At 37.0% G+C, this 72,089-nt stretch overlaps 1 protein-coding gene across 1 annotated transcript; it reads left to right on the top strand.

Moving 5' to 3' along the window:
- The first annotated feature begins 29,550 nt into the window (after nucleotides 1-29,550).
- SMLR1 (small leucine rich protein 1) lies at nucleotides 29,551-48,011 on the top strand. Its single transcript, XM_053709126.1, has 2 exons — nucleotides 29,551-29,763; nucleotides 47,128-48,011. Exons 1-2 carry the CDS (start codon nucleotides 29,637-29,639, stop codon nucleotides 47,235-47,237), a joined length of 237 nt encoding a protein of 78 aa, XP_053565101.1. The 5' UTR covers nucleotides 29,551-29,636; the 3' UTR covers nucleotides 47,238-48,011.
- Nucleotides 48,012-72,089: the final 24,078 nt, after the last annotated feature.

Genomic DNA, 72,089 nt, shown 5'->3' with positions numbered 1-72,089 from the left:
CTATCCATTTAAAAAAAAAAAAAAAAAACTTTATGGGCTATATAAATAGGTCATCTACAAAACATTTAAGGAAAGAAAATATGAGTGTATAATGTCCCTTTAAAGCTAAATGCGATAACTTTCAGCATAAGTTAAATATGCATCTACAAATTCAGATATTAGTAGTAAGGGTATGTTTAATTTCAATTTTGTTTTAATGAGTTAAATGGCCAGTTTTTTTTATGTACAAAATGTAACATTCCATAGACAATCTATGCTATCTACTAAAACTGCTGCTGTTTGCAAACATTTAAAGGGACAGTACATGTATTTTTCCCATTATATTTATTTAATGTTATTGAATTCAATAAGAATGACTGTTAACAATAATGATGTGCCTGTGCTGAAGAAAAAAAAAAAAGGTTTTATGTTTGGGGGATGAGTCATTTTAAAAAAAATAATATTTTTGAATTTACTTAGTGCATATTTCAATAAAAATAATTAACTTTTTAATTCTGAAACTACTTAAAATGATATAAAATTTAAATTGCAAACTTAACAAATTGATAATTATGCTTATATGAAAACAATCTGAAATTAAACACATTAGACCAGTGATGGCAAACCTTGATATTTCAGAACTACTTTTCCCATGATGCTTTACTGGACTTCAGAGTGCCTAAGCATCATGAGAAATGTAGTTCTGAAGCATCTGGAGTGCCAAGGTTCGCCAACACTGCATTAGGCAGTTGTCTTCAATAATTGAATGAATTAGCTGCTATATTTTACTGCTTGCTTCTGTGATAATCCTTTAAAAACAACTCTACTGAGAATCCATATCTGTGTCTATTTCTTACAGTTTTGTAATTTTCCTGTAGTATTATTTTTTTGTTTGTGTGATTTTACAATTTCATACAACAAGATATGCTAGGATACCCAAAGCTGGACCAAGCTAATATCTAAAAAAAACAAACGTTAAGGTCAGAGAACAAATAATTATATGAACTTGGACATAAAATAAGGGACTGATAGTGAACCACAGTCCTTGGATAAAATATAGGACTCAAGTCGATGACAGGGAAGTCTCACACCTCCAGGCAGCTCCTCTAAGGTGTCACGCCAAAACACAGGAGATAGATTCTAGAATACAAAAGATAGAGGGCACCACATAGTGCAAATCAGCTGGTCACACCAAACAGTAGTGTAGAAAAACGAGTCAATCCTACTCACGTGATGAGAGGCACATATGTGCTAAACAGGCAGGCCGGATCCCACCGTGATAGGGAGTCCAGAGGTTTTCACTTCAAGCCACAGAAGGCACCCAGCATCCAGTCCGCAATTCAAGGGGAAATAAGATTCAGCACCGAAAATATATATGTATAAAAAGTTTAATAAAATGCTTATAAACAACAGCAATGCGTTTCTCAGTAGCACAGTACCGTTTCCTCAGGCTATACAAACAAACAATCTCACAGCTGCTACACTTATACCTAACAGCAACCAATCAACAATCAGAATGATTACACACCCACTGGGTGACATATATTGTGCATAGTAACAATATTAATAACAATGTCAGAAACTCATATATGTTCCTCCAATGACAGTAAGGGAATCTCCCAAAGTAGACCAAAAACAATCTCCAGATACAAGCAGAATAATAAAACTAATATTGGAACTTATTAACGTATTGGCATCCACTTTACAGCAGTTGGAAGAAAAAAGGGGCGGAGCCAATAACATCATAATCAAATCGAGAACTAGAGTAGTGCATATAATATCTATACACACTAAAAATTGTTCAGCAAAGTGTGTGACGATAGGGGACATGGGTAAACTACTGATGTTATCCAAAAATAATACTAAGAGGCTCGATCGGTGGTGAAATATTATCAAGGGGAGGGGAGGCACTACGGCTAGAAAGTGACGTCACTTGTCCCTTTAATAAACAAAACTATCCGTATAAAGACCCAACTGCACTGCCCACAATAGGGGAAACAATACAGACCTAAGTCGCCATAGTAACAATGTAAATTAAAGCAGTGAAAGCAAATGGCCCCACAAGCTACATAATGTAAAGCATCATAATAATGTCATGTAATAGAGAAGAGGTGAGTGTGTACATATAATAAATATATAATATAATATGTCCTTTCATAGTGATGTACTCAAATTATGTTATATTAAAGAGTGATTATGATTACAAATACAGGTGGCCCTCAGTTTACAACAGTTCAATTTACACCGTTTCAGAATAACAACCTTTTTTTCCAGTCATGTAACATGCTATTGAAAAGCATTGAGAAGCAGTGCATTTATTAAAATAGCCAGTAGGTGGAGCTGTCCGCTTGTGTTGCAGCAAAGCCAAGCAAGCTGAAATTAATCAGTTTAACCAGACCTGAGCTATCGAGCAGATTTCAAAGGAACAAGATCTTCATGTCTATAAATCAGTCCAGATTGGAATGCATAGAAAGAACTGTTTGCAGAAAAATGCAAGTGAAGTCTGTGTTGTGTGATTATGTTATTAGGTTTATAATGCTGTTTAGCAAATGTTTTTGTTCATTTAACTTAGTTTAATTATATATTCTGTGTTGTGTGATTATTTTATTAGGTTTATAATGCAGTTTAGCATTTAAAGTCTTCATTTCAAAGCTTTAAAAATAATGTATTAAGGTGTTACTTATGACAATTTTGAGAGGGGCCTGGAACCTAACTCCCTCACTTCCCATTGACTTACATTATAAACTGGGTTTCAATTTACAACGGTTTCGATTTACAACCATTCCTTCTGGAACCTAACCCCGGCGTAAACTGAGGGCTACCTGTATATAGAATTTAAAGGTGTATGTATGCCGTAAATGACTAGTGACATAGTCAGGGGCAAAAAATAATAATCGATTCAGCTGCAAAGGCTGTAACAATGTGTACATTGATTATATAATGTGGAGTGCATATTGGAAATTAAAGAAGTGATATACCATAATATGATCACAGGGTGCTATACCTACATTTATACTGATAATATCATCAGTGATTTTAGATAATTAAATAAGTAAATCATATGATATAGCTTAAAAAGCAGCCAAATCCATATTCATATTGAGTCCAAAGGGAAACAAGGTGTTCAGCTTGTAAAGCTAATATGTTTCCCTTTGTCTTAATCGATTGTATCTATTATATAGATGAATTGTAACAACATCCAATGCACTCGGCATACGGCAAATGGAAAAAAATGCAAAGGCTCACATTAGGTTGAAGCAATAAGTCTGTATTATCAATTTAGGCAAAAAAGCATTACAGACAGGCAAATAAGGCAGGTCATACGCATTTCATATGTAAGATATACTTCCTCAGTGACCACCATAATCTATTACCCATAATACAGGCTAAAAAATTGTGTTAAGTCGTAAGGCACCCCTGAAGACATATTATTATATATCATTGAGAGCTCACTAGGTTGTTTGTTTACTTTATACATTGGCATAGCGTTACTTTAGACATGGCTACTGGAGGATATGTGTTTCAGCAGTTTGCTGAGGATATAAGTGATACTGAAGATTTATTCAGTACGGACATAATTGAGCAGGAAGCAAATAGTAATTTGGATAATTTGTTTTTTAAAATGGACTCTTTGCTCAAAAAGGATTCCAGTATTGAAATGGATATAAAAAGTTTTCAAATGTATAAAAAAGCCCAACGTATACCTAGAGGGCTCCGTATAAGGAAATTTCCTTCATTTCAGGTGACTGACCAATCATTTATTGATAGATGGAACAAGATATTAACAGAATGCTCACTAGCACTAATTGACTTACTTATAGAATATAAGAAACAAATACATCAAGAATTATGCAGTGATAAGATCAAGTTGCAATCATATATGCGACCTTTAAGTCAAGATCCTGCGTTTAGCAAGTATGACAGTAAACTGCAGAAAGTAATTACAGAGTTTAGAGACAATTTGTGGCATTTTAAAAAACAGAAAATTTTACGTGACAAACAGGATTATGAGAATAATAAGGTATACAAATGGACAGTCTCTGACACTAGAAGGCGATACAGGAAATATAAATCTGATAAAAAAGTGAGATTTGCAGAGACTGACACAGAGTATGATTATGACTCCTCTGACTTGGAGATTTCAAATGAGAGTTCACCATCCTCTATGACAAGCACCTCTTTTGCCCTCACAACTTATGATGATCAGGCACCTTCCACTTCTTCGGCACAGTCAAAAAATGAGAAGGGCCAACAGAAGTCCACTGTGCGAAGAAAAAAACACGCAGAGGGGGACGTGGAAAGTCAGGGAGGGCAAGAGAGTTATCAAGAGACTGTAGCTCCCAAGCCTCGGCGGTACCCACAGAGGGGGAGGGCACTACCATTCCAGAAATATGCATAGATGCTCACAATGTCATCAATTTATCATCTTTTAAATTATCTAATACACAATTACAAGTATTGTCTCTTAGTTTGGGTTTCTCTCCAACCTCACACTTTAACCTTTTTGACACTGTAGTGGATCTCAATAGGTTTGTGAGATCATTGGTACTAAAGAAACATGTTTTAGGCACTACTAGTGAGGGGTGTCAAGTAAAAAGTGGAGAGAAATATGAACCTATTAGATGTGATTTTGTTTTTTCAGATGATTGTGCACTTCTAGACTTGATGGCCTTAGATACTGACACTAAAGATTCACACTATAGAGTGATTAAGGATATACATAATTTCTAGATTAATCTCTAGATTAAGAAAGAAATCTAAATTTCATCTTATAAGTTCTAGGTCTAGTTCTATTGAGGTGTTCCAAAAGAAAGTTTAAATTGCATTAAAGTAATTACATTCTAATATATCCACTGGTGATCATAGGAAGGATAATTTGTCTCAAGAGCAATATATGTCCATCAAAGAGTTGGAAAAGAACAAAGAGTTGGTTATTCAAAATTCAGATAAGGGGGGTAAGGTAGTGGTCATCAATCGAGAGGATTACATTAGAGAGGCACATAGACAGTTATTGGATGTATCAGTCGATGAGAAACTTAAGTTTAATCCTGTATTTTTTTTATCAGACTGAACTTAAAACAATTCTTAATGAGGCTGTACTTGAGGGTCTGTTCACAGAAGCAAATTTTGAGTTTTTGTATACTGAACATACTGTTACAGCCATTTTTCACTTCCTTCCCAAAGTCCACAAGGACAGATATAATCCCCCAGGAAGGCCAATTGTGGCTGGAATTGGCTCATTGAATGAGCCTCTTTCAGAACTAATTGATGGTTATTTGCAGCCACTTGTTCTGAATCTGATGAGTTACATTAAAGATACCACTGATGTTGTGAAAAGGTTAGAGAAAATTGTATGGCATGAAAAATATGTGTTTGTGACTATTGACGTGGTTTCATTGTACACGTGCATCCCTCATGAGCAGGGCATTAAGGCCATAGAGTTTTTTCTTAATCAATATTCTGACTATGATGATGCTTTGAAAAAGTTTATCATTAAGTCTATTGACTATCTATTGAAACATAACTTTTTTTATGTTTAAGGGGAGTTTCTATCTCCAGAGGCGTGGGACAGCTATGGGGGCAAAATTTGCCCCCTCCTATGCCAACCTGTATATGGGTTGGTGGGAGCTGTCCCACGTCTATGGAGATTGAAACCCCTTCAGAGAGTATATTCATCATTACGGTTGTTTTATCGACGATATTTTGCTAATTTGGAAGGGCCCTGTGGGCCTCATTGATAATTTTTCAACATACATACAGGATAATTCAATGAATTTAAAGTTCACTTTAGAATACAGTAAACATTCTATGCCCTTTTTGGATATTAGATTATTGTCTAATATTGCAAATTTTTCTATAGATGTTGAATTATTTTGCAAGGAAATTGCGGGTAATACCATTTTAAATGCACGGTCTTGCCATCCTAAACATAAAATTCGTTCTATTCCTAAAAGTCAGTATATCAGGATCAAGTGGCACTGCACAAATGAACAGAGTTATCAGCAATACTCTAAGGATTTGACAGATAGACTCATCCACAGAGGATATTCTAGAGAGACACTAGAATTTACTAAGAGAGAGGTTGATAGTATGGAGAGGTCTAACTTATTACAAAAGAGGAAGTTTGAAGAGAGTAAAAGGTTTAGTAAACTTAAGTTTATCACTACATATAGCGAAGAATATGGTCAAATTTGCAACATAGTACATACAGCTTTGCCTATCTTGAGACAGATGATAAGCTTTGTGACATTGTTAAAGAAGGAGTTTTATTTGTATAACGTAAAGCCAGAACATTGAGGGATATTTTGTCTCCCTCAATGTTGCCAAGAATTACTAGTTCAAATTGGTTATCAATTAAACCAGGTTTCTTCAAATGTGGCAGTAGAAGATGCAAGTCCTGTTCTTATGCTGCTTTTGGTACTAGCTTTGTATCCACTGTGAATAATAAAGCATTTAAGATACAGGAACACATAACATGTAATTCATGTTATGTAATATATCTTCTGACCTGCAGTGGGTGCTACAGGCAGTATGTCGGTCAGACTACACGGGCCTTAAAGGATCGGTTTTTGGAACACTTACGTTCAATTGAAGACCCTGAGTCTACTACTCCTGTCTCCCTGCACTTCAGAAGAGAGCATGACTCTGATAGCTCCCTGCTGTCATTTCAGGGTATCCAACAAATTGCTAGACATCCAAGAGGTGGTAATAGAGGCAACACTCTAAGCAAGAGAGAGGTTTTTTGGATCTTTCAGTTGGATACCCGGTTGCCAGCAGGTTTAAATTCTGAATGGGATGTCAAATTGTTTGTTGATACTTAACAGGTTTTTTTCATTACATTTTTTTATTTTTTATTTTTTTTTTATTATTTTTTTATTAATTTATCTTTATCTGTGATGAGGTATCATACAGAGATGTATATAGACATCCTATTTCATGTACTTATTCATGTTTATATTTATAGTAAGCAATTGGTTATTACTATTGTATATGTTTCTTTAAATTGCAGTCACCTTACACATATCTCACTATTAACATATAACAGTGCTTATAAACAATATGATTGGATTAATATAAGTGGGTGTGTTTTTTCTGCACCTTTAAAAAGCGCTGTATTATGGGTAATAGATTATGGTGGTCACTGAGGAAGTATATCTTACACATGAAATGCGTATGACCTGCCTTATTTGCCTGTCTGTAATGCTTTTTTGCCTAAATTGATAATACAGACTTATTGCTTCAACCTAATGTGAGCCTTTGCATTTTTTCCATTTGCCGCATGCCGAGTGCATTGGATGTTGTTACAATTTATTGTTTGGAAGCAGTGGTGGATTGTTTCCTGCTGTTTGCACCGGCTCAGCTAACAGTTTTGGGATACGTCATTGTGACGCTACTAGGAGTCCCAGGAGGGGTGTGTCATTACGTGAAGCTCATGCCAACTGCCACACACAGAGTGGATGTCTGAGCGCTCCCACGTTGTTAATATTATATAGATGAGAAGGGGGAATAGTTTCCAAAGGGCAAATAGTGAAGGTGTCAAGAGACCCATTATGATTTGCATTGCAATGTTTTGGAACACTGATTTTTGAGGTTATTCCTCATATTTCTGTAGTGTTCGTTCCATCTGTTTCTCACAATCCCACATATTGGATCCCACAAAAATTGCAAGTTAATAGATAGACCACATAAGTACTAATAAATGAGAGATGTTTTAGAGATGTTGATGAATGTTTTATGTTTATTTGGTGGTGTGGGAAGAACATAAATTACAATGAGGGTTGATGTGTTTGCACATATTACAATTTGTTAAAAAACATTTGGCAACCCCTTTTGCTGCCACATATTTTTTATGTGCTAATGTAGGGTTATTAGGTTTCATTACTGAGTTCTTACAAATATCTGTACTTATATTTTTGTGAACAACAACCTTACTCGGAGCCAGGTCATTTTTTAGCGTAGGGGCTCGTTTAAATACACACCTTGGCTCAGTGTCTAAAAGTTTCCCTAATATGGGGTCCCTACATAGAAGGCCCCAATGTTTTTTAATTATACGTTTAATCCTCATATGGTTCTCACTATATTGTGTAATAAATGTAGAATTTTCTTGATAATTAGCCTTAGTATTATTCTTGGTTTTTGATCCAAAATAGGACCTTCGATCATCGGCCTTTGCGCACTCATATCCGGCATCAATAATATGTTGAGGGTATCCCTTTTCTTGAAAGCGTTTTTTCAAGACAATACTTGGTTTTTCATAGTTATCTAATAAGCTGCAGTTCCTACGTATCCTCTTAAAATGTCTGAACGGTATATTATGTTTCCACATACTATAATGATTGCTATTATAATTGAGATAACTATTACAATCTACGGTCTTAAAATGGGCACTAGTTATTATTCCGTTATCTGGAGAAAAGGACAAGCACAAGTCCAAAAATACTATGGATTTTTTCTCAATGTTACTGGAGAAAGTTAACCCCATGTCATTAGAATCCAGGTGTACAATAAAGAAATAGGCAGAGTTAATAACACCCTTCCATAGAAACAACAGGTCATCAATATATCTGCCATAGAAGACCAGGTTCGCCCCGGAATTCTGATCCATAGATATAAAGATCTTCAAAGGCGCCCATAAATAGATTGGCGAAACTCAGGGCGAACCTGGTCCCCATGGCAGTTCCCTTCAATTGCAGATACAAGTCATCTTGAAAAACAAAATAGTTATGTTGTAATATAAAGGCAATCAGCTGTAGAATAAATTCTTTCTGCAAATCAGGAATATATAAATCACCAGACAAATATTTGGATATAGCTTGAAGACCCAGCTTGTGTTGTATGTTTGAATACAAGGCATGTACATCACCTGAGGTCCATACATAGTCCACTTGAATCACATAGCTATCCAATTTTTAATGAAATCAGGGGAATCCTTAATGCACAAAACCAGTGCGAGCACATATCTCTGCAAGAAGCAATCAACATAATTTGACATATTATCAGTGAGACTACCAATCCCCGCGATAATAGGTCTCCCAGGGGGACATTGGGCATTCTTATGTACCTTTGGGAGATGATAGTAAAATGCGTAATTCGGTTTTACAGGGATTAGATAGTTCCTTTTAGCTTTCAAAATGATCCTCTCATGGTACCCAAAATTCACAATACCCAATAAGATGCAAATATATCTGTAGGGTCTCATGGTAATTTCCGATAGTAGTTCTTATCACTAAGAATCATATAGGTCTCTGTCAGATAGTCAGGTAAGTCCTGCCGTATAATACCTACCCCTTTATCCGCCTGACGTATCACTAGATTAGAATTATTTTTTAGACATTTCAATGCTATCTTTTCCTTAGCATTAAGATTAGATTTGTTATAATGTTGGTTTTTAGGGAATCTTTCCAAATCCTCAAGAATATATTCTTTAAATAATTCTAAATGAGTATTATTACTAAGAATAGGTGAAAAATTGGATTTTGCTTTCAAGTTAGTGTGTACATAGTCATCCAATAAATGGTCAGTTAAACTTTGTGGTTCAAGGTAAACGATATTTTTGGATATTCTAGAATCCATATTATCTGTTAGGATGGGGCACATATCAGATTTCAATTTCATTTCAGCAAAATACTTTTTCAAAGAGAGTTTACGTATGAATCTATTTACGTCTACATATAATTCAAACATGTTGTGGGAATTAGAAGGGCTAAAGGAAAGACCTTTTCCCAAAACTCTAATTTCATCCTCTAATAGTGGGAAGATACATTAAAAATCCCACTTGCTAATCTCTGTAGTCTATTCTCTTTGAGGAATGATTTTCGTCCTCTATTTCTACGTCTTCGTGGGCCCTTTTCCCCCTTTGGTTGGGAATATTTGTTATAAGTGGTTCTAGAAATTCGGCGATTTTCGGCTGATGGTATCTTGGTTTTAGGCGCCTGTCTAAAAAAGGCTGGTTATTGTGATTTACACTATCATTTCTATACTGTTCAGTGTTTGCAGATGTAGACGGATGTATGTCTGTTCATTTGACCTAGATCTTTGTCGAATGTCGGAGGGTGGGCCCTGGTTGGGGGAATTATGGTTGTAGTTTTGGCGTTTATTATTAAGTAAATGGTAATTTTGCGCCTGGTTGTTAGAGTGAGATCTAGGTGTATAGTTCTGATTAGGATGATTGTTAGAATTGGGTCTATACACAGAATTATAGTTGGACCTAGTGGTATAGTGTTGCTCATGCCTGGAGCATCATATTGCTCATGTCTATCAGGGCTCTCTTCTCTTAAAACCTCATATTGATTAGGGGTCTCATATCTGTTGGAAGCTTTATTGGAATTCCCATTAGAGTTTGAAAAGTGTGTTTGACCTTTATATGTATAACCATTATTGTTGTTATAGAACTCTCTCTGGGTATAGTAGGTTGACCTATTATCACTAGGATGATATTCCATTCTGTCTTTGTGGTATCCATTATAGTTATTTTTTTGAATATAATTATTTCTGGGGGGGGGGGTATTTTTTTTTTATCATGATGGTGATTATAATGGTAATTTTGATGACTATGATTATTGTAACTTTTTTTATGTTGTTTAGTAACCAGAACCCATTCTTGCATATCATTGGAAGATTGTCCCTCTGATGAATGGGTCCCCATAGTATTTTCCCTTTGATTAGTCTTGTTATCTGATGCCTGTTATATCTTTTTTTCTTTCATATATGTGTATACCACCCCTTGTGAATAATCATCATTATCTCTCTCTAATTTCTTATTTTTTAGATTAATGATGTCTTGTTCGTATTTATCGATTCTTTCTAATACCAATTTGTTCAGGTTTTCATATTTCTCACTAGTTTTTACAGTATATAGTTGTTTTTTAATCTTTTCTATGTCAATACTAGCATCACCAACCAATTTTTCTCTATGAAAAATTAATATATCAATTAATTTAAAAAAACATTCATTTAACTCCACCTCCCATTGTGATAATAGGGATGGGTTATCTTTAAAAGAACAACTTTTGAACATGCGCAGTCCTCTTGGTATTTGTTTAATATTCTGATATTTTTTAAGGGTATCTAGATCCCACCAATGTGTGCACTCATTTATCAGCTGCTCTTCTAATCTAAAAAACATGATCTGAATCAGTATTTCAGAAGTATGTTCACTCGTAGGATCCATATCTATGTTACTAATCCTATTGGAACCTAAAAGTGGTCTCTTATAGTTATGTTCACTAATAGACAGCATATTGGCAGCTCTCTTGGGGAGGTGATAAAGATAATGATATAACAAGATATGCTAGGATACCCAAAACTAATATCTAAAAGAGGCGCCAAGCTGTCCAATAAGCTGCAATCTACCTATAAATCAAATGCAAAGATGAACCACAAGAGAATAAAACAAAAATATCAATTAACAATTAAAAATAGAAATAAAAATGGAACTAAAAATAAATATAAAAAATGAAAATAAAAGACAAGATAAAAACAAATGTTAAGGTCAAGCCTCTTAGTATTATTTTGGGATAACTCTCAGTAGTTTACCCATATTCCCTATCGTCACACACTTTGCTGAACGATTTTTAGTGTGTATAGATATTATATGCACTACTCTAGTTCTTGATTTGATTATGACGTTATTGACTACGCCCCTTTTTTCCTTCCATCCGCTGTAAAGTGGATGCCAAGTTTTATTATTCTGCTTGTATCTGGAGATTGTTTTTGGTCTACTTTGGGAGATTCCATTACTGGCATTGGAGGAACATATATGAGTTTCTGACATTGTTATTAATATTGTTACTATGCACAATATATGTACCCAGTGGGTGTGTAATCATTCTGATTGTTGATTGGTTGCTGTTAGGTATAAGTGTAGCAGATGTGAGATTGTTTGTATAGCCTGAGGAAATGGTGCTGTGCCACTGAGAAATGTGTTGCTGTTGTTTATAAGCATTTTATTAAACGTTTTATACATATATATTCTCGCTGCTGCATCTTATTTCCCCTTGGATTGCTGAATGGCTGCTGGGTGCCTTGTGTGGCTTCAAATGAAAATCTCTGGACTCCCTATCATGGTGGGATGAGGATTACCCCTGATCCAGTTGTGCCTGAGAGTCTGCCGGACGACTTTTTTGATCCGGCCTGCCTGTTTAGCACATATGTGCCTCTCATCACGTGAGTAGGATTGACTCGTTTTTCTACACTACTGTTTGGTGTGCCCAGCTGATTTGCACTATGTGGCGCTCTCTATCTTTTTTATTCTAGAATCTATGTTCTGTGTTTTGGCGTGACACCTTAGAGGAGCTGCCTGGAGGTGTGAGACTTCCCTGCCATCAACTTGAGTCCTATATTTTATCCAAGGACTATTACACATATTTTGGACTGTGGTTCACTATCAGTCCCTTATTTTAAGTCCAAGTTCATATAATTATTTGTTCTGTTAAGTTAACATTTGTTTTTACCTAGTCTTTTATTTTCATTTTCATATTTATTTTTAGCTCCATTTTTATTTCTATTTTTAATTTTTAATTGATATTTTTTGTTTTATACTCTCGTGGTTCATATTTGCCTTCGATTTATAGGTAGATTGTATCTTATTGGACAGTTCGGCGCCTTTTTTAGATATTAGCTTGGTCCAGCTTTGGGTATCCTAGCATATCTTGACATTGGTGGGATCTAGATACCCTTCAAAAATATCAGAATATTAAAAGATGACAAGCTTTCGGAAGAGTTCCTTCCTTTATCAAGTCTGAAGCAATACTAACCAATTCAATGGAATTTACAGATTGTATCTTAAAACACAGAATAGCTAAGAAGACAGTGCAGGGAGAGGAGGAGGTGTCGTAAAAATCATGAGGGGGGCTTAGGTAACAGGCAGACAGTGTCCAGTGTAGGAGAACAGACAGGGGAAATATATAGCTTTACATAGAGCATATACTGACATAAAGTTATATATCAACATTGAATCAATATCTATAGAGATGTGAAATTGTATATACAGGGGGAATACAAAAGTTAAGAAAAGACAAAAGTGTGGACATAGGCTTACCTGTGTACCTATGTATAAAAAATGTGGAATATACAATGTAATTGACTAAATGAAAGTACATTGCAAAAAATTTTTGATAATGTGTTAAGAATCCAGAGTCCACATTTAGTCCAGAATTAAACAGGTTGAAGTGCATTATCATTTTCATTTCAAAGGTTTTTCTTTCCATGGTGTTATTGAAGTTGCCTCTGAGAATTTTGATTTTGAGGTTTTGGATGGAGTGGTCAGGTTGGGTGAAATGGTGACCAACAGGGGTGCAGTATTTTGTTTCACAGTGGTTTTTGATTGAGTGTCTGTGTAAGTTCATTCGAAGGTGCAGTTTTTGGCTTGTTTCTCCAATATAGCATCCCATTTCACATGCAGTGCAATGTATCATGTATACCACATTTGCAGATATACATGAATATGCCCCTTTAATGTTGTAAGATTTATTATTGTGATTTGCTGTGCTGCTTTCACAAACGTGTTGACACAGTTTGCAGCGAGCTTTATAGCAGCACTTGGTTCCATTGCGGCTAAAAGAATTCTTCCATTGCGGCTAAAAGAATTCTATGACAAAGAAAATACCAGCACTATGGAGGACTACAATGGAAGGAAAAAGAACACAATCTTTACACCTGCACCAGGACGCAACACAAAATTGGACAGCTATATTGAAAGCTTCCGGTTGAGAACTGCATCTCTGCTCAACACACAGCAGAAAAAAATAATGTATAACCTCTCACACTTAGAAAAAAACGCTATAAAAAACTTAAGAAATAATGAAAACATTACCATTAAGCCTGCGGACAAGGGAGGAGCAGTGGTGATCATGAATACACAGGACTACATCACAGAGGGAAATAGACAATTATCAGATCAAACTTATTACAAAAAACTGGAAAAGGACCCCACCCAGGAATACACTTTGCAACTTAGAAAACTAATTAAAACATTCCCTAAACACACGCAACATAAACTGGACAAACTGGTGCCCTCTAACCCAAGCATAGGGACATTCTACATGCTCCCAAAAATCCACAAACCAGGGAACCCAGGAAGACCAATAATAACAGGCATGGACACTCTGACTGAGCAACTATCGGGCCTAGTGGAGAATATTCTTAAGCCCTTAGTTATTAACACCACTAGCTTTATAAAAGACACCACTGATTTTCTTAACAAAATCAGCCAGATAACAGAATTGCCAGAGGATACTATACTTGTGACAATGGATGTGGAATCCCTTTACAGCAATATTCCACATAAAGATGGTATTGATGCCTGCTTAAACTTTCTTTCCTGCAACAGCCTTAACCAGACATATTTATTTATTTATTTATAAAATATTTTACCAGGAAGGATACATTGAGATTTCTCTCGTTTTCAAGTATGTCCTGGGATCACAAAACATTGCATTGATACAATAGGGTACAATAAAATACAAAAACAATAATAAAAATACACATTATATGCAAACATTTAACATAGAGCAGGTATGAAATATTTATCCATGACAGGAGCATTCTGTTTTGAGATATGTATAGAGGGATCTCTTAAAGGATTTTAGGCTTGGGGAAGTTTTTAAAGTGTGAGGGAGGTCATTCCATAATTGTGGCGCTCTGTAGGAAAAGGAGGATCGAGCTGCTTTTTTTTTGTATTGAGGCAAGCTAAATAATGTGCTGTTATTGGATCGGAGGTTATAGGAGGTGGGAATAGCAGGGGAGAGCATTCTGCTCAGGTAGGGTGGGAGCTTCCCAGAAAGGCTCTTAAAGACAAGGCAGGAAAGATGGAGGGTGCGTCTGGATTCTAGCGACAGCCAGTTTAGTTCTTTTAGCATGTCACAATGGTGGGTCCTGTAGTTACATTGTAGCACAAAGCGGCAGAGCGAGTTATATAACATATTTAGTTTATTAAGGTGAGTTTGCGGAGCAGGTGCATATACTATGTCCCCATAATCCAAGATAGGCATCAGCATTTGCTGTACAATCTTTTCCTTTACTGTAGGGCTGAGGCAAGATTTGTTTCTGTACAGGGCACCTAGTTTTGGATAAAGTTTAGAGGCAATTTTTTCTATGTGGAGTCCAAAAGATAGATTGGGGTCTAACAACATACCTAAGTATTTAAAAGAGTGGACTGCGGTCAGCGTGCAATTGGATTTTGTTTTGATGCGAAGATGGGAATTTTGTAATTTATGTATTTTAGGTCCCATTCCAAAGATCATTGTGACCGTTTTGTCAGTGTTTAGGAAGAGTTTGTTTTTCGAGATCCACTTTTCTACCTCTGTGAACTGGTCTTGGAGCACTGTTTCAAGCTGCAGCAGATCAGATTTGTTTGCATAGATTACCGTGTCGTCTGCGTACATGTGTACAGTTGAGGATTTGCAGACATTAGGCAAATCATTTATAAATAATGTGAATAGTAGGGGGCCGAGAATGGAACCTTGGGGAACACCACACGTGACTGGGAGAGGGAGGGAGTCAATGTTAGAGACAGAGACATATTGTGATCGATCCGATACATATGATTTAAACCAGGTTAACGGGTGATCAGCAATACCAGAGTTTTTTAGTTTGAGAAGTAGTAGGTCATGGTCCACTGTGTCAAAAGCCTTTGCAAAATCAAGGAAAATAGCTCCAGTTAGGTCTCCTTGTTCCATGGCAGTTTGGATGTCGTTGCAAACTTTTAGGAGGGCAGTTGTAGTGGAGTGATTCGGTCTGAAACCTGATTGATCAGGGGTCAGATAGTTAGAAAGTTGGTAATACTCGCATAATTGCGTATGGACGCATTTTTCTAGGATTTTTGACAATACAGGGAGCAGTGATATAGGACGATAGTTAGAAACCAAGGTTAACTCCCCACTTTTATGAATAGGCACTACTCTTGCAGTTTTCCAGAGTTTGGGTATGTATCCAGACACCAAGGATTCGTTAATTAGGGTTGCAACAGGCTTAGCAATTGCCGGCGCACTGAGCTTCAACAGCATTGCTGGGATTTGATCAGGTCCTGACTGGTTTTTCATTTTTAGATTATCGAGGTGTTTCTTAATGACATTGAAGGGTACAGGTCTAAAATTGAACTTTTCTATATTGGGTCTTTGCTGTTTTAGTGGGGCCTGATCCACATTTGTAGCTTCAGGATGCGTGCCATTTATTAGTTTGTCAATCAGGGTGGTGGAGCATCCTACAAAATAATTGTTAAAGGCATTTGCTACTTCTAAGGGGAGTTGCAGGTTTTGGTTATCCACATTGACAGTAGAGGGTTGGGAGTGGATTGGTGGATTTTGTAAGTTATTTATGAGTTTCCAAAACTTTCTAGGGTTACATATATTATTGTTCAGATTTTCACAGAAATATTGCGCCTTAGCCAATTTTGTTTGTTTAGTACATATATTTCGCCATTTTCTATATACACAGTGATCATTCATAGAGCCAGTATGCTTGAACTTTGACCACAATGAATCCCGAAATTGGTACATTTGAATGAGGTCAGCTGTGATCCAATTCAAGTGTGCTCCTTTTACTCTCACCTTATGCAGCGGTGCATGTAAATTCCAAACTTGTAGGAGTTCAGACTGAAAGAATTCAACTGCAGAGTCTAGATCTGGGATTAGGTTTAATCTGTGCCAGGGGAGGTTCTTGATGTCATTTAGAAATGATTGAAGATTAAATTTTTTGAAGGACCTGGTGATTGTAACCTTGGGAGAGGATTTAGTTGCCTTTATTTTGCGCACGCAGTACACTAAGCAGTGGTCACTGAAATTGTTAGGGAGAACACCTGCCTCCTGGATTCGGTCGGGAGAAGTGGAGAGAATCCAGTCGAGCAGGGTATGATTATGGCTTTTGATGTTTATGCGAGTTGGGGAGGAGATTAATTGCGTTAGATGCAAAGATTTAAACAGCGAGCGACAACTGTTATTTTTTGGATTCAGCCAATCGATGTTAAAATCTCCAAAAACCAAAATTTCACTTTTTGGGTTTTGAGTTATGGATTCACTAAGGAGCTGTGCTATGTCCGAAATGGAATGCACAGGGGAGCTTGGTGGGCGGTAGATTCCTGCAACAATGATTGATTTACTGCACGGGATCTCAATTTTGCCAGAAAGGAAATCAAAGGTGGCAGGAGAGCTAGATTTTTGTAAGGGGGTGAACTTTGTGGAATTGTCAACATAAATTACAATGCCACCTCCTCTCTTTGCTCTATCATTTCTATGGCATGAATATCCATGTATTGCAATGGCAGAGTCAGGTATTTTGCGGGTTAGCCACGATTCAGAGATCACAATGATTTTGGGTTTGTATTGTAAACACCAAGCTTGCAGTGCATCAATTTTCGGTAGTAAGCTGCGGATATTACAGTGCACAAAGGAGAGGCCTTTCTTAGCTGGAAGGCTAGGAATGGAATTTGTTAGGGGACCAGGGTTAGACTCTATGTCATTTGCAAGGGCAAGTAACATAAGGAATAGGAATTTGGAAATCATTTTTGATTGGCCATATAGTGAATGTGATACTTTATAATATTGTGAGGTGGGGGTAGGAGGGTTATTTTTTATAACCCTCCACCAGCACTCAGCAGATAAGTTACAGCAACAGAGCAGGCCATGATGTATGATAATTTGTTTTCCAGTTTGAGGTGTGTGCTTATGGCGGTTATTATGTGAACCAAATTGGAGTGAGAAAAGGGTTATCATGAATAACAGTAAGGATATATTTGGATTCATGTTAGTGGTATGAGGTGTGTAGATAAAAAATAAAAATGAAAAGTATATACACTATTGATGTGTGATATATAGCTATATGTAGGAAGAGAGGGTATTTATTCTATAGGGTTAAGTAGAAGGAAGGATGTGCTGATCAGTGGTTGCAGCTGTCATTTAAGGAGAATGAAATAAGTGTGGGAGACTATCTATAAAGGAAGAAATGAGCCTGGGGTGGGTGGGGTGAGGGGCAGGGTGGGAGGGAAACTATCTTGCAGGATCTACCTTTTTGCAAAGCAGGGGCACAGCTGAGATAAGTTCTGTATTTTCTTGCAAGGCTTGGGTAGATATGTTTAAAAATCAGACTAAAGGAGAGAGATAAATTAGCGTCAGATTGGGCTGCAAACATTTAGAGGAATGGGGAGGGAATATCTATGAACATTTGAGCTAAGGGTCATAAAAGCAAAAACACAGGGAAAGTTAAAATTACAGAGATAACACAGAGGTATTCATGTAGGGGAATAAAACCATTAAAGTCCAAAAAAGATACATGGCCTTAGCTGATTAAACTAACTTTTAACATAATGGTCAGACATAATGGTAATAAAATATGCATTTTAAATCATAAAAACAAAACAATAAATAGCCAATACATATAACAATACACACATCAGAAAATAACAGGGTAGGTTAAATATAATGATATAACTATCTTGCAGGATCTACCTTTTTGCAAAGCAGGGGCACAGCTGAGATAAGTTCTGTATTTTCTTGCAAGGCTTGGGTAGATATGTTTAAAAATCAGACTTTTTGCAAAGCAGGGGCACAGCTGAGATAAGTTCTGTATTTTCTTGCAAGGCTTGGGTAGATATGTTTAAAAATCAGACTTTTTGCAAAGCAGGGGCACAGCTGAGATAAGTTCTGTATTTTCTTGCAAGGCTTGGGTAGATATGTTTAAAAATCAGACTTTTTGCAAAGCAGGGGCACAGCTGAGATAAGTTCTGTATTTTCTTGCAAGGCTTGGGTAGATATGTTTAAAAATCAGACTTTTTGCAAAGCAGGGGCACAGCTGAGATAAGTTCTGTATTTTCTTGCAAGGCTTGGGTAGATATGTTTAAAAATCAGACTTTTTGCAAAGCAGGGGCACAGCTGAGATAAGTTCTGTATTTTCTTGCAAGGCTTGGGTAGATATGTTTAAAAATCAGACTTTTTGCAAAGCAGGGGCACAGCTGAGATAAGTTCTGTATTTTCTTGCAAGGCTTGGGTAGATATGTTTAAAAATCAGACTTTTTGCAAAGCAGGGGCACAGCTGAGATAAGTTCTGTATTTTCTTGCAAGGCTTGGGTAGATATGTTTAAAAATCAGACTTTTTGCAAAGCAGGGGCACAGCTGAGATAAGTTCTGTATTTTCTTGCAAGGCTTGGGTAGATATGTTTAAAAATCAGACTTTTTGCAAAGCAGGGGCACAGCTGAGATAAGTTCTGTATTTTCTTGCAAGGCTTGGGTAGATATGTTTCTACATATCGTGCTTCTACAGTCAGTAAACTTACAGAATTTATACTTACTCAGAATTATTTCATCTTCAACCACTCCATCTACTTACAAATCATGGGAACAGCCATGGGCACCAAAATGGCACCACAGTACGCAAACCTCTTCATGGCTGACTTAGAACAGAGATTCCTAGCCACTCACCCTCACAAACCATTCAAATACTTTCTCTACATCGATGATATTTTCATCACATGGACAGAAGGAGAAAAAAACCTTGAACATTTTCATAAATCATTTAATCTATTTTATGCATCAATCAAGCTTAAAATGAACTTTTCTAGAGACTGTGTCAACTTCCTGGATACAACAATATCCATCACAAATGGCAAACTGCACTCATCTGTATACAGGAAACCAACAGATAGATGCAGCTACCTCCACAGCTCCAGCTCCCACCCCAATCACATTAAAAAATCCATAATCTACAGTCAGGCTACAAGATACCACAGAATTTGTTCAGATACCAAGGACCGTGACAAACACCTCATCACATTGTCCCAATCATTCAGAGAAAAAGGTTACAAAACAAGGATTATAAATAAAAAAATTAACTCTGCCCTCAATACCCCACGTGAACACTTACTACAATACAGGGAGAAGAAAAACATATCACGTATACCACTAGTAGTCAAATACAACCCTGCTGTGGAAGGGATACGAAAAATCATAAAAGACTTACAGCCACTACTCTTAGAGGATCCCACACTCAAAAAAATCTTTCCAAAACCCCCAATCCTGGCATACAGACAAGCACCTAACCTAAAGCAGAAACTGGTACATAGGAAGCTACCCCTTGAGAAAAAGAACACTCAGAATGGAACCAAGTGCTGCTATAAAGCTCGCTGCAAACTGTGTCAACACGTTTGTGAAAGCAGCACAGCAAATCACAATAATAAATCTTACAACATTAAAGGGGCATATTCATGTATATCTGCAAATGTGGTATACATGATACATTGCACTGCATGTGAAATGGGATGCTATATTGGAGAAACAAGCCAAAAACTGCACCTTCGAATGAACTTACACAGACACTCAATCAAAAACCACTGTGAAACAAAATACTGCACCCCTGTTGGTCACCATTTCACCCAACCTGACCACTCCATCCAAAACCTCAAAATCAAAATTCTCAGAGGCAACTTCAATAACACCATGGAAAGAAAAACCTTTGAAATGAAAATGATAATGCACTTCAACCTGTTTAATTCTGGACTAAATGTGGACTCTGGATTCTTAACACATTATCAAAAATTTTTTGCAATGTACTTTCATTTAGTCAATTACATTGTATATTCCACATTTTTTATACATAGGTACACAGGTAAGCCTATGTCCACACTTTTGTCTTTTCTTAACTTTTGTATTCCCCCTGTATATACAATTTCACATCTCTATAGATATTGATTCAATGTTGATATATAACTTTATGTCAGTATATGCTCTATGTAAAGCTATATATTTCCCCTGTCTGTTCTCCTACACTGGACACTGTCTGCCTGTTACCTAAGCCCCCCTCATGATTTTTACGACACCTCCTCCTCTCCCTGCACTGTCTTCTTAGCTATTCTGTGTTTTAAGATACAATCTGTAAATTCCATTGAATTGGTTAGTATTGCTTCAGACTTGATAAAGGAAGGAACTCTTCCGAAAGCTTGTCATCTTATAAATGTATAGTTAGTCCAATAAAAAAAGTATCATTGCTCAATGCAATACTCTTGTTATTTTGATATCTAAATCTCTGGACTAACATGGCTACTCCAATCAACCAGAATATTAAACAAATACCAAGAGGACTGCGCATGTTCAAAAATTGCTCTTTTAAAGATAACCCATCCCTATTATCACAATGAGAGGTGGTGTTAAATGAATGTTCTTTTAAATGAATTGATATATTAATTTTTCAAAGAGAAAAATTGGTTGGTGATGCTAGTATTGAAATACAAAAGATTCAAAAACAACTATATACTGTAAAAACCAGTGAGAAATATGAAAATCTGAACAAACTGGTATTACAAAGAATTAATAAATACGAACAAGACATCATTAATCTAAAAAATAAGAAATTAGAGAGAGATAATGATGATTATTCACAAGGAGACAAGGGGTGGTATACACATATATGAAAGAAAAAAAGACACAACAGGCATCAGATAACAAGACTAATCAAAGGGAAAATACTATGAGGACCCAATTCATCAGAGGGACAATCTTCCAATGATATGCAAGAATGGGTTCTGGTTACTAAACAACATAAAAAAGTTACAATAATCATAGTCATCAAAATTACCATTATAATCACCATCATGATAAAAAAAGAATACCCCCACAGAAATAATTATATTAAAAAAAATAACTATAATGGATACCACAAAGACAGAATGCAATATCATCCTAGAGATAATAGGTCAACCTACTATCCCCAGAGAGAGTTCTATAACAACAATAATGGTTATACATATAAAGGTCAAACACACTTTTCAAACTCTAATGGGAATTCCAATAAAGCTTCCAACAGATATGAGACCCCTAATCGATATGAGGTTTTAAGAGAAGAGAGCCCTGATAGACATGAGCAATATGATGCTCCAGGCATGAGCAACACTATGCCCCTAGGTCCAACTATAATTCTGTGTATAGAACTAATTCTAACAATCATCCTAATCAGAACTATACACCTAGATCCCACTCTAACAATCAGGCGCAAAATTACCATTTACTTAATGATAAACTCCAAAACTACAACCATAATTCCCCCAACCAGAGCCCACCCCCCGACAATCGACAAAGATCTAGGTCAGATGAACAGACATATAATCCTCCGTCTACATCTGCAAACACTGAACAGTATAGAAATGATAGTGTAAATCATGATAAACAGCCATTTTTAGACAGGCGCCCAAAACCAAGATACCATCAGCGGAAAATCACAGAATTTCTAGAACCATTTATAACAAATATTCCCAATCAAAGGGGGAAAAGGGCCCATGAAGACGTGGAAATAGAGGACAAAAATAATCCCTCAAAGAGAATAGACTACAGAGATTAGCAAGTGGAATTTTTAATGTATCTTCCCACAACCAGAGGATAAAATTAGAGTTTTGGGAAAAGGTCTTTCCTTCAGCCCTTCTAATTCCCACAACATGTTTGAATTATATGTAGACGTATATAGATTCGTATGTAAACTCTCTTTGCAAAAGTATTTTGCTGAAGAGAAATTGAAAACTGATATGTGCCCCATCCTAACAGATAATATGGATTCTAGAATATCCAAAAATATCATATACCTTGAACCACAAAGTTTAACTGACCATTTATTGGATGACTATGTACATACTAATTTGAAACCAAAACCCAATTTTTCATCTATTCTTAGTTATAATACTCATTTAGAATTATTTAAAGAATATATTCTTGAGGATTTGGAAAGAATCCCTAAAAACCAACATTATAACAAATCTAATCTTAATGCTAAGGAAAAGTTAGCATTGAAATGTCTCAAAAATAATTCTAATCTAGTGATACGTCAGGCGGATAAAGGGGGAGGGATTATATTGCAGGACTTACCTGACCATCTGACAGAGGCCTATAAGATTCTTAGTGATAAGAACTACTATCTGAATTTACCATCAGACCATACAGATAGACTCCTTGGCATCTTATTGGGTATTGTGAATTTTTGGTACCATGAGGGGATTATTTCAAAATCTGAAAGAGACTATCTAATCCCTGTAAAACTGAATTGCGCAATTTACTATCCTCTCCCAAAGGTACATAAGAATGCCCAATGTCCTCCTGGGAGACCTATTATCGCGGGGATTGGTAGTCTCACTGATAATATGTCAGTTTATGTTGATTGCTTCTTGCAGCGATATGTGCTCACACTGGATTCATACTTTAAAGGGACAGTCTACTCCAAAATAAACTTTCATAATTCAGATAGGGCATGTAATTTTAAACAACTTTCCAATTTACTTTTATCACCAATTTTTCTTTGTTCTCTTGGCATTCTTAGTTGAAATCTAAATTTAGGAGGTTCATATGGAAATTTCTTAGACCTTGAAGGCCGCCCCTTAATGAATGCATTTTGATGTTTTTTTACCACTAGAGGGTGTTAGTTCATGTGTGTCATATAGATAACACTGTGCTCACGCACGTGGAGTTACCTAGGAGTAAGCACTGATTGGCTAATGTGCAAGTCTGTCAAAAGAACTGAAATAAGGAGCAGTTTGCAGAGGCTTAGATACAAGATAATCACAGAGGTAAAACGTTTATTAGAATAACTGTGTTGGTAATGCAAAAATAGGGAATGGGTAATAAAGGGATTATCTTTCTTTTAAAACAATAAAAATTCTGGTGTATTCAAGAGGACTATGTGTGGATCTCATGTGATGTACATGCCTTGTATTCTAACATACAACACAAGCTGGGTCTTCAAGCTATATTCAAATATTTGTCTGGTGATTTATATATTCCTGATTTGCAGAAAGAATTTATTCTACAGCTGATTGCCTTTATATTACAACATAACTATTTTGTTTTTCAAGATGACTTTTACCTGCAATTGAAGGGAACTGCTATGGGGACCAGGTTTGCCCCGAGTTTCGCCAATCTATTTATGGACGCCTTTGAAGATCTTTATATCTATGGATCGGAATTCCGGGCGAACCTGGTCTTCTATGGTAGATATATTGATGACCTGTTGTTTCTATAGAAGGGTGATATTAACTCTGCCCATTCCTTTATTGTACACCTGAATTCTAATGACATGGGGTTAACTTTATCCAGTAACATTGAGAAAAAAATCCATAGTATTTTTGGATTTGTGCTTGTCCTTTTCTCCAGATAACGGAATAATAACTACCACCCATTTTAAGACCGTAGATTATAATAGTTATCTCAATTATAATAGCAATCATTATAGTATGTGGAAAAATAATATACCGTTCAGACATTTTAAGATGATACGTAGGAACTGCAGCTTATTAGATAACTATGAAAAACAAAGTATTGTCTTGAAAAAACGCTTTCAAGAAAAGGGATACCCTCAACATATTATTGATGCCGGATATGAGCGTGCAAAGGCCGATGATCGAAGGTCCAATTTTGGATCAAAAACCAAGAATAATACTAAGGCTAATTATCAAGCAAATTCTACATTTATTACACATTATAGTGTGAACCATATGAGGATTAAACGTATAATTAAAAAACATTGGGGCCTTCTATGTAGGGACCCCATATTAGGGAAACTTTTAGACACTGAGCCAAGGTGTGTATTTAAACGAGCCCCTACGCTAAAAAAAAACTACCTGGCTCAGAGTAAGGTTGTTGTTCACAAAAATAAAAGTACAGATATTAGTAAGAACTCAGTGATGAAACCTAATAACCCTACATTAGCACATAAAAAATATGTGGCAGCAAAAGAGGTTGCCAAATGTTTTTTAAAAAATTGTAATATGTGCAAACACATCAACCCTGGTTGTAATTTATTTTCTTCCCATACCACCAAAAAAACATACAGCATTCATCAACATCTCTCATGTATTAGTACTTATGTGGTCTATCTGTTAACTTGCAATTTTTGTGGGATCCAATATGTGGGTCGCACTTGTAGGATTGTGAGAAACAGATGGAACGAACACTACAGAAATATGAGGAATAACCTCAAAAATCACAGTGTACCAAAACATTGCAATGTAAATCATAATGGGTCCCTTGACACCTTTACTATTTGCCCTTTGGAAACTATTCCCCCTTCTCATCTATATAATAGATACAATAGATTGAAACAAAGGGAAACATATTGGCTTTACAAGCTGAACACCTTGTTTCCCTTTGGACTCAAAATGAATATCGATTTGGCCGCTTTTTAAGCTATATCATATGATTTACTTATTTAATTATCTAAAATCACTGATGATATTATTATCACTATAAATGTAGGTATAGCACCTTGTGATCATATTATGGTACCAATATGCACTCCACATTATATAATCAATGTACACACTGTTACAGCCTTTGCAGCTGAATCAATTATTATTTTTTGCCCCTGACTATGTCACTAGTCATTTAGGGCATACATACACCTTTATATTCTATATATTTGTGATCATAATCACTCTTTAATATAACATAATTTGAGTACATCACTATGAAAGGGCATATTATATTATATATTTATTATATGTACACACTCACCTCTTCTCTATTACATGACATTATTGTGATACTTTACACGTAATTTTATTACTGTATTTCACATTATTAAAATCTGTCTTTTAATATGTTTTAATATCTACATATAACAGTCATTTATGAGTCTTTATACCTATGCTATATTATTATCACCATTAACAGCTTATAGCTGTATACGAGATTCTGATCCACTGTGGGGTTATTTTGATCATCGGCTTTTTTTGCTGCTCACGTTTCACGCTTGATGCCTATTAAATGCGTTTTTTCTTTATACAATATTTGTAGGATCCATTATGTAGCTTGTGGGGCCATTTGCTTTCACTGCTTTAATTGACATTGTTACTATGGCGACTGAGGTCTGTATTGTTTCCCCTATTGTGGGCAGTGCAGTTGGCTCTTTATACGGATAGTTTCATTTGTTAAAGGGACAAGTGACGTCACTTTCTAACCGTAGCGCCTCCCCTCCCCTTGATAATATTTCACCACTGATCGAGCCTCTTAGTATTATTTTGGGATAACTCTCAGTAGTTTACCCATGTCCCCTATCGTCACACACTTTGCTGAACGATTTTTAGGTGTATAAATATTATATGCACTTCTCTAGTTCTCGATTTGATTATGACGTTATTGTCTCCGCCCCCTTTTTTCTTCCAACCGATGTAAAGTGGATGCCAATACGTTAATAAGTTCCAATATCAGTTTTATTATTCCGCTTAAATCTGGAGATTGTTTTTGGCCTACTTTGGGAGATTCCCTTACTGTCATTGGAGGAACATATATGCGTTTCTGACATCGTTATTAATATTGTTACTATGTACTATATATATGTCACCCAGTGGGTGTGTAATCATTCTGATTGTTGATTGGTTGCTGTTAGGTATTAGTGTACAGCTGTGACATTGTTTGTATAGCCTGAGGAAACGGTGCTGTGCCACTGAGAAATGTGTTGCTGTTGTTTATAAGCATTTATAAACTTTTTATACATATATATTCTCCCTGATGCATCTTATTTCCCATTGTATTGCTGACTGGCTGCTGGGTGTCTTCTGTGGCTTCAAATGAAAATCTCTGGACTCCCTATCACGGTGGGACGAGGATTACCCATGATCCAGTTGTGTCTGAGAGTCTGCCGGACGACTTTTTGGATCCGGTCTGCCTATTTAGCACATATGTGCCTCTCATCACGTGAGTAGGATTGGCTCGTTTTTCTGTTTGGTGTGGCCAGCTGATTTGCACTATGTGGCACCCTCTATCTTTTGTATTCTAGAATCTTACAATTTCAAGCTGCATACCTTCTTATGGATTAAAATGACTTTGAAAAAAACCTTGTTGTCATACAGTATTGTGGATAGGATACATAGCTATATATATATATATATATATATATACATATATAAATTATTTTTTTAAATAACATTTTCTTCTAAGTGAAGAACAAAGGTATTTAAGTATTTCTGAATGGTTTTAGCGCAGTTGCCTTAGAGCCCTGTGAAAAACATGCTTGTCCCTTCCTAAACCCATAAAGCAAATTGTGTAACATTGGTTTACTTCAAAGTGCTGCACATTGTCTAACCAGCAAATAATTTACAGCATTTTGAAAAAAAACAGGTTGCACAATTTGCTTTTTGGCTTCTCTAAAGAGCATGGGAAAAACACAATTTCTACACAATATTAAGAGTTGTTTAACCCCTTAACGACCGAGGACGTGCAGGGTACGTCCTCAGAAAAAAGGCAGTTAACGCCTGAGGACGTACCCTGCACGTCCTCGGTGTGGAAAGCAGCTGGAAGCGATCCTGCTCGCTTCCAGCTGCTTTCCGGTTATTGCAGTGATGCCTCGATATGGAGGCATCCTGCAATAACCTTTTATGGCCATCCGATGCAGAGAGAGCCACTCTGTGGCCCTCTCTGCACCGGACATCGATGGCCGGTATCGTTGGTGGGTGGGAGCCGGTGTGGGAGGTGGGTGGCGGCCATCGATGGCCCTGGTCATGTGGAGCGGGGCGGGATCGTGGGCGGGTAAGTCCGGCGGAGCGCGCACCTGCACGAGGGGGCGGGGGCGGGCGCGTGCACGGGGAGGGAGCGGGTGGGAACCGCTACACTACAGAAAAAATGTGGGACATTTAATGTTAAAAAAAAACCCCTTAGGTGTGATTTAGGTGGTGGGGGTTGGTCCGTGGGCGGGGGGGGGGGGGGGATTGAGCTACACAACAGAAAAAAAATAAAAAAAATAAACATTTGATTGTTCAAACTGGGTACTGGCAGACAGCTGCCAGTACCCAAGATGGCCCCCAATAAGGCTGAGAGGGAGGCTTAGAGAGCTGTTTTGGGGGGATCAGGGAGGTTGGGGGTTAAGGGGGGATCCTAAACACAGCATATGTAAATATGCTTTTTTTTTTTCTTAAAAAAAAAAAAAAACTTTTATTTTAGTACTGGCAGACTTTCTGCCAGTACTTAAGATGGCGGGGACAATTGTGGGGTGGGGGAGAGAAGGGAGCTGTTTGGGAGGGATCAGGGGGTGGGATGTGTCAGGTGGGAGGCTGATCTCTACACTAAAGCTAAAATTAACCCTGCAAGCTCCCTACAAACTACCTAATTAACCCCTTCACTGCTAGCCATAATACACGTGTGATGCGCAGCAGCATTTAGCGACTTTCTAATTACCAAAAAGCAACGCCAAAGTCATATATGTCTGCTAATTCTGAACAAAGGGCATCCCAGAGAAGCATTTACAACCATTTGTGCCATAATTGCACAAGCTGTTTGTAAATAATTTCAGTGAGAAACCTAAAATTGTGAAAAAATTAACGTTTTTTTTTTACTTTGATCGCATTTGGCAGTGAAATGGTGGCATGAAATATACCAAAATGGGCCTAGATCAATACTTGGGGTTGTCTACTACACTACACTAAAGCTAAAATTAACCCTAGAAGCTCCCTACATGCTCCCTAATTAACCCCTTCACTGCTGGGCATAATACACGTATTGTGCGCAGTGGCATTTAGCAGCCTTCTAATTACCAAAAAGCAAAGCCAAAGCCATATATGTCTGCTATTTCTGAACAAAGGGGATCCCAGAGAAGCATTTACAACCATTTATGCTATAATTGCATAAGTTGTTTGTAAATAATTTCAGTGAGAAACCTAAAGTTTGTGAAAAAATTTGTGAAAAAGTGAACAATTTTATTTATTTGATCGCATTTGGCGGTGAAATAGTGTCATGAAATATACCAAAATGGGCCTAGATCAATACTTTGGGATGTCTTTGAAAAAAAAATATATACATGTCAATGGATATTCAGGGATTCCTGAAAGATATTAGTGTCCCAATGTAACTAGCGCTAATTTTGATAAAAAGTGGTTTGGAAATAGCAAAGTGCTACTTGTATTTATGGCCCTATAACTTGCAAAAAAAGCAAAGAACATGTAAACATTGGGTATTTCTTAACTCAGGACAAAATTTAGAAACTATTTAGCATGGGTGTTTTTTAGTGGTTGTAGATGTGTAACAGATTTTGGGGGTCAAAGTTAGAAAAAGTGTGTTTTTTTCCATTTTTTCCTCATATTTTATAATGTTTTTTATAGTAAATTATAAGATATGATGAAAATAATGGTATCTTTTGAAAGTCCATTTAATGGCGAGAAAAACGGTATATAATATGTGTGGGTACAGTAAATGAGTAAGAGGAAAATTACAGCTAAACACAAACACCGCAGAAATGTAAAAATAGCCTTGGTCCCAAACGGACAGAAAATGGAAAAGTGCTGCGGTCATTAAGGGGTTAATGTCACTTAACATATATGTGCTGTTTAAAACTTAAAGCAATACTGCAGTTATGTCCTTTACACAACACTAACAAATTACCTCAAAAGAAAACCTTGCCGTATATGATTTTATCAATAAGCTTTATAAACACTAAAAATCACAAACACAAGATAACTAGTTCTTTGTTTTACATTTACTTAGAGAATCAGAGTTATTGTATAACCCTGTCTCAATCCTCTTAGGAATCACAGGACTGGATAAACAGAACAAAGTCCTAACACAAAGCCTAATTGTGGGACCAAAGGCCAAAATAAGAGTTTCACTCACTTGCAGCAAATAACACAGATTCACAGTCGAACCTGGGCAGACACAGTAGTAACTGTTAATGTCACAAGTGTAACACTCGGCAGAGTGGCTGCTAGGAAGATGGGCCATGTAATATCAGCATTTGTCACTGAGCTGCCTGCCTGGTATCTGTTTGGTGGGATTTTTCTGCCAGTTACTTTGCTTCTTCTAGGGTTCATGACGTATTTTTGGATAAAACTTAAAGAAGGTAGGTGTGGTCAAACGATAATACTATTTTGTACACAGATAAACTAACTAGACTCCAGATATACTCTGTGTGTAGAGAATGTAAAATGATTACATATTTTTAAGGAGATATGAAGTCTTTTTATTTATCAAATATGGGCTATTGTTCCTAGTGTTGAAAAAGAAACATCTGCTGTTCTTTCGCTTGTGGAGCATGTCAGTATACACCAATGGGGCTGTGGGAAATATAATTGTCAGCCAGTGAGCTTCTATTCCACAAATCAGCTGCATACAGAAACACAATTCCTGTAAGTTCTTTCTTGTTTCCAAACAAACATATATCATTTAAATTTAATGTTAACTTAAAAAACATTCTGTTTATCATGAGGAAATCAGCAGTAGTGCCTTATTTTTATAAGACAGGTATAAACTCAAATTGAAAAAACAATTAAACTTTTAAAAGAATGTCAGTGTAATACTCTGTTGGAAGTGAAACTGTTGGGAAAAAAATCAGTGAACAAATTCTACAATATTGCACAAATACACACATAAAATGTGTTTGCAGTAATACTGTATATTTCACTATCATTTTCTGGTAATTATTGAGATAATATTGTTGACAGACATGAGCAAATGTTATGAGACTACTACCTGTTAGCATGTACCCTTGATGGCCTCTGTTCAGTAGAAAATTACAAATATACCTACATATTGTAAGTGATTTTCCTTGAATATGTACTTTGAGCAGTTTAGTAATCTGTATTTTGTTTTGGGCCCAGAAAGTACAGCTGTATTTTCCTGGGTTAAGTCAAATCTTGTTGTAATGTAAAATTAACAATACAAAGGGAAAGGAATATGTGTGGAAAATAAGTACAATCTCTGTAGATAAAAAAAAAACATGAATGGTCATTGTCTGAGGTTTATCACACATAAAATGGGTTTGGGATTTTAAATTGGTATAAACATGAAACTGTAATGTTAGAAGTGTATTTCAAGCTAAACACATTAAATAAAGCCCTTACTGAGATGCATCAAAAAGAGGGTATTTTGAAATTCATTACAGTATTTTAAAAATAGTTTATAATGTATTAGGTAAGAAATAAGTATATATAATATATAATGTGTTAGGCCATTTTATGATTGCATACAAAGAGATTAAAAACATAGTTAAATGCAGCTTCAGAGCAATAACACACTGTTGGAAGATAGTGGTGAGCCAATGACATGAGGCATATATGTGTAGCCACCAATCACCAACTAAGACCCATAAGTCTATTGAGTATGCTCTTCAAGAAAGGAAAATTATCATAAATTACATCATCACCAGAATTTGTAACTTGCAAAAAGGTCACTTGCAAAATATTTTTATCTCAGAAACATTTAGCAAATGTGAGTGTATTAAACAAATGCTTCTTAGTTAAAGTGACAGTAAACTATTTGTGCACATTCCTTTAGGCACTGTGAGCTCTTTTACAGCCATTTCACAATCCTCTTTGGTATCACAACACAAAATAAACAGAACAAAGTCCAAATCCAATACAAACTACCCAGCACTGATAACTCCACTCAAGAATAGTTTATATGTTGATTCCATATAAAGGGAATGTATAAGTATTTAAACAACACTGTTATTTTCCAAAACAAGCAAGGTTTTTATCAATTGAAAGGACCATTAAGAATAGTTAAAGGGATATTAAACTAGTGGGTACAACTGCAGTAGTACGGTTAGTACTTAGTGTGATATTGTTTTTTTCTCTTTCACGTTCAGCTCTCTTCAAAGATGTTCCCTTACTTTTAACCCTTTACTAGTGCCTGTTGATCAAGCGCTACAACTTCATACTGGGCACTGGTATCTTGGAGCTTATGTAATTCTTGCACCCTGTGACAGAAGTGCTCAGTGCATATTCACAAATCAGTGATGTTGCTGACTTTTTGTCACAGAGCAAGAATGTTACATTAGTTGCATATTATTCATATGACTGTGTATTGTGTATGCTAATGACAAGCACACAATGCATCTGTGAAAAAGCCAGCAACATTTCTGAGATGTGAATGTTCACAACTTCTATCACAGGGTGCTCCACAATGTCAGTGGCCAGTATAAAATTGTGGAGCCTCGCCAACCTGTAACAGGTTAAATTAGACAACAGCTCTGAAGAAAGTCCCCAGGTGCATGGTGGGTAGTACCCAGTCTGTTGTTGGGGCGTCCAGAATTTCCCTTTACATTTTTTACAATAACAATATTTGGGAAGATAACCGAGAAACAATACTAAACTTAAAAGGACAGTCTATTTCATTTTTCTTTCATTGTTTCAAAAGATAGATAACGCCTTTACTACCCATTCCCCAGTTTTGCACAACTAACATTCAGCTAGATTACGAGTTTTGAGCACTATAGGAAAAATTAACAACCCCCACAAAAGCGGCAGTATTTAACCTCCTTATTGCGCGGCTATTACAGGTTTTGCAAAACCCGGCTTGTGTGGGCGATATGGTTGCGTTGAGCTCCATATCTCACCCAAATACAAGCAGTGTTTTGACGTGCTCGTGCACGATTTCCCCATAGACATCAATGGGGAGAGTTGGCTAAAAAAAAAGCCTAACACCTGCGATCGCGGAAAAAAAAGCTCCATAACACAGCCCCATTGATGTCTATAGGGAAAGAAAAAGTTAAGTTTAAACCTAACACCCTAACAAAAAAACACGTCTAAACATGTCTAACCCAAAGTGCGCACCCCCATGAATTACTGCTGTATTGGCTCTGAAAGGCTGTGAGCATTCCTCTGGTGTTTTTAAATGAAACACAATGTTTTCATAAAGGTAGATACAACTGCTTAAAATCTAAAGCTGTTTATTAGGCTTCTTTAGTATTACATGGTCTTTTATCTCTTCTTACCTTAAAAACCCCTTTAAACAACCTGCTAGACAAATCAAAATGTATCCTTTGAATATGCAAGACAGGATGGAATCATATACTGTTATTTTTGAAACCTGATATAACAAGTAACTTTGATCAACATATTAAAAACAAAATTTATGTAAGAACTTACCTGATAAATTAATTTCTTTCATATTGGCAAGAGTCCATGAGCTATCGACGTATGGGATATACAATCCTACCAGGAGGGGCAAAGTTTCCCAAACCTCAAAATGCCTATAAATACACCCCTCACCACACCCGCAATGCAGTTTAATGAATAGCCAAGTAGTGGGGTGATAAAGAAAGGAGTAAAAAGCATCAACAAAGGAATTTGGAAATAATTGTGCTTTATACAAAAAAATCATACCCACCATAGAAAGGGTCGGCCTCATGGACTCTTGCCAATATGAAAGAAATTATTTTATCAGGTAAGTTCTTACATAAATTATGTTTTCTTTCATGTAATTGGCAAGAGTCCATGAGCTAGTGACGTATGGGATAGCAATACCCAAGATGTGGAACTCCACGCAAGAGTCACTAGAGAGGGAGGGATAAAATAAAAACAGCAAGTTTCTGCTAAACAAAATTAATCCACAACCCAAAATATAAATTTATTCTCATAAATGAAAGGAAAAAACTTAAAACATAAGCAGAAGAATGAAACTGAAACTGCTGCCTGAAGAACTTTTCTACCAAAAACTGCTTCCGAAGAAGCAAATACATCAAAACGGTAGAATTTAGTAAATGTATGCAAAGAAGACCAAGTTGCTGCTTTGCAAATCTGATCAACTGAAGCTTAATTCCTAAAAGCCTACGAAGTGGAAACTGATCTAGTAGAATGAGCTGTAATTCTCTGAGGCGGGGCTTGACCCGACTCCAAATAAGCTTGATGAATCAAAAGCTTTAACCACGATGCCAAAGAAATGGCAGAAGCCTTCAGACCTTTCCTAGTACCAGAAAAGATAACAAATAGACTAGAAATCTTCCTTAAATCTTTAGTAGCTTTAACATAATATTTCAGAGCTCTCACCACATCCAAAGAATGTAAAGATCTCTCCAGAGAATTCTTAGGATTAGGACACAAGGAAGGGACAATAATTTCTCTATTAATGTTGTTAGAATTCACAACCTTAGGTAAGAATTTAAATGAAGTCCGCAAAACTGCCTTATCCTGGTGAAAAATCAGAAAAGGAGATTCACAAGAGAGAGCAGATAGTTCAGAAACTCTTCTAGCAGAAGAGATGGCCAAAAGAAACAACACTTTCCAAGAAAGTAGTTTAATGTTCAAAGAATGCATAGGCTCAAATGGAGGAGCCTGTAAAGCCTTCAAAACCAAATTAAGACTCCAAGGAGGAGAGATTGATTCAATGACAGGCTTGATACGAACCAAAGCCTGAACAAAACAGTGAATATCAGGAAGCTTAGCAATCTTTCTGTAATATAAACAGAAAGAGCAGAGATTTGTCCCGTCAAGGAACTTGCAGACAAACCCTTATCCAAACCATCCTGAAGAAACTGTAAAATTCTAGGAATTCTAAAAGAATGCCAAGAGAATTTATGAGAGGAACACCATGAAATGTAAGTCTTCCAAACTCAATAATAAATCTTTCTAGAAACAGATTTATGAGCCTGTAACATAGTATTAATGACAGAATCAGAGAAACCTCTATGACTAAGCACTAAGCGTTCAATTTCCATACCTTTAAATTTAATGATTTGAGATCCTGATGGAAAAACGGACCTTGAGACAGAAGGTCCGGCCTTAATGGAAGAGGCCAAGGTTGGCAAATGGACATCCGAACAAGATCCGCATAACAAAACCTGTGAGGCCATGCTGGAGCCACCAGCAACACAAACAATTGCTGATGATGATTTTGGAGATCACTCTTGGAAGAAGAACTAAAGGCAGGAAAATATAAGCAGGTTGATAACACCAAGTAAGTGTTGACGCATCCACTGCTTCCGACTGAGGATCCCTGGACCTGGACAGGTACCTGGGAAGTTTCTTGTTTAGATGAGAAGCCATCAGATCTATTTCTGGAAGACCCCACATCTGAACAACCTGAGAAAACATATCTGGATGGACGGACCACTCCCCCGGATGTAAAGTCTGACAGCTGAGATAATCCGCTTCCCAATTGTCTATACCTGGGATATGAACCGCAGAAATTAGACAGTAGCTGGATTCCGCCCAAGCAAGTATCCGGGACACTTATTTCATAGCTTGGGGACTGTGATGATGATTGACATATGCCACAGTTGTGATATTGTCTGTCTGAAAACAAATGAACAGTTCTCTCTTCAACAGAGGCCAAATCTGAAGAGCCCTGAAAATCGCATGGAGTTCCAAAATATTGATTGGCAATTTCGCCTCTTGAGATTTCCAAACCCCTTGTGCTGTCAGAGATCCCCAAACAGCTCCCCAACCTGAAATACTTGCATCTATTGTGATCACAGTCCAGGTTGGATGAACAAAAGAGGCCCCTAGAACTATACGATGGTGATCTAACCATCAAGTCAGAGATAGTCGAACATTGGGATTTAAGGATATTAATTGTGATATCCTTGTATAATCCCTGCACCATTGGTTCAGCATGCAAAGCTGGAGAGGTCTCATATGAAAACAAGCAAAGGGGATCGCGTCTGATGCTGCAGTCATGAGACCTCCATGCACATAGCTACTGAAGGGAGTGATTGAGACTGAAGGTTCCAACAGGCTGCAACCAATTTTTTTTTTTTTAAGTTTTTTATTGAAGTTGTGAGATTAACAAACAAGAGAGAAACAAACATAGTTCGTCCATAGGCGAGTAATTACATCCAAGTTAGGTACAGATTACAATATCATATCTTATTCCAATAGAGCATTAGAGAAGGCATGGACGAATCAAAATTGAACTTCACTTTTATAATTTAGTATATAGTGTATGTACCCCAAAAAGACAGAAGAAAACCTCTGTACAACCTAGGTTAATCTTAGCTTAATAAGGGGATATGGCTTATGTTTCGGTCACTCTTGGACCATAGCATGTGGGGGAGGGAATGCAGCGGGCAAGAGCCGCTCGTATAAGAGAGCAGGCTAGAAGATAATAAACAATAGAATGGGGTTATTCTCTAAACTTAAATTGCTATAGCAGGCTAAGGACCAGCCCAAATATGACATAATAGAAAGTATCTAGAACAAGGTACTTCTCTATAAACACTTGTGTAGGTTAGCATTAAAGTTCTGTAAAGATTAACCTTATAAACAGTATGCACATAAAGCAATGAGCAAAAGTAGGCCTCAAACACATAAATGAGCAAGAGAATTACCATTGTGTACCCTTATGCAGAGATATTGGTAAATAGTTGTAAAAGCTCATACATGATATAGCTAGGGAATCTTTGCTAAACGCTCAAGGCTAAGTGAGTAAGCTAAAATCAAAGCTGTGATGAGGGAGACAAAGTAGTAAGAAAAATACAACTGGTGCCGGATTCTTGTAGAAACACTCAATCTAGTCAGTTACAGCAACTAAGAATCTAACTTGGTATTACAGCAAATACTAGCAGGTTTGGGAAAAAAAAAAACCATCATGCTGTGAGGTCCCATTACAGTGTAAAAGTTGTAGATATACCAAATTAGCATATTGGAAATAAGCTCCAGGGACTAATAAAAGTTGTAGATATAAACAATTAGCATATTGGAAATAAGCTCCAGGGACTATCATTTGAGGAGGTGTACATGAATTAACATTGAGATAAAACAAACATACCCGACTATAAGTATTAGTCTTATACTAGTGTGTAAATGACAATATGTTATAAGGTTACAGCTTAGCTTAAACTAAATAGAGTCTCAATTGCTTTTATTAACTTTTGGACTAGGTTGTAACTGGCAGTAGGGTCATAAACATGAAGAGTTTACCCGGTCTCAGACTTAATATTGTAAAGCTTATAGGTCTGGTAGGTGCACATTCATGGTTCGTCAGTAAATATAGCAGGTTTAGCAAAAAAAAAAGGTAGCAACAGAGCTTGTAGCATAGCAGATACAAGACACACTTATACATTGTGGCCCTGACATGCTGGAAGAGGAATCCTACTATCCCCTAGCATTCAGAGGGGAAAAATAAATGTATCTCCAGGGGGTTACAAATAACATTAGTAGTGAATGAGCATACCGTTAACAATAAAGAAGAATAGGGTACAACTAAATATCTTTATCATATATCTATAATCATTAACGATATACCAACATATAAAACAATAGCCAAAGGAAAGAGTATAAAACAGCCTGGCCATTAAACATTTAAGGATCTCTATACATGAAAATTACAATGTATGGTTCTTGTAGGTGAGGAGCTAGTAGGGATACATGTTACTGAGCCATGTAGTAAACAGTATGTAATACTAGCCACTTATAAGCTATCAAAGAAGCGTATAAAATGAAAGGTCTTATAATAGAGCCGTGGTAAAACAAGTCTAGGCCCTAAGTATGTGCAGTTACTCCTCTGGATGGGTGCATAGAGTGTATAAAGTATAAGAGCTAACATAACACCATAATAATAATAAGGAGCACAAAACATTGATAAGGAATAGGGAGCAAAGTTTGCGTAGGGGCCTTATTATAGTACAGGGCTAGTTAAACAATTTTCTTCAGCGAGAGGAAATATGCCCATGAGCAATTTTATCAATATGTAAATATATAATCAGCTACATACATGACTAACTTGGGTTTTTAGTTTATATATAAAGAACCTGACCATGATAAGGTAGTAAATATCCATTCAGAGGCTTATAAAAGAGAAGTATGGGGCTGGAGAAGTTAAACATAAAGCATTACCAAGAGGATGTGTTATAGTATTCATAGAGAAATGTGAGGAGGTATTATGGCTGACTTTAGGGCTAAACATCATGTCAAACAACAAGTTAACAATTATCTGAAGAGAAAAAAAAACACAGAACCAACTCTATTGTCCCCCTGAGCTATGTAGCTCTATGCTACTCTAAGTCAGCTGACCCCGGACCGTCTCAGGGCTTTCAGAAACTCCCCAACTGAGAATTTGGCTTGGGGGTCATGGGAGGTACTATAGGACAGCACAGTAATGCCGCTTAAAGACCAGTCCGTGGTGTTCATGAAAGTACTGCTGTCAATTCCGTGACCATGGAGCTCCGGGCAGAAATAAAGATCTTTTGAGTCCCCCTTGCGCTGGTATCGAGGCTGCTCACTCCATAATAGTGGCTCTGAGATAGAAAGGACGCAATCACTGCTGGGCTGCTCTGCGAACAGAAAATTTGATCTCCCTTCTCCCTCTAGGCACAGGATGCTCAAAACGTTGTCGGTTCCCCACATGGAGGAGTAAGGGTACATGGATTTCACATACCGAGGATCAAGAGGGTCATCTCCAAGAGGGTTAAGTGCAGACATGGCTGCCTCAACTCCCGCCCCGACCGGCCGCTCCGGAACAGGAGTCGAGTGAAGTGAGATCATACTCCTGAGGCACTGCAGGAGGGCTCTGACTGGCTGCATCCACCATCTTGTCCTGTTGTAGTGGGTAAGCGATCCGGGGAGGTGGGTTGTTAGGCTCATCCTCTGATAAGTCAGGCAAATCCTTTTGACTGAGTGAGAGGCATTGTGAGAGGGTATGGAACTGGGCATCCATGCGGCAACCCAACTGAGTCAAAGCGTCCATAACTATAGAATCCATCCTCTCAGCGTCCACAAATTGCTCCAATGTGGTCAGTAAAGTCTATTAATTAATCCTACCTCACATTGCCATATGAGAAGTCACTTCAGGGCTAGTTTATGACCTTTGTTAAATTTTTAGAGCAGGAGCTCCTAATACCTGCGTCTGCTCGGCTCAAGAGTTGGCTCCGCCCCCCAGGCTGCAACCAATTTTTAACGTCTCTTGTCTGTTAGAGACAGAGTCATGGACACTGAATCTATCTGGAATCCTAAAAAGGTGACCCTTGCCTGAGGAATCAAAGAACTTTTTGGTAAATTTATCCTCCAACCATGTTTTCAAAGAAACAACACTAGTTGATTCATGTAAGATTCTGCAGAACGCAAAGACTGAGCTAGTACCAAGATATTGTCCAAATAAGGAAACACCGCAATACCCAGCTCTCTGATTACAGAGTGTAGGGCACCGAGAACCTTTGAAAAGATTCTTGGAGCTGTCGCTAGGCCAAAAGGAAGAGCGACAAATTGGTAATGCTTGGCTAGAAAGAGAATCTCAGAAACTGATAATGATCTGGATGAATTGGAATATGAAGATATGCATCCTGTAAGTCTATTGTGGACATATAATGTCCTTGCTGAACAAAAGACTGGGGCAATGAATAGATTTAAATAAAACCCCAGACCCTGTTCCTGAAACGGAACTGGCATGATTACCCCTGAAAACTCCAGGTCTGAAACACACTTCAGGAAAGCCTGAGCCTTTACTGGATTTGCTGGGATGCGTGAGAGAAAATATCTTCTCACAGGAGGTCTTACTCTGAATCCTATTCGGTACCCCTGAGAGACAATACTCAGAATCCATTGATTTTGGACAGAATTTGTCCAAATATCCTTGAAAAATCTTAATCTGCCCCCTACCAGCTGAACTAGAATGAGGGCCGCACCTTCATGTGGACTTGGGGGCTGGCTTTGGTTTCTTAAATGGCTTGGATTTATTCCAATTTGAAGAACACAGATTCCTTGGGGGAAGGATTAGGTTTCTGTTCCTTATTTTGTCGAAAGGAATGAAAATGGTTAGAAGCTTTAGATTTACCCTTAGGTGTTTTATCCTGAGGCAAAAAAACTCCCTTTCCCCCCAGTGACAATTGAAATAATCGAATCCAACTGAGAACCAAATAATTTATTACCTTGGAAAGAAAGAGATAGCAATCTGGACTTAGAAGTCATGTCAGCATTCCAAGATTTAAGCCACAAAAGCTCTTCTAGCCAAAATACCTAAATACATAGATTTAACATCAATTTTGATGATATCAAAAATGGCATCACAAATAAAATGATTAGCATGTTGAAGCAAGCGAACAATGCTAGACAAATCAGGATCCAATTGTTGCGCTAAATTTTCCAAACCAAAAAGTTGATGCAGTTGCAACATCAGCCAAAGAAATTGCAGGCCGGAGAAGATGACCTGAATATAAATAGGCTTTCCTTAGATAATATTCAAGTTTCCTATCTAAAGGATCTTTAAAAGAAGTACTATCTTCTATAGGAATAGTAGCACGTTTAGCAAGAGTAGAGATACTTTGGGGATCTTTTCCCAAAACTCCAATGTAACTGCTGGCAAAGGATACAATTTTTTAAACTTGAAAAAGGAATAAAATAAGTACCAGGCCTATTCCATTCCTTAGAAATCATATCAGAAATAGCATCGGAACTGGAAAAACCTCTGGAGTAACCACAGGAGGTTTATAAACAGAATTTAAATGTTTACTAGTTTTAATATCAAAAGGACTAGTTTCCTCAATATCCAATGTAGTCAACACTTCTTTTAACAAAGAACAAATATACTCCATTTTAAATAAATAAGTAGATTTGTCAGTGTCAATATCTGAGGAAGGATCTTCTGAATCAGATAGATCCTCATCAGAGGAGGATAATTCAGTATGTTGTCGGTCATTTGAAATTTCATCAACTTTATGAGAAGTTTTAAAAGACCTCTTACATTTATTAGAAGGCGGGATGGCAGACAAAGCCTTCTGAATAGAATCAGCAATAAATTCTTTTAAATTCACAGGTATATCTTGTACATTAGATATTGAAGGAACAGCAACAGGCAATGTACTATTACTGATGGACACATTATCTGCATGTAAAAGTTTATCATGACAACTATTACAAACCACAGCTGGAGATATAACCTCCACAAGTTTACAACAAATGCACTTAGCTTTGGTAGAACTGTTATCAGGCAGCAGGATTCCAACAGTGATTTCTGAGACAAGATCAGATTGAGACATCTTGCAAATGTAAGAGAAAAAACAACATATAAAGCAAAATGATCAATTTCTTTATATGGCAGTTTCAGGAATGGGAAAAAAAAGAAAAAATGCAAACAGCATAGCCCTCTGATAGAGAAAAAAAGGCAAGAGGCATATAGGAATGGGGTTCTAAATAATGAAAATATTTTGGCGCCAAGTATGATGCACAACAGAAACAGAAAAAAATTTTTTGCCGCTAACAACATCCAAAAATGACACACTCGCGTCATTGAAGATGCAACCTTGTGAAAGGACTTAGCGTCAACTAAGACGCCGGAAGTGACGAATTAGTGCCATCGAACGTAACTTTGCACCAAAAAATCTCGCACCAAAAATGATGCAATATACTTTGGCATTTTGCGACCTCGCAAGCCTAATACTGCCCAAGAATTTAAAATGACAGTCAATTGTAAAAAAGACTATACCCCAGGTAAGAAATACATTTTTTCTAAAAAAATTAATTTCCCAGATATGAAACTGACAGTCTGCAAAAGGAAATAAACTGAAAACCTGAATCGTGGCTAATATAAGTACAATACATATATTAAGAACTTTATATAAATACATAAAGTGCCAAACCATAGCTGAGAGTGTCTTAAATAATGAAAACATACTTACCAAAAGACACCCATCCACATATAGCAGATAGCCAAACCAGTACTGAAACAGTTATCAGTAGAGGTAATGGAATATGAGAGTATATCGTCGATCTGAAAAGGGAGGTAGGAGATGAATCTCTATGACCGATAACAGAGAACCTATGAAATAGATCTCCCGTGAGGAAAACCATTGCATTCAATAGGTGATACTCCCTTCACATCCCTCTGACATTCGATGTACTCTGAGAGGAATCGGGCTTTAAAATGCTGAGAAGCGCATATCAACGTAGAAATCTTAGCACAAACTTACTTCACCACCTCCATAGGAGGCAAAGTTTGCAAAACTGAATTGTGGGTGTGGTGAGGGGAGTATTTATAGGCATTCTGAGGTTTGGCAAACTTTGCCCCTCCTGTTAGGATTGTATATCCCATACGTCACTAGCTCATGGACTCTTGCCAATTACATGAAAGAAAGCTGTTGAACAGGGGACCTGATTGCTGAATATTTATACACATGGTATAAGTGCATTTCTTTGCTCTGCTTAATAAACTTGGCCTTCTAAATTATTTATTTTAAGTTAATGGAGTTGAAAGTCTAATAATGGTTCTCTAGTCAATCTGATTTCATTTTTGCATGTTAAAAACAGAGCTTTATGGTGAAACTAACAATTTTTTTTAGACAAGCTTTATTGAAAATAAATGCAGAAAACAATCAAGAAAAACAATTAAGTACATGAAACAAACATTTTTAATTAGGTTGCCAAACATTTATTAAATTTTTGTCAAAAGTGCTCAACTACTACATACCATCATGTCTACGGCCAGACATTTTATTTTTTTAATAAACAGAAGTGTAGATCTAATGTAAAGGGCTTAACGTTAGACTAGATTTATTATGCTGATCATAAGGAATGCTATCTCTTTTATGCTATAAAAACAAAGGCATCAGTGCATTGATGCATTGTTCAGCCGGAAGAATACAAAATAGGGATTCTCTGTTCAAAACTGTATTGTAAAGTATGATTCTTACTTCTGTTCCACTGTCTATAATAGAAAGGGATTTACTTCTATTATCAAATTTGCTTTGATGCCATGATATTCTTTGTTGAAGAGATACCTTTTACCTAGGTAGGCATCTGGAGCCCTACATGTCAGGAAATAGTGCTGCCATCTAGTGCTCTTGCAAATGGATAAAATTCTTGCAAACCTGCTGCCATATAGTGCTCCAGAAATAAGCACATTACTGAGCTTACATCCCAGCTTTTCAACAAAAGATAACAAGAGAACAAAGAAAAATGATAATAGAAGTAAAAAGAAAGTTGTTTAAAATTGCATGCTGTATGTGAATCATGAAAGAAAACAAATGAGTTTCATATCCCTTTAAATAAGAAATGTCCTTAAAGGGACGTGAAACCCAAAAAATTTCCTTCATAATTCAGATAGAGCATACACTTTTAAACAACTTTCCAATTTACTTGTTATCTAATTTGCTTCATTCTCTTGATAACCTTTGTTAAAAAGAATACCTAGGTGGGCTCAAGAGCTGGGAACTAGCTGCTAATTGGTGGCTGTACATTTATGCCTCATCAGTGGATCACCTGATATGTTCAACTAACTCCCAGTAATTAATTTCTGTTTATTCAAGAAGGAAAATAAAGCAAATTTGATTATAGAAGTAAATTGGAAAATTGTTTAAAATTGTATGTTCTATCGTTATCATGAAATAAAAGCATAAGTTATACTTACCTGATAAATGTATTTATTTCATGGTGGTGAGAGTCCACAATCCATTACTCCTGGGAATTACTCTTCCTTACCACTAGGAGAAGTCAAAGGTTTCCAAACCCCAAGAGCCCTATAAAACCCCTCCAACCTCACACATACCTTATTCTAATGTATAACCAAGCGTAATGAGAAAGTAAAATTAATTAGAGCCCTAAAAGGAGCAGGGGAAAAAAAGATGTGCTTAAAGAAAATACTAAACCCCAAAACAAAGGATGGGTTCTCATAGACTCTCACCCCCATGAAAGAAATTAATTTATCAGGTAAGCATAAATTATGTTTTCTTTAACACAGGTGTTAATAAGTACCATGATCCATTACTCGTGAAACTAATACCCAAGCCATGGAGTCCATGAGTAATAACATAAAGGGAGGGATTTTAAAAATCACTGAGAAAATAAATCCACAACCCCAATAAAAAAATTTTTTTTAATGCACTTGAAAAATTAATCAGGCAAGAAAATGTCAAGCTGAGAAGTTAAGCTGAGACAACTGCCTGAAGGACCTTCCTACCAAAGGCTGCCTCAGAAGAAGCAAAAGTATCAAAATTGTTGAATTTTGTAGAAGTATGCAAAGAAAACCAAGTAGATGCTTTGCAAAATTTAGTCAACTGAAGCCTCATTCTTGAAGGCCCAAGAAGACGTGGCAACTAACCTAGTAGAATGAGCAGTAATACGTTGTGGTGGAGGCTTACCTACCTCCAGGTAAGCCCTGTGAATCAAAAGTTTCAACCAAGAAGCCAAAAAACCAGCCTAAACTTTCTGTCCTTTTCTAGAACCAGAGAAGTGACTGAACAAACTTGAAGTTTGTCTAAAGTTCTTAGTAGCATAAATATAATATGTCAATGCCCTAACAACATCCAGATTATGCAAAGATCTCTCTGAAGCATTCTTAGGATCAAGACATAAAGAATGGACAGCAATCTATTTGCTAATCTTGTCTGAAGAAACAACTTTAGATAAGAAGTCAAAATTAGTCTGTAAATTGCCTTATCCTGATAAAAAATAAGTTAAGGCTGATCACAAGAAAGAGCTAGTAACTCTTCTAGCAGAAGAGATGGCCAAAAGGAATAAAACATTCCAAGAAAACATAGTAATATCCACCTTATGCATAATCTCAAAAGGAGGAGACTGCAAAACCCTTAACACCAAGTTAAGATTCCATAAAAGAAAACCTGGGTTGATTACAGGTTTAATACAAACAAACACTTGAACAAAACCCTGAATATCAGGAAGATTAGCAATCTTCCAATGAAACAAAATTAAAAGGGCAGAAATCTGCCTATTCAGAGAACTTGTAGATAGACCCTTATCCAAACCATCCAGTAGAAATGGCAGGAAAAACAGTGAACCATATATCAAGAAATAAAGTCCTTCCAGATTTTATGATAAATCTTCCTAGTTATAGGTTTACAGGCTAAAGTTAAAGTTGCAATCACAGAATAAGAGAAATATCTATGTCTAAGGACTATCCATTCAAATTCCATGCTTTCAAGTTCAGAGACTTGAGGTCCAGATGCAAAACCTTAGAGGAAGAGGCCAAGTAGGGCAGCAGGACATCTGCATACCAAATCCTGCGATGCCAAGCTGGGGCAATTGGGATTATTGAGGATTTCTCTAGGCTTATCTTAGAAATCCCTCTGGGTAGAAGTAATAGAGGAGGAAAAAGATAAGCAAGCTGGCATTACTAAGGGATATGGGAAGTTGTTGTTCAAACAAGAAGCCATCAGATTCAGATCACTCCCCTGGATGTAGAGATTGATGACTGAGAAAGTCCCCTTCCAAGTTGTTCACCCCTGGAATATGAATTGCAATGTAGGAGTCTCTGTTTCACATAAAGAACACTACATAGCAACATAAACATTTCTCACATTTTTTAAGGGACTTGCGGTACCGACAAGACTTCTTAAATCATCTCACCTGAGCGGCAAGGTTCTGAATATCAGGCCCTAAACATGATTTTGTTTTCTCCAGAGCATGCATACAATATGTGTCATACAATGCAATCAATACTCATACATAAGTCCTTATTTACTGCACACAATTGCAAACAAATTAGTTAAGAAGAAAACTAGTACTTGACTGCCATATAATATACAGTAAGGCCTTTATAATTACCTGGTTTTTCTGAAATGTTTTTGAAATGACCACAATAAATACTTTTTATAGGCAAGGTAAAATAGAATATTGAATATACATTTTCTTGAGGGTTTAACAAATTAGAAGGGATTAGAAAGGCATATATTTTATACAAACATTCCCAGGCACCAATGCAATTAAATAGTTCACCATACTCAGAAAACAGCTGTTCTCAAGACAACAAGCTCAGTTAAAAGTTAGATTTTTAATTTTGCATCAAGACTGTGAGGAGGGCATTTTGATAGCATCTATAATATAATAATATACATACCGAGGGGTTTCTCAGTGCTTACCTTAATGGAGCTAGATTGCCCATAGATTTGTACTGTACAATATGTGATGCAAATGATCACTTTGTAGGTTTTTTTTTTCATTAAGCAACTGAAGGTGTTACAAACTTTAAATAGTTATGTCAATCAAACTAGTACTTTATCTACTTGTCATTTTTTGTGAATGGTTAAATAACAAATCGGGCTGGAGTGCAGGGGGCTGCTCTGGCTAAAATACCTGGACCTATTTTTGGTCCCAGTCCAGCCCTGGGTTTATTTATATGTAGTATTTGTGGTGTGTGTGTAGGATTTGTGTGTGGTGCATGTATATAAATAAATAGACACCCACACAGACACCCACATCCTAACAAGATATTTTGTTTAATATGAAAAGTTTGTTTTCTCTTAAAGGGACAGCCAAGTCCCAGAAAAACTTTCATGATTTAAATAGAGCATGTAATTTTAAACAACTTCCCAATTTACTTTTATCACAAATTTTGCTTTGTTCTCTTGTTATTCTTAGTTAAAAGCTAAACCTAGGAGGTTCATATGCTAATTTCTTAGACCTTGAAGACTGCCTCTAATCTAAATGCATTTTGACCACTAGAGGGCATTAGTTCATGTGTTAAATATAGATAACATTGAGCTCATGCACGGGAAGTGACCTAGGAGTGAGCACTGATTGGCTAAAATGCAAGTCTGTCAAAAGAACTGAAATAAGGGGGCAGTCAGCAGAAGCTTAGATACAAGGTAATCACAGAGGTAAAAAGTGTATTATTATAGGTGTGTTGGTTATGCAAAATTGGGGAATGGGTAATAAAGGGATTATCCTTATTTTTAAACAACAGTCCCTTTAACTATATTTTAAAAAAAAACTTGGAAGACATCACTGCAAACTAATTTAAATGTATAACAACTTTAAATTGCTGAACCTTTTCAGTTTAAGTGACGTCAAATCTGCCCTTAATCAAGCATTATTATGTTAAAGAAAAAAGAAAACACCTTCTGTCTGTGAGATATGTAGCTGGACAACAATCTACCCTGTAATCAAGCCCTTGTAAACCGTAACCACAATCAGTAATTACACTGCCATGGTTACAAGGTGCTTAAGAGATAGGCTATCATTATAGGTTAACTCGTGTACTGAGTGTCTCATTGAACTACATTAAAAATAGTAATTGTTCATAATGTTTCTCACTCTGTACAAACAATGATGTCAAAACCTTAAATATATGTACGACGAGTAGTATTCAAAACATGCACACACCAAACATAAGAAGACACTGGTTTTTTTTTAAATATATGAATATTTTTTTTTCAAATTCTTTTTATTGAGAAAGAGAGAAAAAAACATGATGCATTTACAAGACAATATCGAATAGATACATCAAATAAGGCAGATCCATCTTAAATATATGAATTTTAAAATATTCAAATTGCTTTGCATTCTGCTTAGTTCTGCAAAGATAAACCATGTAAGTTGCTTGTTTACATAGTTTTTTTTTTCATTATTATTGAGAGTGGAGCCACTGAAGTATTTTGTAATGACTAAGAAGGTCTGCAGTGTTTCGTATATGTAAATATTTTAGGTCTGTGTAATATTATATCACTTAAAAATATTATAATCCATGAATCTTGCTAGGCACCAGCTATAGAAATGAAAATAATGATTAGTTAAAATTAATAGTTGTTTTACTTTATTTCCAGTCAATGAAGAACTGACAAGAGCCCATGACCCACGAGAAACACTTCAAGATTACTATCGCCATTACAGGCAGCTGAAGGCGGCTGAGAAGAAGCGCCTCAGGAGGACGTAATAACGGAAGATTTCATAAAACAAATACAAGTGCAGCACAAATAATGTAACACTGCTAACAAGTGAACTCACAGGGGAAATATGTGAAGGGAGAAACATGCTGCTCACAGCGAATGGAAAAAAAAAGGTGCTGCCAATTAGAATGTATTCTAAGGAACGTGGTGTTCAGCTGAGACTTAGAAACTAAATCTGTCATGAATGGCTCACTGCATGATTTTTATTTCAAGGTTATCATCAGCGCCTGAGGGTCAGAAAGTGTTTCCCTTGTATGAAACGTGCTTCTATCCAAGATATGCTTGTGAAAAATAAATTCATGAACCATAGTTACATAAGACAGTATTACAAGCTCTGAGCTATGTACAGAGCTTTGCTATTAAAAAACTGCAACTCTCTTGCACGTCTTCAATGGAAAACATTAACAAGACCTTGAAGTTCGGCCTTGATACTTGGGCAACACAGCCAATTAATTCCCACAATTAATTAATTTACTAAAATAGTTTTCCAAACAAATTGGCCAACTTTATAGCATTCAGTAACATTAGGGAAAAGCAAAAAGATTACTTCATGAACTCATTTTAATAAAAAGAAATAAAGAAATAATGAAAACGTATTTGTTTTTAAGGAAATACTTTATAAAGTTATACGATTCAAACCCACTGTAGCTAGAACAAAAGGAAAGTTAGGCATTTGCATAAGAATTTGGTTGACTTTGTCTTTAATGTATAAATCATAATTGTTTTTTATTTGTTGCAGTGCCAAGTTACAAATATTTGAAGGCTCATTTTTTTTTTTTTTTAATAAAAACTTTTTTAGAATTAAATCTGAAAATTAGACTTTGAGTTCATTATGATGTAAAGACAAAATAAGGGAATGAGCAATCATGGTTAAAGGAGCACTAAACTCAATTTTTTTCTTTAATGATTCAGATAGACTATGCAATTTTAAGAAATTTTCCAATTTACTCCTCATCAATTTTTCTTCATTCTCTTGAAATCTTTATTTGAAAAAAACAACAACATGTAAGCTTACGAGCCGATCCATCTTTGGTTCAGGATCTGGGTAGCACTTGCTGATTGGTGGCTAAATGTAGCCACCAATAAGCAATCACTATCCAGGGTGCTAAACCTTAAATGGGCCGGCTCCTAAGCTTTACATTCCTGCTTTTTGAATAAAGATAGCAAGAAAATGAAGAAAAATTGATAATAGGAGTAACTATGACAGAGATAAAGTTTTGATGTTTGTAGAATTTACTATCAGCTTTCTTCCAAATGTGCTATCTCTTTAATGAGATTCTCCCTTTAGTGCAATATTTCAGTTTTGGGGGCCGAATTAGCAAGCTCTGAATGGAGCTTGATGCCCCTGTTTCCGCGTGAGCCTTCAGGCTCACCTGAAACAGTAGTTATGAGGCAGCAGTCTAAAGACCGCTGCTCCATAATTTGACCTCTGCCTCTGATGCTGCGGTCTTCTTCCTATACGATCGGGCTTATTGACACTCCCTGCTAGTGGCCTATTGGCTGCGAATCTGCAGGGGGCGGCATTGCACAAGCAGGGTCACCAGAACTGCTTGTGCAATGATAAATGCTGACAGCATATGCTATCGGCATTTATCAATGTGCGGCGGACATGATACGCTACATTATATCTTGTCCGTCTACACTTTAGTAAATCGGCCCCTTGATCAGGAAGGTGTTTGACAAATCCTGTTTATTACTGATATACACGTTGTTTTGCTGTTATTAAAATGTTTCATCAAGATGTCAGATCTTGCAAAGAATCAGAGGCCATCTTTTTGTTATATAATAATAATACTAGGAGAGTGGCCATGTTTGGTTTCAGGATCGAGCTCTATGATAATGATTTTGTTAATAATTTAGGGGCCGATTATCTAAAGCTCTCTGGGCTGGTGAGATTCTAAAAGAATGCTCACCAGTCCTTCTATTTTTCTGGTGGACTTATGTAAAGCTACTTTTTACCCTAAAATAACAGGGTGTCTCGCTAAGGAGGCCGTATGCATTATTTTCATTTGGGAAGGAGATGAATACATTACAAAACTGCACAATTAAATTTGTAATTTTAAAAGAATACAAAATCAATCTTTTAATCATTCGCACAAAAATACACAGGAAAAAATTGTATTTTTAAAAATCATTATAAAATTGTTCATCAAAAATCATATTTTATCAAAAATGTAAAGTTTGTATGTAAATTACACAGGAATACATCATATGAAATATGCACAGCGTAAATTGTAATTTAAATACATTGGATGTGCAAAAAATACATAAACATTTACACATATCGTAACAAAATACAAAGCGTAATTGTTTATTTTCTGCAAAATGGGCTTAACATGGGTTTATATGAAATTTTCTCTTAAATCCCAGCTTAATTCTCTAAACACTTCCGCTCTAAAGATCTCACAGTTTTATTCTCACAAATAAAAAGGTGGCGAGGTTGTCACAAAATACTCAAAATACTTAATATCTTAATAGAAAAACACATGCATTTAAAAATAGAGGCAACAGTAAGATGCTAAATGGAGCAGCGTAATGTGATTTATAATGACTGCAGGATTTAATTTTTAAAGTGCGCCCCCTGCTGACTACAAAATTCACCCTACACAGTAAAGTTTAGCTTTCCATGAAGCTCTATTAATATCAATAGGGGACATCTCACCTGTCGTGGGGACTGACTCTTTTTTTAAGATAACCAATCAGGGCAGCCCCTGCGAGGGTTAGCATGAAAAATCACATTTGATCTGTTGAGGTTTAGATGGCTCCTTTATCTTTTTCTATGCATTCCCTCTAGCCTTGAAATAGTCCGTAGATTTAACAGATATCAAGGTTATTTTGTTTGTGAAATAGACGCTCTAAAACACCAAATTAAAGCTACAGTTTGTGGTGGAGGCATTGCAGTTCTGGCTTACAACTACCACTCCCCCTGTGATCCGGTGAAGCTGTTTATTATACCTGTTATTAGGTATTTGTAGTTTGTTATATTTGAGATATATATATATATATATATATATATATATATATATATATTGGTTGATCTTACATGAGGGTTCCATGTAGATGGGGCAGACACTAGCATTGGGTGGTTGGAGGCACCCTTGAAGTGGGGATGGTTCTTTGTGTTGGTGAGGTCTGGTAGTTGGAGGGTTAATTGTGGTGTTTTTTTGGTGGTAAGGGGTTAATTGCTTTGAGATCTGTCAGTTACAGGGTTAATTGCAATGAGGGTCTGGTTATGAGGGAGTTAACTGCAGAAGGGTCTGGTAGTTTAGTGGGTAATACTGTCAGGGCTCTGAGCAGTCTCCTTAATTGGCAGTCTGGTTGTTAAGAGATTCATTGAGGTGCAGGGTCTTAGCAGGGGGTTAATTACATTGGTGTGTTTGGTGGTTAGAACATTAATGGCAATGGAAGGTCTGGTAGTTAGGGTGATAGGTGCACTGGGGGTGTTGGTGGATAAGGTGTTAAGTGAATTGGAAATTTGGAATTAAGAGTTTAATCTGGTTGTAGGTCTGTTGGTTTAAATATTGCATTAGGGGTCCTAGCAGTTAGTTGTATTGGGGTCTGGGGTTTGGTTGGTTAATAGCGGTGAGGACTCAGCACTTAGAGGTTAATTGCATTGAAGGGTTAATTAGGTTGTTAATTGCAGTGGAGCAGGATTCGGCAGTCAGGGTTAGCAGCCCCTGTGAGGGTTAGCATGAAAAATCACATTTGATCTGTTGAGGTTTAGATGGCTCCTTTATCTTTTTCTATGCATTCCCTCTAGCCTTGAAATAGTCCGTAGATTTAACAGATATCAAGGTTATTTTGTTTGTGAAATAGACGCTCTAAAACACCAAATTAAAGCTACAGTTTGTGGTGGAGGCATTGCAGTTCTGGCTTACAACTACCACTCCCCCTGTGATCCGGTGAAGCTGTTTATTATACCTGTTATTAGGTATTTGTAGTTTGTTATATTTGAGTTATATATATATATATATATATATATATATATATATATATTGGTTGATCTTACATGAGGGTTCCATGTAGATGGGGCAGACACTAGCATTGGGTGGTTGGAGGCACCCTTGAAGTGGGGATGGTTCTTTGTGTTGGTGAGGTCTGGTAGTTGGAGGGTTAATTGTGGTGTTTTTTTGGTGGTAAGGGGTTAATTGCTTTGAGATCTGTCAGTTACAGGGTTAATTGCAATGAGGGTCTGGTTATGAGGGAGTTAACTGCAGAAGGGTCTGGTAGTTTAGTGGGTAATACTGTCAGGGCTCTGAGCAGTCTCCTTAATTGGCAGTCTGGTTGTTAAGAGATTCATTGAGGTGCAGGGTCTTAGCAGGGGGTTAATTACATTGGTGTGTTTGGTGGTTAGAACATTAATGGCAATGGAAGGTCTGGTAGTTAGGGTGATAGGTGCACTGGGGGTGTTGGTGGATAAGGTGTTAAGTGAATTGGAAATTTGGAATTAAGAGTTTAATCTGGTTGTAGGTCTGTTGGTTTAAATATTGCATTAGGGGTCCTAGCAGTTAGTTGTATTGGGGTCTGGGGTTTGGTTGGTTAATAGCGGTGAGGACTCAGCACTTAGAGGTTAATTGCATTGAAGGGTTAATTAGGTTGTTAATTGCAGTGGAGCAGGATTCGGCAGTCAGGGAGTTTATTGTGCTGGGGTGTGTTTTAAATGTCTGTTGGGAATTTCAATTGGCAGTGACCATTAACACAAGAGGATATAAGGATATTTAAGGAATAAGAGAATTATCACATTCTATGTCAAATCCATTTAAATTTAAACTATGTAGTGTTATCCTACAATATCATAGCATTACATTTTCTAATTATATTAGAAGACAACTTTTTTTTCTTACCATACAAACACATTTATTTTTCTTACCATCACTTATACAGAGTAATATATGTTAAATTTTGCTTATATTTAAAAAAACAAAACACAAACAGTAACTCAACATTATGCCTTTAACAAATACATACAGAGAACAGCTGCAAGGGTTAAATAATACCTCCAGCATCATTTGTCACCACTTGACTGGCTTTTACCCTAGAATTTTATTTTAGTTTGCTGCTTCTCATTGTGGATAATGAGTACCAGTATTGACAAAATCAGGTATTCTTTTCTACAAAGAGTTAAAATACTTGTATTAAAATTTAACAGCTTATGGAGATTCTACAGAGAGGAAACGAAAATGGAAACAAAAACAAAAAGAGAAGGATAATAATGGAGAAAATGTATAACTTGACCATTTTAGAATATCTGATACATTTGTTACTTGCATTAAAGGGACAGTCAAGTCCAAAAAAAACGTTTATGATGCACATAGGGCATGTAATGTTAAATAATTTTTCAATTTACTTTTATCACCAATTTTGCTTTGTTCTCTTGGTATTCTTAGTTGAAAGCTAAACCTAGGAGGTTCATATGCTACTTTCTTAGACCTTGAAGGCCGCCTCTAATCTAAATGCATTTTGACAGTTTTCACCACTAGAGGGCGTTAGTTCATGTGTTTCATATAGATAACATTGAGCTCATGCACATGAATTTACCCAGGAGTGAGCACTGATTGGCTAAAATTCAAGTCTGTCAAAAAAACTGAAATAAGGGGGCAGTCTGCAGAGGCTTAGATACAAGGTAATTACAGAGGTAAAATGTGTATTATTATAACTGTGTTGGTTATGCAAAACTGGGGAATGGGTAATTACAGATTATCTATCTTTTAAAACAACAAAAATTCTGGTGTTGACTGTTTTTTTAAAATCAGTTTTGTTTGGGGCGGAGCTTGGCCGCTTTGAGAGATGGCCGTGTAAGAGCATAGCTCCTAGGCCCACATCACCCAATCCCCATAAAAATAGCCATAAAACATTCCCTATGCCCAGCTACTGAGAAGCACACACTCCCCAGACTACATAGCCAGCAGCTGTTGCAGTGTGGAGGACCCTTGAGGTCGGCAACGGACATTCTAAAAAGGCAGCCGGATCTGCTGTGAATGCAGCTCTAACAGTCGCCTACAGCAGCAGATCCAGAGCCGTCTGAACTATATACATGTACCGCTCCAGAAAAGCCACCACAGGAACCGTGCATTTCAGGAGGCAATCCAGATACTGGTAGATAGCTACCAGCCTACACCACACCCCACATAGCCCAGGGACGCCTTGCAAACCTGGTGCCTATAACAACAGGCAGTTTAACAGGCAGGGTCACACTCCACTCACTATAATTAAGGGATCCCATGGCTCTTAGAACCATGGGGAACGCAAAAGGCATAATACATAAGCCTGATAAATACCTCTGGAGCCAGAACAGAAGCTATTCCCTCCTGCAACACTCCCCCAGCTCAGCAATACTGCAGCCTCCCTTATTATGATCTGCAGGGCTCTCAGTTAAGTTGGGATAGAGTAGGCCTAGTGATTCAACAGACTACATTGCCAGACGCCTCTGCAGAACCATCTTGCCTTGCCTTAACTTCTTTCTGCAGCACCTAATACAAAAAGGGACTTTGGCAAATATTTTGGGATACACTATTGATCACACCCCCAGTTCTATATTGCTGCAACAGGGCTTATATCATACATCAGACATGACAGGATGCAAACTAACTCAAGAATGACACAGAGCTATCTGAAGCAACCAGACTCCAACCTCCCTTCTTCTACTGCTGAACCTAACAACAATATGCAGTCAGCGCCTACTCAGGGCCAATCCTCACAGCTAGCAAACTTTCCAGGCTTCACTAGGAGGACCTACATTCCCAGTGAGCATCGTTGCTACCAGAGGTGAAACAACAGCTGTCCTTAGGACGAAAGAGGATTTGCCACATTTCTGCAAGATAACCATCACCCCTCCAGGGCCACAACAACAAGAAGCAAGAATTCCTTACCCATTCCCAAGAAGAGAATGCACCATAACAGAAGATACACCTGGGAACTCTGACAATCTGCAACCGGTTATAATTGAAAATAATACAGACTCCAGGGACAACAGTTAACTGCTTACATTCACCCTCTAGCAGAGACTCTCTCTTCGAAATGGCTACAGGTTGTATATGTTTTATGTTTTATATGTTTTCACTGTATGGGATTGGGGATGGGGATACTTCCCTCATTGTTATTGTACTTACTGTTCCACTGCTTGCAGTGACCCAGTTTTTTTTTTAATTTTATAAGAGTTGTTTAGTCAATTTGCGTGTGCACATTACTTAGTATATTGTTTTATATTGGCTAGACTGTTTCACAGCTGAATAGGCACAGCTGGCACAGACACTATACACTTGAAACCTGTATAAATACACAGAGAAATTAGCACATCACAATATCCAATCCATAAAGTGTAGAGAAAATGTTCTGGTGCACACCTGAAGAGCCCCCCTTCCAAAGTTCCAAAACGTAATATTGAAATAGAACACACAGGTGGCACTCAAGATAGGTAACAGTACCTTTTAATACAGTGAGCAACGTTTCAGGGGTCCTGCCTCTTTATCAAGCTAACAATAAGTGAATCACAAACAACATTTATAGAGAATGCTTGAAACTAAGGTGACCAATCACATGTCAAGGGGATGGGTTAACAAAAAATGGGATCACATCTGTCCTCATCTAAACATAATTGTCAAACATAATTAACCCTTACTCTCCCTGTGTGAAAAGACACACCCCATTAAAAACAAAATCAGCAAGTTGCCATATATATAAAAGGAGAAAATGAACCCCAAATAAAAATCTGTTTCATATCTATAATAAGTATCTGTTATATACCAGTTAAGCTAAATCTAACATAAGAAAATACTAAATATTTATATAAATGGAAGAAAATCAAATTCTCTGTTGAGTCCCTTTTGGTGCATTGTTTCTAATCTCCAGATCCACCTAGCCTCCCTGTATAGGAGGTCCTTAGCCTTATCGCCCCCTCTCATATGTCTGGGGGCACGGTCTTTGACCATATACCTAAGTTGGCTAGCTTGGTGACCTTTTTCTATAAAGTGAGCATGAACTGGGAGGTGAGCAGCTTTATCATTTCTAATAGTAGACTTGTGTTGGCATATGCAATCCTTGACCCTCTGGGTTGTCTCTCCTACATACAATAGCCCACACGGGCAGTTTAACGCATAGACCACATGGGTTGAATTGCATGTATAATACCCCTTGATCAGGATTTTTTTTGCCAGTATAAGGATGTGAGATAATGCCCCCTTTAATTACACTACTACTTTGGGCACAGCCCAGACATGAAAAGGTGCCATTCTTAGGAGTACCCAAGAATTTTTGTCTAGATTTCTGCTCAATGTCATGGCAGGGCATGGCATGTACCAATCTTTTGCCTATTGTATTGCCCCTGTGATATGCGGCTCTGGGAATGGTTTGGAATTCCTCTATTTTGGGACAAGCTTCCTTGAGCAAAGGCCAATTTTTCTTAATAAGTTTAAAAACTTTCTGGCTCATAACATTATATGAACCTATGAAATTCAATATTATAGGTTGAGGAGTAGTATATCTCTTAGGGGGATTGTGTAGGGATTTCTCCACAATGTCTAACACCTGACTGGCATAGCCTCTCTGTGTACATTTATTTACCAATATCTCTGTGGCTCTAACCCACTTGATACTAGGGTCTGAAACAATCCTGTCTACCCTTATAAGTTGGGATTTGTGAACACTCTTAAATACTTTCGGGGGATGAAAACTTTTGCGATGTAACAAAGTGTTACGGTCTGTAGGTTGTACAAATAAGCCAATGGTAAGAGAGCCATTCTGCTTTGACACCATAGAAACTCTACTTTGTGAAGATCCTCTTTACAGCTAAATTTTAAGAAAGGGATAGCACTTTCATGTTCTTTCTCAACTGTGTCATTTTGTCAGGGGGGCCCCGCCACACAATGAACAAGTCATCAATTTAGCGGAACCACCCCAGGCAATACTGATTGAATAACGGGTCACCATATACCACCCTTTCCTCAATAAAATCCATGACCAGGCAGGCATTAGTTGGGGCAGGAGCCCAGAAACGTTGCTCACTGTATTAAAAGCTACTGTACCTATCTTGAGTGCCACCTGTGTATTCTATTTCAATACACTTCAAATCTGTCACGTAAACTCTCCCTCCAGCGTCTCCCCTGGCATGTAGATTTCTCAAACCACTAATCACCAGTAACCAACTCCCACACCGCACAACCTATTTGTCCGGGCCATCAGACAGAAATGTCAGACACACCTAAGCTACATGCACGCCCTTTCACATTGGTCTCAATCAACGCTAAAGGCTTAAATAGGCCAAAAACGAGATCAATAGCATTCAACCAATTACAGAAAGACGGGGGAGACATTCTCTTTATACCGGAAATGCACTTTAAGAAGGGTTGAGAGCCTAAACTCATTAATAATCGATACCTTAGGAGTTTGATTAAATTCCAACCCAGACACATAAAAAAGACCCTAATGGCAGGTACCTTATAGTATCAGACTTGTTATTTGATGCTCCAGTGACTTTAGCAAATGTTTACCTCCCAAACAAAGGTCAAAATATACTTTTTAAACAAATGTACCAGCTATTACTTGAGCACACTAGATACACTCTGTTCATATGCAGGGACTTTAATCACCCATTAGATCCCACAATAGATACCTCTACAGGATCGACTAGCACACCAAAAATAATTATGAAAGAGCTAAATGCCAGATTACAGCAGGTGAAATTGCACGAAATCTGGTGAACCATGAACCCCATATTTTACTCATCCACATCATACTTACACCAGGATAGATTACCTTATGCACGTGAAGTGACCTAGGACTGAGCACTGATTGGCTAAAATGCAAGTCTGTCAAAAGAACTGAAATAAAGGGACAGTCAGCAGAAGCTTAGATACAAGGTCATTACAGAGGTAAAATGTTTATTATTATAACTGTGTTGGTTATGCAAAAATGGGGAATAGGTAATAAAGGGATTATCTTTCATTTTAAACTAAAACAATTCTGGTGTTGACTGTCCCTTTAAGTATGTAACTATCGGCTCCACTCCAGATCACAAGGAACTCTGAATGACGTTCTCTATTGGAAACACAGCCCGTTGGCATTCACTGGGTTATCACACTGGAACAAGACCAGGTGTAGCGAGGAATCTGAACCTTCAGACTATGGTGGCCGTATTGGATCACAAAAAGAAACGTGTTTCAGATTTCTCCTTTCTCAAGGCTACACCCAGTCTTGTTCCAGTGCGATAACCCAGTTAACGCAGATGGGCTGTGTTTCCAATAGAGAACGGCACTCAGAGTTCCATGTGATCTGGAGTGGAGCCGATAGTTACATACTTAACTGTAAGTGTGGATATACTCTTTCTTTAGAGGAGTTTTTTTTTACTACTTAGACAAGCTTTTGTCTGTATTTTCAGTACGTTGGAAATCCCTGGAAATTTATCTATTTGGCACTAACTAAGACTCTGTGTGCACGTACGCTACTTTATTTGTGATACTACATCTGCTGTTACATCCCAAGTATCTCAAATACCCGCTGTGAGATATGGAAACATTATTTGTATATTATATGTAAATGCATGTGTTTTCAATAGTGTGATTTTTTTAATAGCTACTATTTGGATTAAAGTTTCATAACGTTCTAAAAGTTATATCTTTTATTCGCCGATAATGTCACATTATCCTGCCCACTATTTTCAGCACTGCATGTTCAAAATACTTAAACCAATAACTTTGTGTTTAAAGCGCCATTTTGAAACCTAGGTATTGTAAACGGATTGGTACAGAGCAAAGGATACCCACTGAGTGGGTTTGGAAAACAATTAAATTTGCAGACAAGATTTCTGATATACGGTAGAGATATGTTAATGAAATGCTATTGATGAAAAGCGTATTTGGGGTAGTTAGTTAGTAACAGGCATAGAAAATATTTACTTACAATGGCCCTTTAAGAACAAAGCAAGAGAAATGAGAAACAACAGACAGTTTTTAAACTCTACTTTGGCCCAAATTAGATATTGGCCTCACAAAAGAATACCAACGGAAAACCATGCTACTGAAACAGAAATATTTTTACATAAATGACAAACCAGGGGCCTGGCTGGCAAGAGCCCTGAAAAGGAAACAACTGAACACATGTACACACAATTTTAGATGCCGAGGGCTGCATACACAAGGACAGTAAAAATATAGCGGAAACTTTCAGACAATTCTACGAAAAACTTTAAAATTTACCAAATGATTGTACATAAGCCGACATATACAACTTCCTGACTGACATTACCCTCCCCTCTCTTGACGCAGAAGAATCCGAACAACTAGACTCCGCAATCACCATGGAGAAAACCAAATTAGCTATCAAAAAGCATGCTCAACAGGAAAAGCCCAGTGCCAGACGGACTAGGCATAAGATATTATAAGACCTATATGCTGGTAGCACACATCATGGTACTTCCCAAACAGGGGAAGAATCCTGACAGACCCGAAAACTTCCGCCCCATTTCCCTGTTAAATTGAGACATCAAAATTTACGCTAAGATCTTAGCAACCAGAATTAACAAATACCTTCCTAAACTGATTCACCCAAACCAGGTGGGCTTCGTCCCAGGAAGAGAGACACGCAACAACACCGTAAAGACACTACAGCTTATATCTCACACCCGGACAAACAGCATACCCATGGTCCTGGTTTCCACAGACACAGAAAAAGCCTTCCATAGGGTCCATTGGAAATTTTTTAAATATACCCTACATAAGATGAACTTCGGAAATAAGTTTATAGCCCAAATTTTCTCATTATACAGTAACCCCACGGCCCGGGTAAAAGTGAATATCCTCCTATCTGACAAATTTCTTATCCAAAATGATACCTGACAGGACTGCCCACTCTCCCCCCTCTTCACCATATCTATCGAGGCACTTGCACAAAAGATCTGGGAAGATGACTTAATTACAGAGATACATACCAAGACTCGTGTACATAAACTGGCCCTATACGCGGATGACATTTTGCTCACTCTTACAGAAATTGACTTCCTTTAGAGAATACGGATATGTATTAAATTTTCACCTTAACCTAACTAAGTCTGAAATCTTAAAGGGACAGTCAAGTCCAAACAACACTTTAATGATTTAAATAGGGCATGCAATATTAAACAACTTTCCAATTTAATTTTATCACCAATTTTGCTTTGTTCTCTTGTTATTCTTAGTTGAATGCTAAATCTAGTAGGTTAATATGCTAATGTCTTAGACCTTGAAGACTGCCTCTAATCATTTAGACCACTAGAATGCATTTTGACCACTAGAGGGCATTAGTTCATGTGTTTCATATAGATAGCATTGAGCTCATGCACGTGAAGTTATCCTGGAGTGAGCACTGATTGGCTAAAATGCAAGTCTGTCAAAAGCTGAAATAAAGGGGCAGTTTGCAGAGGCTTAGATACAAGATAATCACAGAGGTAAAAAAGTGTATTTCTATAACAGTGTTGGTTATGCAAAACTGGGAAATGGGTAATAAAGGGATTATCTTTCTTTTTAAACAACAAAAATACTGGTGCTGACTGTCCCTTTAAATATAACTTACGACCCCACTCTACTACCCCAGCTGCTCCAGCACTGCCCTCTAAAAAGGCAACAAACACAAATGAAGTATCTCGGATAAATCTCTCCCCAGACCCCCAGATAATTTTTCAAGCCAATTATAAAGCACTAGAGAGCACTCTAATTGCAGACATATCTAGCTGGGGAAATAAATCAAGCTCCTGGCTGGGCCGAATTAACGTAGTGAAAATGAACATTCTGCCTAGGTTGTTATACTTACTCCAGACTACTCCCATTCTCCTACCAACCAACTACCTAAATAGGATCGCTTTTACTTGTGTTACTATTTGCACATATAATTTGGTAGCTTATCACCCTCCAAGTGTTTATACTGTAAAACATCTTCCTAGAAACGGACTTTACATCTTTGATCCTCTGCCAGTCTGGTTTCTGGCGTCCATGGGAAGAATACAGCAATACACTTGTCTTTCCTGGAGCTGTCCTGGATACACTCGCTGAGGGGATAAGTTATATGGTGTTTTAACACATGATACGCTGTTTTATTTTATGCATCTTGTGAGTTGCCATTTGTCTGTGTGAATTTTACATTAAAACTTTTTATACTCTACATTTGAGTCTGCGCTCCTCTCCTCTGTCTTTTTAGATTCTGTGTATGCAATCAAGGTCTGTGGATTCACCTGTTATAGAAGAGCAGCCAGATTTTTGTGCACTACCTGCAAAATTTTGGACTTGAACATTTATATGTTTATATACTGACTTTCACTGCATACTATTTTATATCCAGTATATTTGTATATTACATATGTGCTCTTAATATAGTTTTTATATATATCTTTGTTTTTTATATTTATAAGGATTAGCGCTACTTTGGTGTGTTTTTAACACATCTTTTTCTTTTGTATACTCATTTATTCCTTTAAGTAGCAGCAGACCCACTCATACTATTAGCAGTAGTTATTTATAATGGAGGCTAGTGCATCCAATTCTAGCACTTTTGGCATTAGTGAAAACAGATCTAAACGCCAACGGACACATAATTTATTGGCAGATACCTCTAATATTGTTGCATCAGAGGATCCCTTACACATTTTTAGAGAATTGGAAAAGTTGTTATTAAAAGATGCAAAGGAGTGGTAGGATTTAGTACTCCTTGATAACTACATTCTACACAATGTGATACCCCGGGGTCTTAGGATTTTCAAATTCCCCACCTTTAATTTACTGTTACTTCCAGGACTTTCGGTGGTGGTGGTCTACATGACCATCATGATTAGCCTAACCAAATACTACAATCCAACCTTGGCTCAGTCTTCCTAAGGCCCTTCATTGGCTGTATTTTGGTAGTACTGTTCTTATTAGTTTAATAGCTGATACGACACCGAATGTTGGCAGCTCTATATGGCCTGCATGAATAGCCGCACCCAAAGCCAAAAAAAAGCCAAGCGGTTTTGCACTAACACCCATGGCTAACTCTGTTGTTTCAAGTTCTACTATTCTTAGCTCTTTCATCTCATCCCTGTTACTTCCAGGACTCTCTGTGGTGGTGGTCTACATGGCCATCATGATTAGCCTAACCAAATACTACAATCCAACCTTGGCTCAGTCTTCCTAAGGCCCTTCATTGGCTGTATTTTGGTAGTACTGTTCTTATTAGTTTAATAGCTGATACGACACCGAATGGTGGCAGCTCTATATGGCCTGCATGAATAGCCGCACCCAAAACCAAAAAAAGCCAAGCGGTTTTGCACTAACACCCATGGCTAACTCTGTTGTTTCAAGTTCTACTATTCTTAGCTCATTCATCTCATCCCTGTTACTTCCAGGACTCTCGGTGGTGGTGGTCTACATGGCCATCATGATTAGCCTAACCAAATACTACAATCCCACCTTGGCTCAGTCTTCCTAAGGCCCTTCATTGGCTGTATTTTGGTAGTACTGTCATCCTTTTGAATAATAGATTACAGGAAAGGCATTGATTTTAGAATCCCAGAGATCATTTATATGACCCGGGAAATCGAAAAAACATTCATTAGATAACCGTTACACTTATTTATCCTCAGGCCTTTTTAATATGAGGGTCCCGGAGCCTCAAACGAAACAAACAGCATGAAAGAGGAGATATGTCATCCTTTTGAATAATAGATTACAGGAAAGGCATTGATTTTAGAAACCCACAGATCATTATTTGCAACCGTGAAATTAGAAAAAAACATTGATTAGACACCCGTTATACTTATTTATGCTCAGGCCTTTTTAATACAAGGGTCCCGGAGCCTCAACCGAAACAACAGCATGAAAGAGGAGATATGTCATCCTTTTGAATAAAAGATTACAGGAAAGGCATTGATTTTAGAAACACACAGATCATTATTTGCAACCGTGAAATAGAAAAAAACATTGATTAGACACCCGTTACACTTATTTATCCTCAGGCCTTTTTAATACGAGGGTCCTGGAGCCTCAAACGAAACAACAGCATGAAAGAGGAGATATGTCATCCTTTTGAATAATAGATTACAGGAAAGGCATTGATTTTAGAAACCCACAGATCATTATTTGCAACCGTGAAATAGAAAAAAACATTCATTAGACACCCATTACACTTATTTATCCTCAGGCATTTTTAATAAGAGGGTCCCGGAGCCTCAACCGAAACAACAGCATGAAAGAGGAGATATGTCATCCTTTTGAATAATAGATTACAGGAAAGGCATTGATGTTAGAAACCCACAGATCATTATTTGCAACCGTGAAATATAAAAAAACATTGATTAGACACCCGTTACACTTATTTATCTTCAGGCCTTTTTAATACGAGGGTCCTGGAGCCTCAAACGAAACAACAGCATGAAAGAGGAGATATGTCATCCTTTTGAATAATAGATTACAGGAAAGGCATTGATGTTAGAAACCCACAGATCATTATTTGCAACCGTGAAATATAAAAAAACATTGATTAGACACCCGTTACACTTATTTATCTTCAGGCCTTTTTAATACGAGGGTCCTGGAGCCTCAAACGAAACAACAGCATGAAAGAGGAGATATGTCATCCTTTTGAATAATAGATTACAGGAAAGGCATTGATTTTAGAAACCCACAGATCATTATTTGCAACCGTGAAATTAGAAAAAAACATTGATTAGACACCCGTTACACTTATTTATGCTCAGGCCTTTTTAATACGAGGGTCCCGGAGCCTCAACCGAAGCAACAGCATGAAAGAGGAGATATGTCATCCTTTTGAATAAAAGATTACAGGAAAGGCATTGATTTTAGAAACACACAGATCATTATTTGCAACCGTGAAATAGAAAAAAAAATTGATTAGACACCCGTTACACTTATTTATCCTCAGGCCTTTTTAATACAAGGGTCCTGGAGCCTCAACCGAAACACTAATTGGCTAGTTGGGACTGGCACACAGACAGGCAGGCAGGCAGGAGGAAAATGCAATTCAAGGGCACTAGTAGACTGCAGATTGACAGTCAAAACAGTGATGATTGACAAATTTTGCAATACTGTTAAAAGAAATATGATTGCTGGCACTAATTGGATAGTTGGGCCTGGCACACAGGCTGGCAGGCAGTAGAAAAGTGCAATTCAATGGCACAAGCAAACTGAGGATTAAGATCAACAATCAAGATTTTTTTAATTTTAATTAGTAACTATACTGTGACAACAATTATGATTGGTGTAAATAGTTGGCAAGACGGCCTGGCACAAAAGGATGGCAGGCAGGAGGTAGATGCAATTCAAGGACACTAGGAGACTGATTACTGACAGTCTAAACAGTGATGATTGACAATTTTTGCAATACTGTTAACAAAAATAGGATTGCTGACAACAATTGGCTAGGTGGGCCTGGCTCACAGCAGGCTGCAAGGCAGGAGGAAAGTGCTATTCAATGGCACCAGCAAACTGAGGATTCAAATCACAGCAACTATTACCAAAAATTTTAATTTTTAATTATTAGAATACTGTCACAACAAATATGATTGGTGTAAATATTTTTTAAGTAGGCCTGGCACACAGGCTTGGAAGGCTGTATAAAAGTGCAATTCTAGGGCACGAGCAAACTGAGGATTAAGATCATCAACAATCAAGATTTTTTTAATTTTAATTAGTAACTATACTGTGACAAAAAAATAGGATTGGTGCAAATAGTTGGAAAAACGGCCTGGCACAAAAGGATGGCAGGCAGGAGGTAGATGCAATTCAAGGACACTAGGAGACTGATTACTGACAGTCTAAACAGTGATGATTGACAATTTTTGCAATACTGTTAACAGAAATATGATTGCTGACAACAATTGGCTAGGTGGGCCTGGCTCACAGCAGGCTGCAAGGCAGGAGGAAAGTGCTATTCAATGGCACCAGCAAACTGAGGATTCAAATCACAGCAACTATTACCAAAAATTTTAATTTTTAATTATTAGAATACTGTCACAACAAATATGATTGGTGTAAATATTTTTTAAGTAGGCCTGGCACACAGGCTTGGAAGGCTGTATAAAAGTGCAATTCTAGGGCACGAGCAAACTGAGGATTAAGATCATCAACAATCAAGATTTTTTAAATTTTAATTAGTAACTATACTGTGACAAAAAATTAGGATTGGTGCAAATAGTTGGAAAAACGGCCTGGCACAAAAGGATGGCAGGCAGGAGGTAGATGCAATTCAAGGACACTAGGAGACTGATTACTGACAGTCTAAACAGTGATGATTGACAATTTTTGCAATACTGTTAACAGAAATATGATTGCTGACAACAATTGGCTAGGTGGGCCTGGCTCACAGCAGGCTGCAAGGCAGGAGGAAAGTGCTATTCAATGGCACCAGCAAACTGAGGATTCAAATCACAGCAACTATTACCAAAAAATTTTATTTTTAATTATTAGAATACTGTCACAACAAATATGATTGGTGTAAATATTTTTCAAGTAGGCCTGGCACACAGGCTTGGAAGGCTGTAGAAAAGTGCAATTCTAGGGCACGAGCAAACTGAGGATTAAGATCATCAACAATCAAGATATTTTTAATTTTAATTAGTAACTATACTGTGACAAAAAATTAGGATTGGTGTAAATAGTTGGAAAAACGGCCTGGCACAAAAGGATGGCAGGCAGGAGGTAGATGCAATTCAAGGACACTAGGAGACTGATTACTGACAGTCTAAACAGTGATGATTGCCAATTTTTGCAATACTGTTAACAGAAATATGATTGCTGACAACAATTGGCTAGGTGGGCCTGGCTCACAGCAGGCTGCAAGGCAGGAGGAAAGCGCTATTCAATGGCACCAGCAAACTGAGGATTCAAATCACAGCAACTATTACCAAAAATTTTAATTTTTAATTATTAGAATACTGTCACAACAAATATGATTGGTGTAAATATTTTTTAAGTAGGCCTGGCACACAGGCTTGGAAGGCTGTAGAAAAGTGCAATTCAAAGGCACGAGCAAACTGAGGATTAAGATCAACACTAAAAAATGTTTTTATTTAAATTAATAACTATACTGTCTGTGACAACAATTATGATTGGTGTAAATAGTTGGCTAGACGGCCTGGCACAAAAGGCTGGCAGTGGCAGGCAGGAGGTAAATGAAATTCAATGGCACTAGGAGACTGAATATTTGCAGTCCAAAAAATTATGATTTTTTTTTTTTAATTACTGTTACAAGAATTGTGATTGGTGCCACTAATTGGCTACTTGGGCCTGGCAGACAGGCTGGCAGATATGAGTCGTGGATGGTAGGTAGGGCAGCAATTTAACACAGTATGCTGTGTAAGTGACAAAAACACAAGACTGATAGAAAATTAAGTTACATTACACTAGCAAAATATTTTAAAATTTTAGATTTTAATATTAAAATTATGTTAAGAAGTGCAATGCACATATGACTCTATGAGTGGTCGCACTGGCTGGCTGCTACGTAGGGCAACAATTATAACAACAGTATGCTGTGTAAGTCAGATAGACAGTTAGACACAGGCCTGATAGAAAATACAATTAGATTACACTAGCATAATGATTTAAAGACTTTTTTTTGGAAATTTTAAGAAAAAGGTTAAGCACATACATATGAGTCGTGGCTGATAGCCTTGGAAGGGCAGCTATTAAAAACAGTAGGCTCTGTAAGTCGGATACACACACGCCTGATAGACAATACTATTAGATTACACTAGAAAAATGATTGAAATTATTTTTTGGGGGGGGAATTAAAAAAAGGTTAAACACATATGAGTCGTGGCTCATAGACTAGGGAGGGCAGCAAGTAAACACAGTAGGCTCTCTATGTCAGCAAAACGCACAGGCCGGATAGAAAATTATATAAGATTACACTAGCAAACAAATTTAAACTTTTTTTTTTTATATATTAAAATTAAGTTGAAGGAGAATAGATATGAGTGCTGGGTGGCTGCCTGGCACAGACCAATTAACCAAAAGACTGAAAAAAAAGAGGTATATTAATGCTGAGTGAGCCTGACAGACACAGGCATGATAGTAAATGTAATTAGATTACACTAGCAAAATATTTTTTATTTTTTTTTAATTTAAAATAATGTTATAAACGGATATTAACACTGGTGGCTGCTGGCTGGCACAGAGCAATGAACCAGAGTATATGCTGTGTGACACTGGCCTGATAGAAAATGAAAAAAAATTACACTATAAAAATAATTATATTTTTGGGTTAGTTAAATTTAAACTAATGTTGTTAGGGAGATATCAGTGGTGGCAGTAGTCACAGCATATGCTGTGAGCCTTAAACACACAGCTGAAAGCCAGGCAAATGCTAATAAAAAAAAACGGGAAAAAAAAAAAAACACGGCACGAAATATAGCCCTAAAAAGGGCTTTTTGGGGTGCTGTGCTTGCAGCAGAGATGAGTGGAGTCCTTCTGGACTGTAAATACACTAGCCTAGCTATGTTTTTCCTATTAATGTCAGGAGCAAAAACACAACAAGTCCTCTCAATAAAAAAGCAAGGTCGTTATGAGTCTAAAATGGCGGATTCCGAGTAGCTGGGAGTGTCTGTGAGGGAGTGTCTGATGTTGATTGGCTCTAATGTGTCAGGCGGCTGTGACATAAAGGGTCAAAGTTTCCACAATGATGACACATAGGGGCGGATCGAACATCGCCATGTGTTTGCCCATATGTTCGCTGTGAACCGTTCGCGGGCGAACAGTTTGGGACATCACTATACATAAATAACAACACTTATAATCTTAAATTCACAATGGAAAAATCATCTGAATCAATACCATTTTTAGATCTTACTCTATATCACAATGAGTTTACCAACACAGTAGCTGTCAGAAATTATCGGAAATCTACTGATAGAAACAGTCTCTGAAACATTAGAAGTGGACACCTTAGACAGTGGAAACAGAACATTCCCCTAGGACAGTTTCAAAGAATCAGGCATAATTGCACAAATACAGAGCACTATAATGAGGAGTCCAACATACTTATGGACAAATTCAAAGAGAAGGGCTACAATATTAAGTTGCTAGAAGATTGTAAAAAGAAGGTTGACATGATGGATAGAGCCTCCCTAATAAATATTCCTCATAATGGTAGTAAGAAATAAAAGAAAGATAGAAAAAACTGTCCAAAATTTGTTACTCAGTATAATAACCAACATTTTAAAATTCATTTTTTGAAAAAACATTGGAAGGTCCTCAAACTTGATCCTATTCTTAACCAGATTTTAGGAGAAAAACCTAATGTCATTTTCAAGAAAAACAAAGACATTAAGAATTATATTGCCCCCACAAAGTTAAGAAATGCAAAACAGAACTTCACAACAATTAATAATTGGTGTGGGGGGAAAATGGTCTCTATTCATGCAAAACTTCTGACTGTCTACTATGCCCTTTGATAGATCGTAATTCTACCCATTTTTCAAATTCTAATGGAACTAAAAGGTACCCCTGCAAGGACAGGTGCACCTGCCACACTACTTACGTGGTTTACCAGTTGATTTGCAAATGTGGGTTAATCTACATAGGGCGCACAAAGCGCAAAATAAAATATAGGATTAGGGGACACATAAGAAATATAGAATCTGGTTTTGATAACCATAGTGTTTCACGCCATTTCTAGTTTTTCCATAACCTTAATCCGTCTGATCTTTCCGTTAAAATCGTAGAATGGGTAAAACCTAGTGTGTGGGATACCAATAGCCTTTTAAAACTAAGAAAGAGGGAAACTTTTTGGATTAAGACCCTTAATTGTTTGGAACCCAATGGGTTAAATATTGAGATTGGTCTCCAAGCCTTTCCTTAGTTCCCTCAAATAAAATTTAGTATTTAATTAATATTTTCTCTGATGGATTTTACACCTTTGCCCTAGATGATAGCTATTTAAAGAAAACCTCATTCCCTCTTTTATTAATTGTATAGTGATATTTGAATTTTTTGCATATTTACTTAATTGTTTTTTCAGCATTCATGTTTTTGTAAAAAATTGTTTTAATATTTTATGAATTGTTGTTCCTTAGATTATATTCATTCTTATCATAATTAGCTATTACTAACAATTATATATCAGGATTTTTATTTCATGTACTAATTCAAGCATTACTATCATGTAGAAATAATTTAAGCGTATAGCTTTTATTCATTTTTAAGATTGGAATATGATTTTAATGTATATATTTTAAAATGTCCATTTACTATAACATATGCGATATTAAGTTTCTGTTTACATTATCCCTCTCTGATCGTGCATATCTTCTATGCCATTCCTCACTGACGAGTCACAGTCATTTCATTGGTGGTAATTGTGGGAGTGTTATCATACACCTCCTATAAAAAGGACTGCACGATCCAAGCTAATCACTATTGAGAAAGTCCCTACGTCATTGGGACGAAACGCGTAGAGCCCCGCCCATTTTTCGTCAGTCATTTGATCCTGTGAGGCCGCCCCTAGTTCCAAGTCTGCAGCCAGGAACTGTGTGGTTTGAGAGCCTAGGATCGCTTTTACTTGTGTTACTATTTGCACATATAATTTGGTAGCTTATCACCCTCCAAGTGTTTATACTGTAAAACATCTTCCTGGAAACAGACTTTACATCTTTGATCCTCTGCCAGCCTGGTTTCTGGCATCCGTGGGAACAATACAGCAATACACTTGTCTTTTCTGGAGCTGTCCTGGATACACTCGCTGAGGGGATAAGTTATATGGCGTTTTTAACACATGATACACTGTTTTATTTTATGCATCTTGTGAGTTGCCATTTATCTGTGTGAATTTTACATTAAAACTTTTTATGCTCTACATTTGAGCCTGCGCTCCTCTCCTCTGTCTTTTTAGATTCTGTGCAAGAATGGCAGGCGGCCTTTCAGATAACAAAAAAAAGCATCTATATCTGCTAGGGTACAAGAATCCAGATACAAATTCCTATCCAGTTCGTATCTCACTCCCAGCAGGTTACAACACATATACAAAACAGCCTTGGGAAGGTGCTGGAGAGACTGCAGAGGGGATGGGATGGCCACACACATTTGGTGGGATTGCCCTAGACTAGATGAGTATTGGACTGGGATCCTCACACACATGCAGAGGATACTAGGGAAAACACTAGCTAATGATCCCAAAACCCTCTTATACCTGTCTTTACCCAAAATCGAAGATAAAGCACATAAAGCTTTACTATTGGTCATGCTAAACAGTGCTAAGTTACAAATACCCAAACACTGGAAATCGAAAACCACATCAATATTAGCAGAATGGAAACAACAGGTAGACACGCTTATACACTTGGAATGATACCACCACATGAAGCAAGGGACTATTGATACTCATGAAAGCATGTTAGCTGCTTGGGATGACAGCAATACACAACAAAATAGTTAACATGTGATTATAGTCATTGTCCAGCAGGGGGGGAAGTTTTAGAGGTAGGAAACATGAGAACCTCTCAACCTTGCTGTTACAGGAATTATCCGACAAGACCGGTTAACATAGTGCAGAAGTTATCCTCTGACACACACCACTCCAAACCATACTTAACACGTCAAAACCAGCTCAATAAAGTACATTCACATCAAGGTTGTAATGGTACATGGATCATCATAAATATGTTAACAGTTTACTCTGTGACCTCAGAGAATATGACAGGTTCTCAGATCCCGAGGACATCTCCAAGTGTTAAGTAGAATGTATTAAGTGTGTACTGCTGTGCCTTGTATAAAAATACCTATGCCTCTTTCATTGCCCTCACCCCCTCTCCAACTAATCGGTTATTGTTTACAATGTTTTACGACGCAAGATATTCAAGTGGTCTATTTTTTTCTAGCATTTCAAAAAAAAAAATATAATAACGAAGCATCTGACCACAGACTTTTTTCATCTACCCATTATGTGGCAATTATTGGATGATATAAACAGGTATAGAGTGAGTGCACCTAGAGAAAGGAAGTTTAAAATTGATTACGCTCCAACCCCAAAAAAACGACAATTGTTCCTCCAAACGATTGTCAATTATAACATAGACTAAACAGGTATGGGGAGCTACTATAGAAAAAAATACTTAATTGTTTAGGGTGACGTATAAATTGTGCAAATTATTATATGTGCAATTGTGGAAATATATTTTGTATATATACGTGAAAAAAATATATATATGTAAATGTTGGAATTGTTAAAAGTGTGTTATTAGAAAATATTTTGTGGTATATATAACCTATTGATGTAAAAAATAATATCTAAAACGTATTAGGAAACATCTAAAACATGTTTTAATAAAGTGAGAAATATACCTTAAGAATAGTAACATATGTTGAAATGAAATATACGTAGTAACCAATAATATACAAATTACATAGCTTTATTATAAGCAATATTAAAATGGATGAATCATGAGAAATAATACTAGAATATATAAACAAATTGCGAATTGATAAACTTTATATAAGTGAATCACACTGCAGTGGATCTAAATTTGTCGTATAATTTAAAAGATATATTCTTTAAAAATGTGTGTATTAAAAAATTGATACACAGCAGATAAAAAACAGTTGATAAAAATACAATACGAGATATGATATATAAGTTGATGAGGTGCTAGCAAAAAGGCCTTATGTGATCGATGACCAAGGTTCCAAAAAAAAAAAGAGGTTCATGTAAGCTTTTTTGTGTCGGTCTTTATACAGTCTTTGGTACGATCAATGATTTTGATGCGGTGCTTTAAATACTATTAGCAGTACTTGGCTAAGGTAGTGCTAAGCTAAGGCAGATGATGTGTTAAAATTCAAACCGGTTTACTCACGGTTAAGACAAGAAGGCAGTCTGATGTTTCTGGGTTTGTTAACAGTCGGATGTTTTGACATCCTGTAACCCGATTGGCTGTGTGCGTTCAGCCTTTATAATACCAGGTTATAGTGTAGAGCTAAAAGACATTAATAGCAAAAGTTAATATCTTCTTCTGGTAACAATCCCAATGCTAATAGTATTAGCTGGCAATAGATTTTCAAATCTTGCTAATTAATAATGTATGAGCGTGCTGGTTTTATAGGAACTTGAATTGTGGAGGCTTTTGTTTTCAGCAGTCCAGACGATCTGGATAAAATAAGGTCTGCAAGCAGGATAGATTTCCACTTGTAAAAGGTTTCCACTTTTAATATGGTTTGCAGAGATACCGGCTCTTTTAGGGTTGTGGTTTTGTACAGTCCAAATGATTTGGCAAAACAAACGGAATCCTCCCACACTGCAAGGATTTTACCTTCGTAAGGTTTTTGCAGGGGTGCCGGTTTTAAGAAAAGTTCCTGTGCATAGATAATAGCTACAATAGCTTGGTTGTAGAGTACCTAAAAAGGGTATTTTAGGTGGCTTGGCAGTAGAATCGGTCAGATCTATGCGTTTCGGCCGTGGCTTTTATCAAGATGCCCGAAAGGTCCGTTGGTAGTATTTTTAAAGGTGTCTTAAAGATACAAAAAATTGTTAAATAACCCTATTCAGACTCAAATACAAAAATTAGGAAAATTACTTGAAGAAGCTCTCAATACAGGATTATTAACACAAAATGAATTTGACTTTCTTAACATAAAAAACCCAATTACACCAACATTCTATATCCTTCCCAAAATTCATAAACATCTCAGGCATAGGATCATTAACTTCAAACCTTTCCCAATACGTTGATTTTTTTCTGCAAAATTATGTCGTAAAACTTCCCTCATATCTAAAAGATTCCACCCAACTACTTAACATCTTAAGAACCACATCATGCATGTGATGTCAATTCCTTATACACCAACATAGACCACCAAAAAGGCCTCATAGCAACCCAGCACTATCTAGATCAAGAC

This window comes from Bombina bombina, chromosome 4, assembly GCF_027579735.1.
Source record: "Bombina bombina isolate aBomBom1 chromosome 4, aBomBom1.pri, whole genome shotgun sequence".
NCBI classification, from domain to species: Eukaryota; Metazoa; Chordata; class Amphibia; order Anura; family Bombinatoridae; genus Bombina; species Bombina bombina.
The sequence above is the reverse complement of the archived record's forward strand: the minus strand, read 5'-3'. Positions and strand labels throughout refer to the sequence as shown.

Bases quoted from the DNA above. Each gene is read 5' to 3' on its own strand.
- SMLR1 (XM_053709126.1), top strand. From the start codon at position 29,637: ATGGGCCATGTAATATCAGCATTTGTCACTGAGCTGCCTGCCTGGTAT. The intron at 29,764-47,127 runs GTAGGTGTGGTC...CTTTATTTCCAG, and splicing joins TTGGATAAAACTTAAAGAAG to TCAATGAAGAACTGACAAGA.